The 72089-nt window shown below is 34.5% G+C and overlaps 1 protein-coding gene and 1 pseudogene across 1 annotated transcript; one reads left to right on the top strand and one right to left on the bottom strand.

The window, feature by feature from the left end:
• Positions 1–26309: 26309 nt before the first annotated feature.
• LOC149193729 (uncharacterized) lies at positions 26310–28705 on the bottom strand. Its single transcript, XM_089407418.1, has 3 exons — positions 28426–28705; positions 27265–28323; positions 26310–26917 (listed from the first exon to the last, which is right to left on the bottom strand). Exons 1-3 carry the CDS (start codon positions 28703–28705, stop codon positions 26310–26312), a joined length of 1947 nt encoding a protein of 648 aa, XP_089263544.1.
• Positions 28706–40421: 11716 nt separating this feature from the next.
• LOC149193728 (uncharacterized) lies at positions 40422–52365 on the top strand (annotated as a pseudogene).
• Positions 52366–72089: the final 19724 nt, after the last annotated feature.

Here is a 72089-nt window from a genome sequence, read left to right as displayed (position 1 = left end):
AAATATGCTAGGGAAGTGAGGCATAAACAACCTTGTTTGGAATCACAAGAGGTTGTTGATTCCATTTCGGCAATAGATCTGTACTTGTGGGTAACTAGTGGATCAATTCATGGTTGGGAGGAAGATGTTTCTCCCAAGTGCATTTTCAACTATAAATCTGGTTAGAAGTTTTGTAGAGTTATTAATTGTTGGTTTGAGGAAAAATTATGATTATATAGGTTATTTTCGAAACATTTAATAGGAATTGTAATATGTGTAACTGTTTTAAATGACTTATATTATGTATTGTATGGATTGAATATGGAAGATGGGAGTGGTTGTATAAATGTGAAGAAATTCACAGATAGATATAAAAGAAATTATTACAGTGAAAACTCATGATTTATAAATTGTTGATGGGTGCATGCGTGGAAATATTTTTCTCTAAAGAAATTCTAGGAGGCATAGTATAAGAAGACCATAACTTTTATTGTTACACTTGAATTATTATTTTTGGTATTGTTCTTAATTTTGGATGTGATTATGGGTACTATGAGCACCTAGGCCAAAACGAAGTTAGTCGGTTTTAAATTTATTCGTTGCATAGAATATGATATATTGCACATAAAAGAAAGCCAAGTAATTGTATCAATAATGGGTAATTGATCATAATGATAAATGGGTAGTCAACTGTAAATATGGAAAATTGATATAAAAATGCGAATTTTATTTAGGGGATTTTCCATTGTGTTCCCTCATATGCGACCAATATTGTTTAGGCTCTAGATTTTTCCTTAGATTACAAAAAAATGAGAAGATGTGCTTGAGGTGAATTAGAATTCACATGGGGTGGTAAGATGACAAATTTAGGGCAGGGTTGAAATATCAGAATGTTAGAAGCCAATGATACTAGATAATCAGTCTTGGTGTGACTAAACTTAACCAAATTAATATTATATAGTGTGGTTAAATATGTCACTTAACCTAGACAACATCTAACCGGAATTAGGAATTTGATGAGTCGGTTATATTTAACCAACTTGGAAAGGGAGCACTTTTCCACAAGATTCTAATTGAGAATGCGAAGATGGGAAAATTTTGTTATACCAATTAGTCTGGTGAAAGTACAAAATTCTTCTTCCATAGGAAGAAAGAACTAAAGTGAATTTCTAAGTCAAGTGGATGAGTTATTTTGAACTGTGTTAACATAAAACCCATACGAGACTGTAGAGGGGAATAATATAAAAATTATACCATAAAAAGAACCTCTACATAAATGTTGAAGATGGAACTTATGAAAATAAATCGAGCCGCCTCGTTGGAGAGCTCATAGTAGAAAAGTGTAAGTAGAGTCCATAATAGATATTTGCATATATTAGTATAAATATTTTGATCAATTATGGAAACAAAGACAAATATTTGGGAACCACATTGAATAGTTCCTTATTCACCATAGTTGAATGAAACTATGGTACTTATTATTCATTACATGCATGCATGAGAAAGACAAGAGAAATAATAGCAGCATTAGGCATTACTTTCATATTTTATTAAAAAATTATAGAAAATTTCACCATAACCCAACAATGGTAATGGTTTCTAGATAGAAGCTGAAACAGAAAAGAATATTGAAAGTACCAGATAAGATTGCACAAGAACGAATATGTCACAATACATGAAATTAAGAGTTTATACTCATATATTAATCATTAGTACAGAAAACTGAGAATACATCTCTCAAACCAATATCGCCCAATACTTTCTAGTTCAGCACTAGTCAGAGGTGTAGTATCCCTCTTAAATAATTACATACATGAAATAGATAAAATGATTAACCCCATAACAAATAAGTGTTTCAACTCTTAAGCTCACGCTCAGACAATAAAACACATAATGAACCCATGAACGATACTAACATGGAAGGAACTACATCAGAGAAATCCCATTGTCCCCCTTATGCATGAAATACTTCATTCAGAAGCACCTAGGCCAATCCCAGTGGTTTTCATGAAATAAGAGAGGAAACTTAATTGTGATTCTGTATGGACAAAGACAATGTAAAAGAAAAAAACATGTGAGCTGGTAGGGAGAAACCCCAAATTTGGGCATTTGAATGGGGTTAAACATAGCTATGTAGAACAACTTACTTGTTCGAGAGAGTAGATGAAGCACAAAAGCTCTGAGGAGTGCCACAACATTTTGATAGGAACCCCGCAGTGTGTAATTTTGTCCCCATCATGGCGGTGTTAAAGGAGCTGATGCCACAGAGCAAGGTAAGAAAACTCTCGAAATACATCAAATAAAAAGCCTAACATTAAGTCAAGAAGACGAGAGAATGTCTCAAACATTGGATTCACGACCCTCAAATCTAATGGTAAGTGGGTATAGGGTACAACAGACCATGTGAAGTGCACATGGGCTTGGCCCATGTGCCATCCAACCATTCGGCGTGGTAACACAAACCCTTATCTACGAATGCTCTAATAACTAATTTTGGTAGGTTAAATAAATCCATATCACTGATATAAGAAATCATCAAATGTTAAATGAGTTTAGAGTTGGTTAAATCCACGTCATATGCCTATGTCACATAGTGATAAACGCAATGACACTTGGCGAGAATATATTCCAAGCACTCACACTAACACAATTAAAGGTTACGCGCCAACCAAACATAAGAACAGGTGTAAATATATGCATACCTCTAATGTATATCAAATATCGTAGGTGTTAACAATTAGCAAAGGATACCTTTGTATAATGACCAGGTGAATGTAGTCATACTCCATGTGCCCATTAAATCAACGGAGAATTATTAATGCCACTTATATACATATATGGCAAAAATAGGCCATAACATATTCTCATAAGTTTATTATAGGAAGAAGAACATTATAAAAGAGTTGATGACATGATTAATGTATAAGTGGTATATAAAAAAAAATGATGAAGCGGGAGTTGTTACAGATGTGAAAAAGCTATGTCGTGGAATTGCTTTGTAATGAATCCCCATTAGGTACAACAAATAAATGGTTACACGAATTTATTTTATTTTTATACCTTTTAAGGAATGATTTTCCCCACTCACTTTTATGTCATCCTGTTAACTCTTATGTTATTAGTCTCTTTTCATGGTTGTGTCTTTGTGTAAGAGAAAAAGAAGCATAATTTGGGTAACTTGGATTCTTTTGAACTCATCAAATAACTCAAAACAATTAATCTTGTTAGAATTTCCATCAGCCTCCTAAATCCATTTCGTGAATTAATATGGGGAAAATAATAAAAACAATTAATCTTGTTAGAATTTCCATCAGCCTCCTAAATCCATTTCGTGAATTAATATGGGGAAAATAATAAAAATAGTACACCTATTTACGTAATCCCCATTTAGAATTTATAAGAGTTGTATCATGTTGTCAAACTATTAAATGAAGAAGAATTATATTACTTTTTGTATCTATTGAGAGTATATTTTACTCTTAAATTATGAATATGTATTGGGGTGTTCAATAAAGTGACCTTGGTTATATTTTCCAATATCTAGTTGAATTATGGGTATTTGTTAATATCTCATGAATACATGTGCAATGTTACATATTCACAAAGTAAACCACTATGTACTAAATATATGCATCTTTTTATAAGTCCCATGTACTTGAAATAGGTACATATAGTGGACCCCTATAAATTAGATATATGTATATTTCCATTAGGTTTCTTCTTGTTGGATAATAATATTAGCTTGGTTTAACCTAGAAAATGATATGAATTGAATAAGTAGTTGAACCATAGTGAATGAACCATTTAAAAGGTTCATGCTTAGTACATCTCTTCCCCTATGAAGAGATAAATGTTCAACCTCTCCCTTTATGATGCATAAACACACATGGAGCATTTTGTGAAGTAATGTCATAAACTTCCACCCCAACCCCATTGATGAATTTCATGTGGGGATGTAGCCTCTAACACAACATTTTCTGATAAATTCTTATTCTAGGGAACATACATTATTTTACTAAACATATGAATTGATGATATGTATTTCAAAAGGAGCTTTCTCAAATATGTTAACTATAAATGGTTGTCCTATTAAATGTCACTCGTGGTGAAACCCTTGCACTCCCACCAAATTATATGGGTGTGATAAGTTAAGGAATGAACTATTAATTGGATGTGTGTGAGAAAGAAAGTGAGGGATTATACAATTTGTCAATAGGGATAATAAATATTAATTTCTACATAATTGAAGAATAATGTTATCGAGCCTAGACAAAACCATAGGCTACTTAGACGGTGATTAAGGTAGAGTGAAATTACTATAAAATAATAAGTCACTTTATGTTAAGATACAAGTTATAATAGTAATTTGGTAAGGTGAATGATCGATAAATAGAGAAAATATCCTTGGATAGGTAGGAAAGGTCTCCATAGATTAACCCCTATGGTTACATGAGCTTCAAAACAAAGGGATTTTTCACCAAGACAAATTGTGAACTACAAGAGGTCTACAAATTAACAAAAAAAATGGCTCATCTAAAAGGAGACTGGTTTGAGAGAAAAACTTGTATAAGTATGGAAGTAATATATAGGTGTTTTGGTCCCACGGGGTTAGCTCAATTGATGATCAAATTAATGTGAAATCTCTGAAAGCTAAGAGATACAATGTTCAACCCACCCACCTCCCTGACCTTTTTCACTAAGAGGACGAAAAGTCATTGACCTATAGAGGTTTACTAGTATTTGCGTGTTAGGTAGGTTGTTGGGTTCCCCATGATATAAAAAAAATAAATAAATAAATATATATATATATATATATATATATATATACATGTGCTTTGAAATATAATAATGCCAAAATATGGGAATATTATGACTTGTTGTTATGATCTTCCGATCCTTCTATGATATATGTGACCAAATTAGGATATAGATCCCTCATTGACAAACAAAGGCTTCAACAAGAAACTAGTTTCATGGAGAAGTGAAGGTTACTCCAAAAATATTTGTTTCATTCAATTAGTCTTAAAAAACAAGGTTTCCAACTAGGAATGTAATGCTCTTATTTTTATCCCTAGATTAATAGTGTTTGTTTTTCCATGGGAATTTTATGGGGAGAGTTTAAATATTATACCACCTTGCCAAATCCAAACTACATTCTCCAATTCGCCCTATTTTTTGGTAATGGAAAGTATCAAGATATATTTCACCCTATTTTTATGGGAATACCAATTGTTTGGATTTTTTCTTCCTTGTGGAATTTATTTTCACTCTATTGTATTTTTCTATTAACCTAAAATTGTTGGAAATTATCTTTTTTTCCAACAAAATTCAAACTACATTCTCCCATTCGCCTTATTTTTATGGTAATGGAAAGTATCAAGATATATTTCACCCTATTTTTATGGGAATACCAATTATTTGGATTTGTTTCTCCTCGTGGAATTTATTTTCACTCTATTATATTTTTCTATTAACGCAAAATTGTTGGAATTTTTTTCCAGTAAAATGTATCCCACACTTCATGGAATGTGGAATCATGGGTTTATAGGAATTGAGGGTTTATATGAAAGCCATTCCATCACTATTTAAACAACCATTGCAATGGAGAGATTAGTTTGTTAATTATTCCCTATTGATTTGACATCTAGTGAACACAATTATTCGACTATCTACATTTTAATTTGGTAAGCATTCACCCACATCCATGTTCTTTAAATGTTCAAATGAAGAAACTATCTGACATAAAAATATGAATATGATTATTAAAATTTTACTTTTTATTTTATTTTTTACCTAGATAAACTATTATAAATTTTTCTTATTGTAATAGTAGAGACTATCAATAAAGCTCTATATAAATAGTAGATGATGTACCATCTTTTTATATTTTTACCTATATAGATTGAAAAGTTGTTTCATCTACTAAATCATTTAACACTCTAGATAAAAGAAAGATTAAATTTTATAAACCTAAAATACTTGTAAGATAGAGTTAATTGTAGATGTCACTACATTCACCATCAAAGCCGTCAAAATTGTTCAGGAATCGATAAAATAATATGAAGATTATTGTGAGAGTTCACAAATTACTTTAACATGGACACTCCAGGACATTCAATGGGCTTGATCCACCATGTATCATGAAAAGGTGGCTTTTCTCATAACTATAACAAACTCTTATTTCTAATTTAATTAGCTATAAATGATTGAGGGTGGTGGAGCTATATTCCAATGTAGATATAAAAACTACTAACTTATGATGTCCCCATTTTACTTACCATATCATTTTTAAAAAGGTTACAAAATAGCTAGCTTCTACATGTTGAGATTCACATTAACTCATTTTCATGTAGCTTTAAAGGTTTTAAATCACCTTTAGAAATAAAAATCTATAAATTCCTTTGATTTTACATCCATATCCGTGTTTTGTTTCAGTGTAAAAGTTTTATATGTTCTGTTAAAAGCTTATTCATGTTTAAGTATCTACTATAAATATTAGATCTTAAAAAGTTATGCACAATAGATTGCGGATATTAGTTTTCCTCACCCCTTAGAAATATTCTATTGCTTACATGTTGTAGTTTTTTGATAAAAGTTTGTGTATAGAATTAAAAAATATAATCAACAAACATATATAGATGAAAAGAATAATAATTAAACTTTTTTATAAAACGTTATGAGAGATACTAAATTTGTACATGGAATAAAAATATATATTTACTCATATAGATGAAAGAGATAGTTTGTGCATGGAATAAAAAAATAGAATTACTTATATAGAAGAAAGAGATACTAGTTTTGTGCATGGAATAAGAAAATATAATTATTTATATAGATGATTTAGTGGTGGAGACAAATTGGGGGTGATTCCTTCCCTTCCTTCTATTTGTAAAGGTAGATTGATTATGCTTTCTGGTACAATCTTGTTAATCCATTTAGAATTCAACACCAGATTTTCTCACCTGCAATTATATAAATATGTCAAATTCATATATATATATATATATATATATATATATATATATATATATATATATAGATATATATATATATATATATATATATATATATATATATATATAGTAATAATATTAGTGGTTTATTTTATTTATTTTTGTATTATTATTATTACTTATATAGATGAAAGAGATATTAAGTTTTGCATGGAATAAAAAAATATAATTATTTATATAGATGATTTACTGGTGGAGACAAATTGGGGGTTATTCCTTCCCTTCTATATGTAAAGGTAGGTTGACTATGTTTTCTCATATAATTTCAATAAATTCATTTAGAATTCAACACGAGATTTTTTCACCTACAATTATATAAATATGTCAAATTCATATTTATTTATTTATTTCTCATCTTAATAATATTAGTGATTTATTTTTGTATTATTATTATTATTATTTACACTACTTTGAGCAAAGAAGTAAGTGTTTCACTAATTTTATCATTTAAAATTAATAATTTATAAATTTGAAAATACCTAGAAGGGAAGTTTCCTTTTTTAAGATATCAATTAAACAATCTCAATTTTTTTAAATGATTTTCTACTTTTTTTTTTCAATATATATATTCGAATATGTTTCAATATCATCTTCTAAATTGACTTGTCTAATTTTCTTTGTATTATATCATTATTTAAAAAATGTATTCGCACATACTTATTGAATTATTTTTAAAATAAAAAAGACAAGTGATATAAAAATAAATTTAAAAAATACTAATAATATAATTTATATTTTTATTAGGTTACAATTTTTTTTAATTCATTGTAACATCTTAACACGTAAAAATAAATAAATAAATAAATTATACACTTTTTAACTTACTGTTTTGGCAAATATTACGAATATAAACTTTGGTTATCCACATGTAATCCCACCTTGGAGTAATTTCCATTGGCATGCTTCCTCGTTAAATGTAATGCTTTAAAGGCAGAGGTGTGAATTGGTGTTTGGGCTGACACTTGCAGCGCTCTCATTTATTAACTGATTTGACTCGACAGAAGGGTCTGGATTATTGTGATACCTGGAAAACTTCACGTCGTAGGATCAGGGTGATGATCCAACGGCTCTCGTGCTCCAGGGTTATCACTGTGAATGATTTTTGGCTTTGTTGTAAGTCATTTCATTTGGTAATGTGAAATAGAAACTTATGGCTTGGCTCCACAACTTAACTGAGGATTTGATGCAAAATGGCAATGTTGGTTCAATCTCCTCGTCCCAACAGGGTATAGAAAGCATCTAGGTACTGCAACTTTGAGTTTCAGTTTACTAAATCCCTCCTGACATTTTTTTTCAGAATGAAACAATCCATCTCTGCTCATCCGATTCTTGATATGCAGGTGACTCAAATACTTGCTGGTCTACAAGCCCCAAGGAGGATGGGGTTTGGAAATCTGTGGTGTTTTGGAGGTAATGACCAGGGCTGGTTGGAAGGTTGCTTTCAATTCTATTCAGTCTATTTTGAACCACTAATGACTATCACAGGGTTTGCAAATGCCCATTGCTTCCTTTCATATGGAATTTCTCCATCTCAGGTAATACTGAAACCCTTGAATGTTTCTCTTATGGCAATTATTTAATCAAATTTTGCTATAGGATTTAACTCCAGCACTTTTTCCAGTGCAAGTAAGGCTCTGGAAGATGTATTTATGAAAGGGTTCAGGGTATGAAGGTCTCCCTTACACCAGTTGTCGTTCTCTTATTACAGGTTGGTCTTTCATCAAGCCCTTTGGCAAATTTACCACCTAGTAGATACTCTTATACTTCAATTAGTTGTGAAGATGTTTCACCTTGTCACATTTAAAGTTTTGGTTTCCCGGGTTAGATGAAAAACCTCATGCCAAGGATCAAGCCAATGTTATATTTGTAGATGCTATGAAAAAAAGGAAAATGGTTTAATTTTGTATATCCAGAAGTGGAACAGTTCTATGAACCGATATGACACAAACTCATTTAAGGGTTTAATTCCCACTTTTGTTATTTTCCATTCTACATCCGTATATGTATATTTATAATAGTTCTATAATCTGGATTCCTTTTGTTTTGGTTGGTCAAAGTCCATCACTGTATCTTGTTTTTCTAAGTCAAACATTCACAGCTTTAATGATTTGGTTATTATGAGTCAAAAGGTTCTCGTATTTAATGATTTTAAACCTACGGCGTAAGCTTGGGTGGTTGGATCACAGTTGTTCCTTCGGAAATCGACCGAGAGCCATGAAGAACCTTTGCAGATTGCATCTATTATTTTGTGCAATTAAAATTAAAGCTCAGGACTATCTAAAAATGAGATAATTTGCGTTGATAGTTCCATGCATGAAGTTTCACTTTCTTGTTGCATTTAACAATTAGAGATATTTCTATTCAGAGATATTGCTATCCAGAGATATTTCTATTTGTGACTATCGAAAAGTTTATGATTCCAGAATGAATGTTGTTGGGCTTATTTGAATGCATGCTTAACTCTCGAAGATGCATATCATGGTTTATAATATAAATGTAGTATTCACTCTAAATTCCATAGACTATTTTTAAATTCTCTAAATCGTTGATATATTATTATCCCGAAATGGGTTTGGGTTATTTTCCTAGAAAAGTTAAAGCTATAGACATTACTTCATTATTATTCATCGATGTATATAAAATGATAGAATGTAACTAGCAATCAGTTCTGATGCTAAGGATCCATTATTGAATAATAATAACCCTTTTCAGTTAATGATTACTAAGCATAAAATTTACTACTTATCTGTTTTTGCTTTGTTGATAATTGTGTAAGTACTTCCCTTTCTTGGAAGGTCTCTTCACCCAGCCACGGATCTGGTGATTACGTCCAAATTTCCCCCTCCAAGCTCTTCCTGCTCCTAACAGTCAATAAGTTCGTTGCAATCTAGTATCTTGGGCATCAAGACCATGGTCCAGCCTTAAGTCGCATACCATTCTAACTGTAATCCATAGTTTTCCCACTAGTTACTTTCGTCCAGCTCAAGGAAAATCTAGGCAGCATAATCCATGCTCCCTTCTCTGTATTTTTTCCAACCCCTTAGGATTCTCCCTCTTTTCCCTTTTGAGGGAACAGATGAGAAATTGTTTGTAATTGTCTCAAGAGTTATTAATTGTTTCTTTCAGTTCTTTGAAAAACTATTTAAACTCTTAATTATTAAGTAACAAGATATGTTCTGGCTTCTCAGCCTTAATTCTTTAACAGTCTATGTTAAACAAAGTAAAATATTGAAGTAATAAGTAAAACTTGGTAACAAAGTAAATGTTCATGCAGCATAGGGTGTTACAGCTTCCCCCCTTGTGAGGAACACCATCCCTGGTGTTCTTTTAAGAAAATAATGTCGGATAAGCTTTCTGCATAGTTTCCTCTTCTTCCCAGGTAGCCTCTTCTAGGCCAAAGTGCTTCCACTACACTTTAACTTGGGTGATGGCTCGTTTCCACAAGATGGTTTCTCTCCGATCGAGAATACAAAGAGGCTCTGCCAGAAACTCTCCTTCTAGTTCGACCTGCACAAATTACAATCTGCTGTCAAAAATTTTCAAAACAACAATTCATATGTTACCTATTCTATTCATTTATTACCTGTATATTTTCCCAGTTAATTATATGTTGAGGATTGGACTCGGATATGGCCTGGGAGTGCTAGCTTGTATGCTATTGGTCCAATCAGTTCCAATATTTGAAATGGTCCACAGTACCGAGGTCCTAACTTAGCACAACCCTTGCACTCTAAAGTAATTTTTCGAGGTTTGAATTTCAGGTACACATGATCCCCCAACTGGAATTCCTTATGTGATATTTTCTTATCTGCATAAACCTTTTTCCTATCCTGGGTAACTTTTAAATTCTGATGGACCATTTTAACTGTATCCTCCATTTCAGCTAACATATCAGGACCCAATGTTAATATGTTAACAGGACTATTCCAATCTGTGGGTACCTTGCACTTTCTCCCATACAATACCTCAAAAGGGCTCATGCCCAGTGATTCATGATATCTGTTATTGTAGGCGAACTCCACCAGGTGGAGGTAGTCCTCCCATTTATGCAGTTGTTGCATCACAAACATCCTCAACATGTCCTCTAGGATTTTATTTACTCGCTCCGTTTGGCCATCCGTCTATGGATGGTAGGCGGTACTAAATTGAATCTGGGTACCTAACCCAGAGAAGAGGGTTTTCCAAAATGTGGATGTAAATTTTACATCTCTATCAGAAATTACCACCCTGGGTATCCCGTGCAACCGGAAGATTTCCCTCATAAATATGTCTATGATTTCCACAGTTTTGTAGGTGGATTTTATGGGTATGAAATGAGCATTTTTCTTAGCTTTTCCACCACCACCATAATTGAGTCATGTTGTTTCTTAGTGCAAGGTAAATTGGTGATGAAATCTAGAGTGATCATCTCCCATTTCCACTCAGGAATGGGTAATGGTTGCAATAGACCAGCGGGATGCTGATGCTCCGCCTTCACCAGTTGGCACTCCAAACATTTGGATAGGTACTCAGCAACATCCTTCCTTAAACCCAGCCAGAAATAACTTTTTCTGATGGCAGAAAACAATTTATGGTATCTTGGGTGAGCGGCGTAAGGCTTCCTATGAAATTCATCCAATAACAATTGTTTGACAGAATTTTGATTAGGAACATATATTTTGTTTCTGAATGTTAACATTTTGTCTGGATTTATACCATAATCAAACTGTTCCCCCTTCTCCTGAGCTTCCAATGCTTGTTGCCAAAGGAAGGCATATTCTAGGTCCTTGAGAGATGCTTCTCTGATGATGTCAGGAAGGTTAGATTGTACCTGAATAAATTGTACTTCATAGATGCAATGTAATTTCTTGCTTAATGCATCGGCCACTCGATTTTCCTTCCCCTTAATGTGGTTCATTTCAAATTTGAATTCAATCAAAAATGCGGTCCATCTGGTCTGTCGAGCATTTAAACTGGATTGGTTAAAGAAATTTGTAAGGCTACTATGATCTATTAATAATAGAAATTTCTTTCCTAGTAGGTAGTGTCGCCACATTTTGAGTGCATGTACCACCATTCTCAGTTCAAGATTGAATGCAAAATATTGTTGTTCATACTCTTTCAATTTCCGTGATTCATAGGTTATAACCTTCCCTTCTTGCGTTAATACCCCGCCAACTCCCTCCTTACTTGCATCTGTGCAAACCACAAATCAATTTTTTGGGTCTGCTACTTTTAGCACAGCTGTAGTAGTAAGTAACTGTTTTAACTGCTCAAAACTTTGCTAACATTCATCTGTCCAACAGAAGGTGCACCCCTTCTTATATAATGAGGTCATAGGAAAAGCTATTTTCGAAAAACCTTTAGTGAATCGACAGCAGTAACCAACTAATCCCAAAAAGGATCTAATATCAACAACATTATTCAGGGTTGTCCATTCCATAATGGTTTTAATCTTTTCTGGATCCACCATTATTCCCTCTATTGATATAAGATGACCCAGATATTGAATTTGACTTTTGAAAAAATCACACTTGCTATACTTAGCATATAGTTGATTATCCCGCAAAATTTGCAATACTATTCTCAAGTGATTTTCATGCTCTTCCTGATTCTTAGAATAAATTAGTATGTCATTAATAAAAAGCAGTACAAACTTATCTAAAAATGGCTGAAAAATACCGTGCATCATACTCATAAAAGTAGCTGGAGAATTTGTTAGGCCAAAATGCAATACCATGAACTCGTAATAGCCATAACGAGTTTGCAATGCAGTTTTGAAAATATATTCTTCCCCTATCCTTATCTCGTGGTAGGCGAACCTTAGATCATTTTTTGAGAACACAATAGCTACCTTCACTTGATCAAATAAATCATCAATACGTGGTAAAGGGTATTTGTTTTTTATGGTTAGTTTATTTAGCTGATGATAATCAATGCATAGCCTCAAGGTTTCATCCTTCTTTCACTCAAAATAGCACGGGGAATCCCCAAGGGGATACATGGGGGGTGAATATAACCTTTATCCAAAAGTTCCTGAAGCTGCATTTCGAGTTCTATTAGCTCAGGGATGCTCATGTGGTATGGAGATCTCAAATCAGGAGCTGCTCCAAGTATCAATTCAATTGTGAAATCAATATCACGCTTAGGTGGCAATCCAAGAATGGATTTAGGAAACACATCAATGAAATCCTGAATCACAGGAATATTTTCCAAAGAAGCCATTTTACTCTTGGAATTGGTGTATCCTACTTAGATAGCATAAATTTGACAACCCTTCTTAGTACATCTTCCCAACTGGATAACAGTAATAGGACGTAACTTAATATTTTTCTTGATTCCTTGTATTTCCTTTCTCTGTCCTGACTCCGTGAGATAACTTACAGATTTCTCCTTACAGTTGACTAGGGACCAACGCCCTTCCAACCAATCCATCCCTATTAGTACATTGTATGAACCTAAAGGGAGTACATTAAGGTCGACATGTATTGATTGTCCTGAAATTGTTATAGGACAATGTTATGTTTTCGCAAATACCCCTTCTTTTTGTCCCCGTGGCTAGTTGAACTAACCAAGGCTTCTTTAACTTACTGCTTTGTAGCTGACATTTCTCTACCACTTTAGGACCAATATAGCTTAGGCTATCACCTGGATCAAACAAAATAGAAACAAGTTGATCAATAATCATAGCTTCACACTCGATCATGGTGGGCTGGCATTCTGCTTGATGATCATCCAAGCAACATTGATTCTAGGCATACTCCTTGCTACATCTCCAACTGTGGAGGATTCTTGCATATTTGAAAGTTGTTATGTTCTGGCCCTGTACGAGCAATTTTTGTAGTAATGGGATTCTCCACATCCCCAACATTGCAGAGGTTGTTTTGGTTGTTGTTCATTAGCAGGTTTATTAACTCCCTCTGCTTTTCTATTCTTAGTGTAGACTGGAACCTTTGATTGGTTCCTTGGAAATTTACCGAAGGGTCTTTGTTGTATGTTCCTTCCATTAGTGATCTTTGTCTATCTGCTTGGGGGTAAATTTCTCCCTCTCCTGCCCATTGCTCCTTTGGACCCCTCACTCTTCTGTTTCATTTGTTGATAACAGATACAGGATTTTCGCACCGCATCATCCATGGTTCTAAGATAATCAAATTCTATATTTTCCTTCATAAAGTTGTGCAAATAGCTAATAAATCATTGAATCTTGGCCTTTTCTTCCTACATATACGGGACATATCGTAATAGGGAAGTAAATCGTTTCACATATTCATCCATGGTCAAGGTTCCCAACCTTAAATCATGGAACTCCTTTTCTTTTTCATCATAGTAACACTCAGTTAAATATTTATCCTTGAAATGCTTCTGAAACTCTTGCCATGTAACTTGTTCTTTGTCAATTTTTCTCACAGTTTTGATTTCTTCCCACCAGAGGGTGGCCTTACCCCTTAGTTGATAAATTGTTAGTCGTGCTTTAATTTTATCAGTGTAGACATAAATATTAAAGTACTTGCTCATGTAAATTAACCATGCTTCAGCTGCTTCTTCAGATTCTCCTTAAAAGAGTGATGATTTTATATTTTTAAACTCACCTTGATATTCCACCTTCTGTCTCTTTGTCTTACGTTGGTCAGAAACATTATCTGAACGTCCCTCTTCATCTTCCCCATGCCCTTCAGCTGACTCTGCATTATTTTCTCCATGATGGACTTTTGGATTTTTATACCCGTCCTCTACACTGGTATCAGGTCCCCGTTGATTTTGTCGGTTAGATAGACTTTTAAGGATTCTTTCTTGTTCCCGCCACAGTCATCCATTATCTGTTCTCAGGTTTTTCATCTCTGCACGTAATTGTTGAATTGTTTCGAGTAGAGAGCATTGGCTTGACGAGATTCTTCTCCCAGCTGTATCCATATGTCCGGGTTGGCCTCTACATAAGTTGCTTTGGTTGGTTCAATGGTCTAGGACTCCTATACATTTCTTCTCTTTGGGTGTTGATCTATATCTCTGTGTTCACATTCACACTTACTCAATTTCTTATTACATATATATATATATATGTGTGTGTGTGTGTGTGTGTATCTCCCGGAAGTCTCCGTGTGCGAACCTAAGCTCTGATACAATTTGTAACATCTCAACAAAAAAAAAAAAAATTATACACTTTTTAACTTCACTATTTGGAAAATATTACGAATATAAACTTTGGTCATGCAATGGGTTTAAGGTTCGTTTAAGACACTGTCCTCCATATCCACATGTAATCCCACCTTGAAGTAATTTATGTTGGCATGCTTCCTCGTTAAATGTAATTCTTTAAAGGTAGAGGTGTGAATCAAGATTTGGATTGACACTTGTAGTTTTGTCATTTATTAATTGATTTGACTTGATAGAAGAGTCTAGAGTACTATGATACCTAGAAAACTTCACACTGTAGGATCGGGGTGATGATCCAACGATTCTTGTGCTCTAGGGTTATCACTGTGAATGATTTTGGGTTTTTATGTAAGCCATTTTCATTTAGTAATGCAAAAAGGAAACTTCTAGCTCAACTCTACAACTTAACTGAGGATTCGATGAAAAATGGTGGTGTAGGTTCAATCTCCTTGTATGGACGGGGTCTAGCAGGCATCCAGGTACCACAGCTTTGAGTTTCAATTTACTAAATTCCTCCTGACATTTTTTTTTCAGAATGAAACAATCCATCTCTACTCATCCAGTTCTTGGCATGCAAGTGACTCAAATACTTGCTTGTTTGCATGCCCCAAGTAGGATGGGGTTGCGAAATATATGGTGTTTTGGAGGTAATGACTAGGGTCGGTTGTAGGGTTGCTTTCAATTCTATTCTATCTATTGAGAGCCATAAATGATTGTCGCAGGGTTTCCAGATGCTCATCACTTCCTTCCATTCAGAAGTTCTCCATCTCAAGTAATAATGAAACCCCTGAATGTTTCTCTTATGCGAGTTGTTTAATCAAATTTTGCTACAGGATTTAACTCCGGCACTTTTGCAAGTGTAGGTAAGGCTCTGACAGATGTATTTCTGAAAGGGTTCGGGGTATGAAGGTCTCCCTTACACTAGTTGTCATCCTCTTATTACATGTTGGTCTTTCATCAAGCCTTCTGGCGAATTTACCACCTATTAGATACTCTCAGACTTCAATTGGTTGTGAAGATGTTTCGCCTTATTGCATTTAAAGTTTTGGTTTCTTGGGTTAGAGGAAAAACTTCATGCCAAGGCTCAGCGTAGTGTTAGATCTATATATACTATGCAAAAAAAAGGACAATGGTTTAATTTTGTGTATCCAGAAGTGGAACAATTCTATGAATCGATATGACACTGACTCGTTAAAGGGTTTAATTCCCACTTTTGTAATTTTTGATTCTACATCTGCATATGTATATTTATAACAGTTCTATAATTTGGATTCCTTTTGTTTTGGTTGGTCGACTTCCATCACTCTATCTGGTTTTTCTGAGTCAAATGTTCATAGCTTTAATGATTTGGCTACTCTGAGTCAAAAGGTTCTCATCTTAAATGATTTGAAACCTAGGGTGTAAGCTTGGGTGGTTTGCTCATGGTTGTTCCTTTAGAAATTGATCGAGAGCCACGAAGAACCCTTGCAGATTGCATCTATTATTTTGTACAATTAAAACTAAAACTTGGGCCTATTCTGAAAATGAAATAATTTTCATTGACAGTTCCATGAATGAAGTTTCTCTTTCTTGTTGCATTTAACAATTAGATATTTCTTTTCATAGATATTGTTATCCGGAGATACTGTGATTCATGACTGTCGAAAATTTTATGATTCCAGAATGAATGTTGCGAGCTTATTTTAATGCATGCTTAACTCTCTAAGATGCATATCATGGTTTATAATATAAATGTAGTATTCGCTTTAAAGGCCATAGACTGTTTTTAACTTCTCTAAATCGCTGATATATTATTATCTCGAAATGGGTTTGGGTTATTTTAGTAGAAAAGTTAAATATATAGACATTACTTCATTATTATTTATCGATGTATATAAAATTACAGAATGTAACTAGCAATCAATTCTGATGTTAGCTATCCATTATTGAATAATAATAACCATTTTCAGTTAATGATTACTAAGCACATAATTTACTACTTATATGTTTCTGCTTTGTTTATAATTGTGTAAGTGCTTCCCTTTCATGGAAGGTCTCTCCACCCAGCCACGGATTTGGTGATTACGTTGAGATTCCCCCTACGAGCTCTTCCTGCTCTTGACAGACAATAATTATGTTGCAGTCTGGTATTTTGGGCATCATGACCACGGTCTAACCTCAAGTCGCATACCATTCCAACTGTAATCCAAAGTTTTCCCACTGGTTACTTTCGTCCAACCCAAGGAAAATATGAGCAGCATAATGTGTGCTCCCTTCTCTATATTTTTTCCAACCCCTTAGGATTCTTCATCTTTTCTCTATTGAGGGAACAAATGAGCAACTATTTGTAACTGTCCCAAGAGTTATTAACTATTTCGTTCAATCCTCTGACAAACTATTTAAACTCTTAATTATTAAGTAGCAATATATGTTCCGGCTTCTCACCCTTAATTCTTTAACAATCTATGTTAAACAAAGTAAAAGATTGAAGTAATAAGTAAAACTTGGTAGCAAAGTAAATGTTCGTGTAGCATAGGGTGTTATATATATATAACATTGTAGTCCAATGTTAGAATGTTTTTAAGTGGATTTTGATGCAAAATTATAGTAATGCTCCATTTCATTTTATTGCATTGTGTTTGAAGGAAAAAAAAAACTATTTATTGCTCATAGTAATAATATTGATGATTTATTTTATTAATTTTTGTATTATTATTATTATTATTACTACTTTGATCAAAGAAGTGAGTGTTTCACTAATTTTCTCATTTAAAATCAGTATTTTTATAAATTTGAAAACACCTAAGAGGGTAAGTTTTCTTTTTATAAGATATCAATTAAATAATCTCAATTTTTTTAGTCATTTTCCATATATTTTTTAATATATTCAAATATGTTTGAATATCATCTTCTAAACTGACTTGTCTAGTTTTCTTTGTATTTATCATTATTTAAAAAATGTATTTGCACATACTTATTTAATTATTTTTATAATTAAAAAGACAAGTGATATAAGAATAAATTTTAAAAAATACTAATAATATAATTTATATTTGTATTAGATTACAATTTTTTTATAATTCATATATATGACTTTTTGATAAGTTAGAATTTTTTTTTATATTTTGATAAGTTAGATTTTTTTTTTTTTAATTATAGATATGCTTAAACTTATATTTATATGACTATCACCAATTAATATATATCTATATATATATCTATATATATATATATATATATATATATATATATATATATATATATTATTTTTTAGTCAAAGTGGAAAAGATATAAGAAATGTCAATGTTATATATACACACATTACAAAAGTTAAGACATTATTAGTTTTACAAAAATCTTTATATATATGTATATTTTCCTCTAACCAAAATTTTCATAACACTTGTGACTCAAATTCATACAAACATATAATGCTTAAAGTATAATGGATGTAGAGATACATTGAAATTATTTCAATATGATAGAAATTTTTATTTATTTTTGGTAGGTAAGCACCCACGGGGGATTTGAACCAGTGACCTATCGCAAGGAGTGCCTTAATAGTGCACCCATTCACCATCAATCCAAATCCCCATGGGCATAGAAAGAAATATTAATGTAAGATATAATACATATTTACTATTTTTAAATTTTTACCTAAATACACTAAGTATTATTATAACGTTATTTTTATTTCACTCAAAATATTATTTTGAAATTTTATATATATATATATATATGTATAGAACATAAATAAAAAACATATAAAATATAGGTAATACCTTATATAAATAATAAAAAACAATTATTATATAGTTATAATAATTATTATTAAAATTTAATTAAAAGTATTTCTATAGGAAAGATTCTTTATTTTAATTTATGTTTTAAAGTAAATATTATATACATCATAGGATTCTATCTATTGGTGTAAATATTAAAAAATAATAAATGTTTCTTATTATTTATTTATTAGTTTTTTATTTGGCAAGTTGTTTGTGCTCCTCCAGGCTTGACCTGTGGCTTGAGAAATCATGACCCACATTCATCTAAGCCATTAAAGTGACTCGAGGATCAAACACAACCTTGGCCGCACCAACCCTTAGTTGACTTGATTTTTTAGCATGTCTCCTCCACAAACAGAGGACACAACCACCCCCCGTGAGGTTTGATGCTGGGTTGCTTCGCTAATGAGGTCCATCCTCAACAGGTTGTGTTAGTGCTACTTAACTATTATTTATTTACTATTATTTAAATAATAATAGATATTTTTAATATTATTTATTAATTACTATCTTTATAGATGTATTTTTTAGAATAGGGTTTTTAAAATTTTAATTTAATTATCAGTAGTTATTTGGTGGAACAATTTGACCTACACTCATTTTTAGTATTAGTTACGATAAGGGTTTGAGATTCATCTCAAAAAATAACTCCTAACCAACCTAATTTTCCCCTATATTCCACCAAGCCAATCCTATTACAACTCACCAAGTGGAGAAAATGTTCTTAAAAATGAGCAAGCCCAAAACTTGAAACACGTGCGTATGAAAATAATGTCACATAGATTAATGGTCCTTTGAACTTTTCTAAGATGTTGCATTGATCTCACCCAGTGTGAAAATATAACTTGTGAAGGTGTTGAATACTTTGAACGTAGCATCACTAACTTAGCCATCAAAACACTATGTTGAGAAGTAACACTATTTGCATTGACTTTACAATGTTTTATAATTTAGTGAAAAAATACCAATATTTAACAAATATATATAATTCAATAAAATATTTGCCAAAAAATAATATATAAATATTATATGATTAAAAAAATAGCTCGTAAATTTTTATATGTACCATGGGGACTTTCTCATTTATTATACATATAATTTTAGGGGGTTCTTAAAATTTTCCGTGAATATATTAATATTAGGGTTTATAGTATTAGTCTTAGGGTTTATAATATTGGGTTTTATAATTTTAGGTTTTATAATATTTATTTTAATATAAGAGTTTAATATTGTGATGTTGAATGGTACAAAAATATATCACAATTTAGGGTTTATCATTTTAGGGTTTACAATATTAGGTTTATAATATTACGGTTTATAATATTGGGTTTTATAATGCTAGAATTTATAATATTTATTTTAATATTAAGTTTTAATATTATGATGTTAGGATGGTACAAAAATCTATCCCACATCGCATTGTAACAAACATTGTCATAACGCAACAATTGATGTGACAATCATTGTCACAAAGATGCATTACGCTGCAATTTATTCAGCGTTTTAATATTAGGGTTTGTAATATTGGGTTTATAACATTAGTCATAGGGTATATTATTAATATTAAGGTTTAATATATTGAACTTAGGGTTTATAATCTTATGGCTTATTATTAATATTAGTATTTATAATATTAATCCTAGAGTTTATAATGTTAATATTATGGTTTATAATATTAATATTATTGTTTATAATGCTAGGATTTGATATATTAATCTTAGGGTTTAATATATTAATCTTATGGTTTATAATATTTGGTTTAGTATAAGGGTTTAATATTGTGACGTTGAAATGATGCAAAAATGTATCAAAGATCGCACTGTGACAAACATTGTTTGAATGCTACAATCAATTTGACAAACATTGTCACAATATTACATTACATTGCAATTTATTTGACACCACATTGCATTATTAGAAAATTAAGGTTTAATATTAAGATTTATAATATTAAGGTTTAACATTAATATTAATCCAAAGTTTTAATATTAATCTTTAGATTTAATATATGACTTAAGATTAATTATTATTAATATTAAGATTTATAATTAATATTTTTTATTAATGTTAGAATTTATTATAATATTATTATTATAGTTTAATATATTAAATTTAAGATCTATAATCTTTAAATTTAATATTAAAATATTAGATTGTTTACTATTATGATATTATAATAACTATATATTAATTAATATAAATACTAAAATATTTTAATATAATAATATGAATATATTATAATTATAATTATAATTATAATTATAATCAAAATTTTAATTATTATTATATACTAACATTATAATTATATAATAATTAATAAATTTTAATTAATATAAATATTACAATATTAATATATTATAATTATAAGATAATAATATCAGTTATTATAATTATAATATAACATTATTAAATTCTGAAATTTATTTATTATATTATTATTATTATTATTATTATTATGGTATGTTTTTAATTATTTTTTTTTCTGAATAAGGCTACTTCTATATTAATACAAAAATATTTTACACCGAGGCCTTGACCTCGTGGAGCTAGCCCAAAATTGTGGCATGATTACAAGTAAAGCATAGTTGTATGCCAAAATCCAGTAGAGTATTGCCTTCAAGAACTGTAGAGAGTTTGTTCATGAGTAAGGTAAAAATACAGAAAACTCCATAGTTGTACTTGGAATTGAGAATTAAATCAGAGCTATACGACAATCAAAACAGTAAAACTAGACTTGGTAGCTGTGACCAGCTACACGACAACCCATAACTGAAAACAGAGGTAACTATGACTGCGACCGAAACTGGAAATTGAAGGCTGGCAGAATGCCCCTTTCGTATGATAAACTGGTAGTATGAGCTAATGCAATTGTCAACATATCTAGGACAATGATGAGTGAACCTTCTCGAGCTGGCAAAAATCCAAGAAAACCAGAAAGAACCAACCTGATTAAGCATTAGAAGAGGGATCAGGCGGCTCCTCGATGATGCGGCATCCATACCTGTAATCATCATCATCATCAGAAGAGCCCGCCTGATTCTTCATGCTTTGAGAAGCTTTGCCTTTACCAGAGCCTGAAGCTTTGCTCTGATCGAGGTTTTTCTGGATGGGGCTTGGTTTGTCTTCCGTCGGCCTGTCCGAAGTCACTCTGAGGGAACCAGCCCCTTGACCTGAATTGAGCTCGCTAAGCTCAATGGTGACCATGGCCATAAAGGAAGAAGTGCCATGACTGCAGGGGAAACGTAACCGAGTGGCATTAGTCATGGATTGGAAGGAGCTCGGTGCTATTATCTGTAATCCTCTGCCCCTATCTCGTCCACTTCCCCCACCACGTCCACTCCGCGTAGCAGGGTACCTGTCTGAGCGAAGGTCCGAGCAGGAGGTTGAAGAGTCTATCATGGAGGAGGCTGCCTGACGCCCAATTTGCCCACGAGAGCTACCCCTTCTGCAACTCATCCGCTGTCGCAGTTTCGGCATAGCTGGAGGGGCGGGATGATCCTGGCTTCTTGGAAGACGAAGGAAGCAGTGAAGGGAAAAATCTAACTTGGCTTCAATTCTCAGGGCTGCAAGCTGGTGGCAAGCAAAAGAGCAGGGGAAACAGAGGATGGCTTGAGGGCAAAGCCTGAAGCTCCTCCAGCAAACCAGAGCCTGGTTTACTCCTGATAGAGGCCGAGAACAAGCCGCCGCAACTGCAATGGGCGAGGAGCCAGAGCAGAGGGGATAAACGCGTTTATGGCAAGTTGATAGCGCCATGATCAAGAAATTAACCAGCGTAAATGGATGTACTGGCGTCATTAAAGTCTCATTAAGCTGGAGCAAAGGAGGAGTTATGACCAGAGCTGTGAGAGGATGTGTGGTGGTGAAAATCAACCACGCGCCCATCCAAACCGCTAGCCACGTACCTATGTTGCCGTCAGACACCCGGATCCGGGAGGGATAGATCTTGTTGCACCAGAAGAGTGCAGTCGCTTTTGAGTTGTGGATCATTGGAACAATTCAACGGACCAGAGAAGAAGGGGAGCTGTTGATCGGCCCCTTGATTAGCCAGTCTATCTGCAACCTTGTTAGCTGTTCGCTAGATGTGCTTGAAGGAAATCCTACGAGGCGTTTTGAGCCATTCTTCGATTTGTTCCAGTCTACTGAGAAACCTCCAACTCGAAGCTATCTCTACAGCTGAGGATCCTGATTGTATCCGGATGGCAGCTTCTATGAGAATTTGAGAATCCCCTTCAACCTCTAAAGGGAGCAAGTTCTCCGTTTCTGCTGTATGTAACCCTTGCCATAAACCTTCAATCTCGACTGCGTTGTTGGTGTCTCGACCCATCGAACCGTGATACATATGCAAAACAGAACCCTCAGTGTTCCTGATGATGCCACCATATCCAGCCGGCCCAGGATTGCCCTTAGCCGCTCCGTCAAAGTTCATCTTGTAGGGATGGATAGTCGATGGAGACCAAGAGTGTGCAGACTCAGAGTGTATAGAGTTATTGGCTTTGCTGAGATCTATAGTGGTGAGATCTAAATTCCAGTTGGCAAGAATGAGGCATTCCTGAGGGGAGACTGGCATGTCTGAGTCTTGCCATTAACTGAGAGCTAGAGTTTCTTGAAGATTCTGCTTGAGAAGAAGCCAAAGAGAATCTAGAGGTGAACTGTGATTTTTGAAGATCATGTTGTTTCTTTCCTTCTAGATTATCCAATAAACGAAACCCGGCAGGAGGTTCCAGAGAGCATTGAGAAAAGGACTTTGGAAAGGCTTCCGTGGCCAGGTTCTGATAGTGTTTACTATATCTCCCTCTCTTCTGCCTGTTCTTCTGTTACACTGTGCTGTTCTCTCCCACATTTGAGCTGCTAGAGGGCAAGTGTCCAAGAGATGATTAGTGTCCTCTGAGTGAAGATTGCAGTTGGAGCATCTAGAAGGCCCGATAAATCCTCGCTTTTGTAAGTTATCCCATGTGAGGATCCTTTTTTTGCTGAGAAGCCAAAGGAATGTGGAGACCTTAGGCCATATTTTTGGTTGCCAGACTTGATCCCATAGTTGATCTTTTATTATCTGAATGGGGTGATGAAGGATTTGATATGCTTCCTTGGTAGTGAACATACCCTTGGTAGTATATCCCCATCTCAAGCGGTCTTTTTGATCAGAGAGTTTGATTTTCCTGAGATTGAGCTCTTGATCAATCTCATCATAGGTTTCCTCCTGCCAATTGGCCTGCCAAGTATTTGCCAGTTTCCATAGATGAAAGCTTTGGGGAGATTGTTGTTGCCAGAATTGATGAACATGGATTTGTTCATTTTGCTGCATGGTTGCTTGCCACTTGGGTTTGTTAAAGAGAGAGGCAAGTTTGGGAAGTTGTTGCCAGGAATCTTCCCAAAATCTCGCAGTGGTGCCTGAGTGAATTTCCCAGAAGCTATGTGCTTGAACAAAAGCACTATGTATCTTGGCAGCATTCCAAATTAGCGAGCCAGGAGTGGTTGGACTGAAACAGATTAACTCCTCTTTTGAACTTCCTGGAGCATATTTGGCCTGCCAGAGACGACCCCAGGGAGTGTGTGGTTTAGAGATCCAATTCCACCATATGCGCACACCCATGATGTTGTTGCTGTGTAGGGGATCCCTCAGGCCTAGTCCCCCTACTGATTTCGGAAGACAAACTTCCGTCCATTTGACCAGGGCCCATTTTTTGTTGTGGCCTGAGGAGCCCCAAAGGAAATTTCTTTGCAGATTGCGAATATTCCTGAGAACCCATTTCGGGGCAGCTAAAATTGAGAACAGATACAGAGGCATGGCTTGAAGAAAAGATTTGATGAGGATGATCCTGCTAGCAATGTTGAGGGAGCGGAAAGTCCAGGAAGAGAGCCTGGTTTCTAAGTTGTCAAGGAGGGTCCTCCAAGAGGCATGTTTGATAGCAGAGTCAAACAGGGGAGCTCCCAGATATTTCGACGGAAGCTTGGCTATAGAAAAACCCAGAATCCTGGCTATGTTCCTCTGAGTGAGAACGGGAGTGTGGAAGAAAAAGAGCTGGGATTTGGAGGCATTGATGGTAGTGCCAGAGGCTTCTGAAAAAAGATTGAGCAGGAGTTTAAAGGCAGAGGCTTCTTGTACTGATGGGTAGCCAAAAAGCATATTATCGTCAACAAACTGTTGGTGAGTGATAGGGGACTGGCCATGCAATGAAATGCCCTTTAAGGAATGTGAAGAAGAGGCAGAATGAAGAAGGCGACTTAGCCCTTCAGCCATGAGAACAAAAATGAATGGGGAAAGAGGATCTCCTTGACGAATACCCTGAGAAGGTTGAAAAGGAGGGGAGGGGGATCCATTGAGAAGGATGGAGAAGTAGGGGGAGGAAATGAGATTCATGATCCATCATGCCCAGGTAGCATTGAAGTCGAATGCTAGTAAGATGTGTTTGATATAGGTCCAGCTGAGTTTATCGAAAGCTTTGGAGAGATCTAGTTTGAGAACCATACCTGGATTTTTCAATGTCTTGAGTGAGTGGATCACTTCGTGGGAGAGAATGATGCCATCTAGAATCTAGCGCCCTTCTACATATCATGTCTGCTCTAGCAAGATGAGGAGAGGGAGAAGAGGTTTGAGTCTGTTCGCCACTACTTTAGATATAAGCTTATAGATGACATTGCATAATGCAATTGGTCTATATTTGTCAGGAGTCTTGGATTCTTCCACTTTAGGAACGAGTGCTATGAAGGTCATATTTAGGGAAGGAAGAACCCAATGCATTGACCGAGATTCATCCACTAGCTCCCAGACCTCTGTTTTGATAAGCTCCCAGAAAGCATGAAAGAAGTTGGCTGTGAATCCGTCAGGACCGGGCGCCTTACCATCCTTGAGTTGGGCCATTGCATCCTCCACTTCCTGCAAAGAGATAGGCTGGAGAAGCCTATTGTTGTGATCCTCATTAATGATTTTAGGAATGTGCTGCACTATATTTTGAATAGCTTGATTTCTGCTACCCGGCGGTTCTCTCAGAATGTCCTGAAAGTATCTTGGAATTTCCCGTACTATGTCTTCATGCTTCTCCAAGCGCTCCCCTTGATGATTGTTGATGAAGGCGATGTTGTTGTGCATTCTCCTTTGAATGGTTGACATGTGAAAGAACTTAGTATTTTTCTCCCCATCCTTGAGCCATCTGATCCTGGATTTTTGTCGCCAGAGAGTCTCTTCTTGTTGCCTGCGTGTTTCAATCTGATTTAGGAGAATCTATTCTTGTAGTGCATATTCCTCCTTTCGACCCTCTGATATGATACACTATTGCAGCGTATTCATTTGCTGCTCCAACGCTTTCCTTTGATCGAATATGTTGCCAAACTGAGTGTGATTCCAAGTTTTCAACACTTGCTTAAGGTATTTTAACTTTTGTTGAAATTGAAACATCTTGGCTCCTACGGGGGGAGTGAAGGATTTCTAGGCAGCTATTACCACATCTTTGAAGTTAGGATGGGAGAACCAGAAGGATTCGAAGTGGAAAGGTCTGTTGCTCTTTGACTCTGGACGTGACCACTGAAGCATTATAGGCCAGTGATCTGAGCCTGCTTGAGGCAGAATGGAAGCGTGGAAATCTCCGCCTAGATGAATGGCATTATCCGATAGGAGGAAACGATCAAGTCTGGAGGCTATGTGCTGAGATCCTCTTCGTTTGTTGGTCCAAGTAAACATACCATTTGAGGTCTGAAGATCCATGAGCTGATTCCTAGATATGAAGTCTTTAAAGCCAATGCTGTCTCCTTCCAGTCTTGCTCGGCCTCCAGATTTTTCCTCCAGCGCCGTAATAATGTTGTAGTCACCACCACTTATCCATAGGGGATGGCTTCTGCCAGAGCTGAGAGCTGTGAGAGAGTTCAGCAAATCCAGCTTTTTTTGAAGATCTTGAGGAAAATACACATTAGTGAGAAGACCATGGATGTTGGTACCTATGAGGTGGAAGGTAGTTGAAATGAAGAAGTGAGAGGCATGGAAATCTTGAAGGGAGAGGATTTGAGGGTTCCATAAGATTGCCAGCCCTCCAGAAGCGCCTGATGCATCCACAGAGACTGAGCGACAACCTGTCCAAACTTTGTTTAGAATTTTCTCCAGTGCAGTGCTATTGCCTTTGGTTTCTTGTAGAAAGACTAGTGAGGGCCTTTCTTGCTGAATCATGTTTTTTAGCATTCTATGTTTTGCAGGGCTGTTAAGCCCTCACACATTCCATGAGATTAGCTTCATGAGGAACCATGGGGAAGAGCTTTATAGAACTTGGTCAGCTTGGGGAATTCTCCAGAATCCACCAGCATTTCTCCAATAATGATAGTCCTTTGCAAATCTGTTTTGCGCCCTCATTTTTTCGTGTCTTTCAAAAATTTTTTACCATCCCAAGGACTACCTGCTTGAATGCCGAGATATTTATTTTGTTGTGCTTTGATCAGAACTCCTTCAAGTCTTTCGATCTCCCTTGGGGGAATTTCACTGAAGTCTTTCTGTAGACACGCTGCTTCCAATTTGAGTAGGTCCAGACCTACTAGATCTTCACCTTCTGGTCCTTCTTCCATGAGTGATAGTTTGTCCTGTTCCTCCTCATCTAACCTTTGATTGCTATTGTGGGCTAGAGAAGCATCAACCTCCATGGCAGAGGATTGTATGGCTGTTTTTGAGGTGAAATTTTTGTCCGTAGAGGTTGAAGCTGGAGTGCGGATATGAGTGGACTTAGAAGGCGTGGCTGAGGGATGTGGGGGAGGCACAGGGGTGGAGGGGGAGGGATCTGAAGATGGGATGAGAGTATGATCCTCCGTGAAGGTTGGAGAAGACAAGATTCCAAAGCTATTCCGAGTTTCAGGCTTCTTGGGATCTTCTGGAGCTACTGGAGGTTTCTTGGTATGCTTTCTACGGCTAGGAACTCTCGTGAATCCTTCAGCGTCTTTACTTGTCTCTGATGCGGATGCTTTCGACTGAAGATTCAGAGGGCAATCTCTGAAAAGATGGCCATGCTCATGGCACCTTCTGCAACGAAAAGGAATGTGCTCGTAGTCTATAGTTTGTACCCATTCATAATCATCATGAAATAAACTTACCGAATCCGTGAGTTCTTTGGCCAGATGCATGTGTACGCAGATCCTGGCATAGGAGGTGTATCTACGGTATTTGGTTTCCTCGGCTACTTTGATGAAGGCTCCTAGGCTGTTGCCAATGTCCTTTAATGTCTCTTCATTCCAATATTCCACTGGAAGAGAATACAGGCGTATCCATACCGGAGCCCAGGAGAAGTCCTCTTTGTCTGGATCGAACCTTGCTTTCCATTCTCGAAGATATAGGCCTGCAGAGTTGAAGAAATACGGCCCTCCTTCGAATATGCGAGTTTTGTCTTCCAGGCAGTTGAAGATAGCAGTGAAAAAACCTTTGGGTCCTAGCTGCAGAGAGACTTGACCCTTAGGTTTCCATTTGGAGGCTATCCAGCCATGCAAGGCCTTTTCAGTTGGCCAGAATCCAAGGAACTTGCCTATGAGTGCATGATCACTCATGTATTGGATTTGGGCGTTGATTCGATCACTGGGAAGATCTATTTTTATTCTCTCTGCAGATTTAGGAATGCATGTTGCAGAGAATGCTTTTGGCCATGACGTCGAGTTGTTCTGGTCTGTTCCTTTGTCTTTGGCTGTCGTCTGACCTGCAGCAGCTTTTCCATTGTTGTTTTTATCAGGATCTGAATGAGGGCCATCAGTTGGGTCAGGGCCTTGACCGACTGGAGCTTCTGCATTTACTGACTTGTCAGGAGAGGGATCTGATGAGGGAGGGGGGGCAGAGCCCACCCCTCCAGACGGCAGGACCATGGTGAGGAGATCAGCGGCGTCGCAGGCTAGAGAAGCCGAGGATGCAAAGGGGAGGGGCGGCGGGATTTTTCAGAAACCCTAGCAGGGGCAGCATCGATCACTGGTCCGATGAGCGCAATTGCCTCCACTTACCAGAGGGCTAGTCTATTTTTAATTATTAATATAGTTGATGTATGTTTATAGATTTATATTAAATACATTTACTAATATATTTGTGTATGTATAATTATGAGTATATATCAATTACATTTAAATTTATGAGATTTTGATAGAATTTTGTTACAAATTGTAATTAAAAATCTCCCTAGTAAAGCAATATGACTAGATGGGAGTTGTTTTTAGTGTGACTTTTTGGAATTTTTCTGGTAGGTTTTTCCAGTGAAATTTCTCTAAATCCCATAGCACAATTTATTGAAATCACACGCTTGATGGGTAATCCCTGCACAATCAAAGCCTCTTAGAATTTTTCAGGTGCTGAATCCAAATATGTAGTTAAAAAACCAGTTTAAATAACACAAATCAATATTTAACCTCAGATTTTTCCATCGGATTCCTGTACTGAAAAATCCAAAAATTCATTAAAAACAACTCATATCAAATCAATTGGTCTTCTTCTGTCTCCCACCCTCTGAAAATGCACACATCAAATCTCTCACCCTGTGAAAATGCACACATCATATCTTTATCCCTACATTGTGAAAAGTAATTTCAATGTGGAATTACAAAAATCTTGGAGTCGGCGAATTCAATGACTGGACTATCTCAAGATTTGACAGAAGAACGATGAGATAGATTGGACAGAAGAACGATGAGATAGATTGGACAGAAGCGCGATCGGTCTGTCGAAAAATTTTGAACACTCACAAAACATTGGAATCAGGATTGAAATTTGAAATTTATTTTGCCTTTTCGGTAAAAATTATTTTCATGCTTTCCATTTATTTATTTTTTTTTGTAAATTTATAAATGTTTAAAAATATTTTTTTATAACAATAGGGAAGTAACTTGAAATTAATTATTTTCATGCTTTCCATTTATTTATTTTTTTTTTGGTAAATTTATAAATGTTTAAAAATAATTTTTTATAACAATAGGGAAGTAACTTGAAATTAATTATTCAAAAAAAATAGAATAATATAAAGCCTAGCTTTACCATACTGAAAACTTATTTATGAAATATATATCAAACGTATTTAACTAGAAAATACCAATACTTCAACCTTTCTCTGTATTCCTTTTACTAGCAAAAGTTTCATTTCTCATTTCCAGCCCTTTAAGGAATGGTGACCAGAAATAAATAAAAATTTAAACAAATTTTCTAACTTACACTTACTAAAATATATGACATAAATACATAAACAACAATTTTAAGGGGTCAATTAATTATTTTTTTCCTTGACGTTGCAAAATTTTCCTTCAACGCCAAATACATTTAAGAAGGCAAAAAAAATTGACCCGGTTGAAGTCGAAATTATTTTTGATACCTAGCTTGAATTTGAACAGACTAAAATCAAGAAGTGCGAATTTCTGATGATGTTTTTTTACTGCATGTGCTGTCGATTGTTCCTTAAGCCCAGGAAATTATAGGGAAAACCCAATTGACTTGGGATTTGAGATTTGGGATTTCGACGGATCATTTCCATCAGAGTCGTGCAGCAGAGATAAGTCTATGGGACAGGGGAATATTTTAAATGCAGAGAGTTAATCTTTCTCCGTATCGTGTGAAAAGCGCTTTCTAGCATTTGTTGGTGACCGTTGACCGCTGAGATACCTATAAACAGGTCTTCAAAGTTACAAGGGATGTCCAGATACTGTTGATAGCGGTCAGAAAAGTAACATGTTCGGTCATTCCTGAATGATCAGTAACTGTTAATACAGTCCGAAAAGTAACATGTTCAGTCATTCCCGAATGATCCAATCATCAATAGCTCAACGATTGTACTGGATACAAAGTTTCAGCATAAGCCGTAGTCTAATTATTATGTTTTTTTTACATTGTAAGTTACGGTCTGGCCATATTTTTAAAAAAATCTTGTAAAGATTTTTGTAAGTCCAAATAAAATCTGACAAAATTCATAATTTTAGGTTGTCTAGAAAATTTTTGATGGTGCTGAATTTATTTCTATCATAAAAACATGATTTAACCATTGTCTCTGCAAGATCTTTTGATATTTTTTTGCCCGGCCACTTTTGGCCTTTTAGGGAATTCCTCCCCCTCTCCTCCCAGATTGCGTAGTCTAACCTGACTATTTTTTTGGCCCTGAAAATCATGGAAATTCGGGTCAAATTTTAATGAAATCTTAAGGAGAATTTTCTAAATCCAAATTACATTCATCAAAATTTAATATTTTGTGTATCTTAAAAGTTTTTGATAACGCGGAATCGATTTCTACCATCAAAAACATGATTCAAACACTGCTACTTCAAGATTTTTTGAATTTTTTTTACGGGATTCCCACCACTTTTGACCTTAAATCAATTCCTCTACCTTCAACCCAGATGAGAGCTACTGAAACAATACTGCAATTGCTTCTGGTGACGGTACCGCAGTGCTGTAAAGTGCATGGAATGGGTCCGGGAAGTGATGGTACTGCAAAGTGCAGGGAGGGTCCGCCGGGCGTGCAGGGATGGAATTTGACATTTGCCAGATTTGTTGGTGAAATACAGCTAAAAAATTGTAAAATTTTCAGGATCTTTTTTAAGTTATAAATTATCTGAGGAGGTGTGAAAATTGTTAACGTAAAAGACAGATTTGTTTTGAAATTCTAATCTAGTTAGGGATATAAAATTTGATAGTAAGTTTTATTTACTATTCCCACTATCAGATTAATGTACTCTTTAAATCTAAAAGTAAATATATAGTGTCCCCACACATTTATGTCTTGATAGCATTATAAATAAAACTTGCCAAATTTAATGAACAAATTATTATTAACAAAATAATTTATAACACTGCAAAAAAATTCTTTTCTGGGTTAATCAGCATTACGTGCTCAAATGATCCAGCAAACATGAACGTTGCAAAAGCTATCCAATTAAATTCAATGGGTACATCGGATTTGAAATTCCTGCCAATTTTGACAGTTGTCATATTTCCCTTGAGCTGATAATTTCCACTGCTGTCGTGCAACAGACATAAGCCCTTGCTAATCGCTATTCAGCCAAGGATAAACAGCCATGTGAAATTGGAATATTTTCATGCCACTTTTATCCAGGGTTAAATGTTATCCAGGGTTAGATATGTATGGACTTTTATTAAGTCTGTCTCGACTATGAACCACACTCTGATGGTTCAAAACACATGAATAAATTATTTCTAGCTTGATTTTTTTTTTTTTAAATTCCAAACACATAAAATCTTTATATGATTTTAGAAAAACTTAACCTAAAAATTACCAAAAAATCAAAACATAACAAAGTTAAACTAAAATTTTATTTTATTTTTTTACTATTTATTAAACTCTGACACCAAAAAATTATATAATAGAAGAAATTAGTACTTCAAAGTCATAGCTTTCCCATATAAATGAATATCTTCCTATGCCTAGAATTTCAAATCTCATCTATATTACTTAAAACAGTAATGAGTTTTTTCTTTTATTATTCAAATTTATAACTATTAATTTTGTTTTTAAAATTAATAAAAATTTTCAGCATTTTAATTTACATTTTATGTAAATTTATAAATATTAATTTTTGTAATAGAGTTATATATAAATTTCATCTTGGTAATATTCTTTTATTTTTATATTTTTCTTATTCAAATTTTAATAAAGAAAGTGTCTTTGTTTTTATCCTTCATTAGTGTGTTAGTATCAATGCTAAAGATAAAAAATAAATAAATAAATGATTGTGATTGTATTAAAGAATCTTTATTATTTTCAAATCACCATTGTCAATGTTAAAATAATAGAAAAATTGAGTATGATATATTAAATAATTGGTCAATTTTTTTTATAGTGATAGTGTTTAATTAAAAATCTCATCATCATATTTTCCTTTAGCTTCTAACTTCGAGTATTTCCCTAATTCTCAAAAATTACCATCAAAATTCAATAAAAAATTATGTATACTAATTACTATAAAATAATCAAATAATATTTAATAATATTTTAAATAATAATTACTAGAATTATTTATACTAATTACTATTCTTACAAAATTTTATGATATTAATCAAATAATTTAATCATTTTTATACTTATCATTTAAAATGTAAAATTTATAATCAACTACATAATACATTTTTAAAATATAAAAAAAATATTCTCATCAAATTTTAAATTTCCATCGCTTATTAATTATAAATACATTTTTATCGAATAAAAACTCTTTTATATTTAATAATTTATACACTTTCTTAAACATGGTATATTTTGATATACCCCTAACTCTTCCACATCCATGCTACGTGCACTATGCACTTTTCACTATGCACTTTCCAATTAATTTAGAACTCATTAAAATAAAAGATTTCACCAAAAGTTGTATTAAAAGACAATAATTTAACTAAGATGTGAAAAAGTTATGGGGTGGAATTACGTTCTAATGAATCCCCATTGGGTACAACAAATAAATGGTTACAATATTTTTTTTAATTACTTTTAAAAATTATTTTCCCCACTTACTAAAGATTTATGTAGTCATTTGACACATGATGTATTCAAGGACAGCTCTTGTTCATGGTCTTTTTCCCAATTACTAAAGATTTATGTAATCATTTGACACATGATGTATTCAAGGTTAGCTCTTATGTTCTTAGTGTCTTTACATGGTTGCACCTTTGTGTAAGAGAAAAGGAAGTATAATTGGGGTAATTTGGATTTTTTTTTACCTCTTCAAATAAATTAGAACAATTAATTTCATTAGAATTTCCATTAACCTCTTAAATCTATTTGTTGAATTAATATGGAAAAATAACAATAACATTAGGTTTATTTAAGTAATTTTTATATAAAATTTATAAGAGTTGTATCATGTTGTCAACTTATTAGATGAAGAAAAATAGTATATTTTGGTATCTATTGAAAATATATTTTACTCTTAAATTATGAATATACATTTGGGTATTTAACAAAGTTAATTTGGTTATATTTTTTAATATATAGTTGAACTATGGGTATTTATTAATATCTTATGAACACATGTGTAATGTTACATCTTCATAACGTAAACCACTATGTATTAAATATATGTATCTTTTTATAAGTCTCATGTAATATGTCATAGGTTCATATAGTAAACCCCCATAAATTAGGTATTCGTTAACCATATTAGCTTAGTTCAAACTAGAAAATGATATGAATTGAATAAGTAGTTGAACCATAGTGAATGAAATATTTAAAGGGTTCATGCTTAGCACATATCTTTCCTTATGAAGAAATAAATGCTCAACCTCTCCCTTTCTCATGCATAAGCACACATAGAGGATTTTGTGAAGTATTGTCGTAAACTCCCACCCCAGCCCCATTGATGAAGTTTATGTGGGGATGTAGCCTCTAACACAACATTTTCTGATCAGTTGATATGATAATCGACTTCTAGGGAACATACATTATTTTACTAAACATATGAATTGATGATATTTATTTTAAAAGGGACATTATAAAATATGTTAACTATAAATGGTTTTTTCTGTATTCAAGCTTCTGTGATCCATAATGAATTAAACAAAATCTTTCGATAGAAATCACATGAGAGAATTTTTGGCCAACACGTTTCGAACCAACGAGTGTGGTTCATCATCACGACCAGATGAAGAGGCAAACCATGGCAAAGGCTTAAATAGAGAGCAATGTAGAGACATAATTTCAAAGTCTTTCGGTAGAAATCACATGAGAGAATTTTTTGGCTGACGCATTTCGAACCAACGAGTGTGATTCGTCATCAGGACTAGATGAAGAGGCAGACCATGGCAAAGGATTAAATAGAGAGCAATGTAGAGACATAATTTCAAGTAAATTATGTCTCTACATTGCTCTCTATTTAAGCCTTTGCCATTGTCTGCCTCTTCATCTAGTCCTGATGACAAACCACACTCGTTGGTTCAAAACACATCGGCCAAAAAATTATCTCATGTCATTTCTACCAAAAGACTTTGTTTATAAATGGTTTTCTTATTAAATGTCACTGGTGGTGAAACCCTTGCACTCCCACCAAATTATATGGGTGTGGTAAGTTAAGGAAGGAACTATTAATTGGATGTGTGTGAGAAAGAAAATGAGGGCTTATAAGATGTGGCAATAGGGATAGTAAATCTTAATTTCCAAATAAGTGAAGAACAATGTTACCGAGCTTGGACAAAACCATAGGATACTTAGATGGGGATTAAGCTAGAGTAAAATTACTTTAAAATAATAGGTTTCTTTATGTTTAAGATGTAGGTTATTATAGTAATTTGGTAAGGTGAATCATCGATAAATAGAGAAAATATCCTTCGATAGGTAGCGAAGGTCTCCATAGATTAACCCCTATGGTGAGATGAACTTCAAAACAAAGGGATTTTTCACCAAGACAAATTGTGAACTAGGAGAGGTCTACAAATTAGCAACAAAAATGGCTCACCTAAAAGGAGGTTGGTTTGGGAGAAAAACTTGTAGAAGTATGGAAGTAACATATAGATGATTTGATCCCAGGGAGTAGTCGAATTAGTGATTGAAGTAATGTGAAATCTATGAAAATTGAGAGATCTAAGGTATAACACCCCCTAGTTGTGACCATGTTTACTGGGAGGAGGACAGACCATAGAGCCCCAAAGGTTTACTAGTAGTTATGTGCCATGGAGGTTGTTGGGTTCCTATAGGATACAATAAAAAAAATATTGATCCTTGGAAATATAATAATGCCAAAATATGGGAAGAATATGACTTTTTGTAATGATCTTCTAATCCTTCCATGATATATGTGACCAAATTGGGATATAGATCCCTCATTGACAAAGCCTTCGACAAACAACTAGTTTCATGGAGAAGTGAAGGTTCCTCCAATTTTATTTTATTTTTCATTCAGTTAATATTTAAAAACAAGGCTCCCATCTAGGAATGTAATGCCCCTCTTTTGATCCCTAGATTAATAGTGTATGTGTGTACATGGTTAAAGGCTAGATGGCTTATAAATTTAATAATAATAATAATAAGTCACAAATTATAGTTGGAAATTGATAAGATTCATACAGGCCTATGATTCCATGAGGGATTTGTGTAGCTAGAGAGGATAGAGCGAAATTGTAACATTTTATTAAATCATTTTTGAATTAGTTACCAAAAGGATTTACATGAGGTTCTTTGTGAAGCCACATGGCACATTGTGAAAAATCATATTTTAGCCATGTTTTTTATGGTCGGTGGGGCGGTTCAAGGTAGGAGGGCATTCGTCATCCTTCTTTCCCATTATTTCTGATTTTTTCTTCTTGGAGAGAAGAGAAGAGTCCTATTGTAAAATAGTCAGTACTAGTTCATTGTATGAGAATATTGGTTATGTTCTAGTAAGGTTAAGATGGGTAGGTGTATGGATGGATTGACATTTTGAGGAAAACTATCCATAGCTAAGGATATATGGAGCTTCTATCATTGTGATTTCCTAACTAGATTATATGTCATCCCTAGAAAGAAATGGAATAGCTTGGGGACTATATTGTAAGAAAAAAAGTCCTTTCTTTGGGTTGTGCAAGCCAAAGGGGGAAGAGAGATGGAAAGTTGACATTATTTTTTGAGTAATTTTGATTGAACAAAATATGATAGCATCAGATCTTAGCTACATGTAAGTTATTAGAGTTATCTTAGACGCCTATCGTTGTGAATCCATAGTATTAGCTTGGGGTGACTTGGTAATAAGAGATTTGAAGTAGTAGTGTTTTTGGTTGGGAAGAATATATAATGTCTACAACTAGTGGGTATGGTTATTTAATAAAGATAAGTATTATGTATGCATTTTATTCATGATAAGTTTATTCTATTATTTCTCATTATTTAATGGCATGTATATATTTTTATTGATATACACTTTGTGAGAGACATGCTTACATGTTCATGTATATAATTTATTGATAGCTTTGCATGAGTTGTTCTTAACTACATGCCTCTTTATTGATGTAAAATGTATCATATTTCCAAAACTAGTTCAAGAACTCAAATTCTTAGGATACCATACCATTTAGGTGCATTACAGTTTTTTATTAGAAAGGAAATTTGTGGTAATGTTTCTTGATGTGGGGCTAGCCATGTTAGAATGTGGTATTAGGGTGAAGCTTCAACTACTAGGCCTATATGAATAGATATCAATGTGAATTTGGTAAGATTCATTGCTCTAGAGTTTCAATTTTTGTTGAAGTTATATGAAAATGGTGGTAACGGAGTGAAATCTGTAATTCTAAATATAATTATATGTATAATGGTTTTGGAGTGTCGAATAGGTGAGTATTATGTCATAATCAACCATGTAGAGGTTATTATACGGATTTCATGGTGTACTATACAATTTTTTTTGAAAAATTATGTGCACCCATTAATGTCCTAGAGTATTTTGATTTTGAAAAAGATACTTTAGAATTTACCATAGAATTGGTTAAAATTTTCTAAATTAAAATGAATTATCGAAATAGTTTTCCAAAAATCACTAATGAAGAAAAATGAAGACCACCGAAAATCTTAAGTTTTTTATTGACGAGAAATCAGTTCATTTGTAAATCATCAAAAGAAGTTAGTGCAGGTCACATATCCAATAATTCATAAGGTAACAAGTTATTTGACATGAAATAGAAAGAGAAAAACCTCGGCATAAATATATATATCTTTTATTCTAACCATCTTCTCAATCTCACTCTTCAACATTGCCTTTACCAACTCTATTTCCTTTTTTTCTATAAGAGTATCATTTTCATTCTTTATCTAATTTATAACACTATTATCCTTGTTATGATATATGATTAAATTCATTCGAATTGTATCCTTTTGGATATCTTACACATACATATCCTCCTATTTAAAGTATTTATTTAGCACCTTCCTTGATCACAACCTCCTCTCTCTATATATATTCACCCTATGTTTCATAGCCATGACATATATATACACATACATATATATACATATACACACATACACATACATACATACGTACATACGTACATACGTACATGCGTACATACGTACATACATACATACATACATACATACATACATACATACATACATACATATATATATATATATTCATAGTGTCTCTTTGAGATCATTTGATCTAGCTATTATTCACTATGGTCCCATCCATTGATGGTCTTACCATCCATGTGGAGGTTGATTTTGTTGGCAAATTCAACGCTCTAGCTTCCTCCCCAGATTGAATGGTGTGGATCGAATGGTAAGGAGGTTAGGGAAATGACCCTACTCATCCCTGGTGGCACCGCCTCATTTGCAATTGTTTAAAAACGAGCCTGGAGCTCTACTCCCATGTTTGAAACCCTATTGTAACCTTTGTTACAATCATCAACGAATATTTTCCTTCAGAAACTAAATCTTGAAATAGTTTGGAGGAGTTTAAAGCCATAGCATGTGAATATTATATTGATTACTTACAATCAAAGGTAATTTTGAACTAAGGTTCTTTGAAATTATGGATTTTGAAAGAGCTAAAGGTTGATATTTTAATGAGTGAAATCTCCTATATTTCTTGTCAAGCATGTAACTAATTATGTTTTCCAATTGCGCAAAGAGATCAATTAAAAATAAAAGTAGACCATCGGATCACTAGATAATTAATTAGAAGGGAATAACTAATCCTAGTGGTTGTGTCATGAAGGCTACAAGTTCAATGATCTCTATGGTTGGCATTCTTCATATGGCATCACCATGCTCAAAGAAAAATTTGTGACTTGCTTTATATCTTTAAGGTTTGAAATGGTATATTTTTGGCTCAAGTTATCTATGTTATGCAGTATGCATCAAGGATTGAATTGAATCTGCTGAGGCTCATTTTAGCTATGACAACGTAAGCATGGTGTGTGACAGCTTACCTATTGAATATGAAGTTGTGATTTGTATGGAATGCATTAATTTTTGTTTTAGTTATCAAAGGAATGAAATCAAAATGCATAATCTTATCATGTTGAATTCCCACGTTGACTCTTTCCTTCGGGATGTAATGTATGCATAGTAAATGTGGAAGGGTTGATTTGGAATGTAGTAAATAAATATATTAATTTGGACCTAAAAGTCCACATCGTTTGATCTAGTGTAGCCACTATATATATGGATTTAAATACATATCTTAATGACCATTGCAAGGTTTGATGGAGTGAGTTTTAGAACCAGCAAAGGATTACTATGTGCATGGATCACTAAAAATAGTGAGGGTCAAAGTGTCATGAAAATTGTGTGCGTAAGCTTAAAGGCCGATTGATATATTGTCTTTTAAAGATTGAGATAAATGATATATGTTATAACTATATGTAATGGTCGATACTGTAATGGTATTAAATGAAAACATAACAAGGAGTTGTGCCCAACGGATTATGTCACCACGGTTACCTAGCCTTAAAACAAAAAAAAAAAACATCGTGCTCCTCCCTGTAGCCTCGATACCACAAACTAATTTAAGTAACCAAATTAAGAGTTTTATCAAGTAAATAGTGATTTACAATCTCAATGGCTCATGTATACCAATGGTATGTTTTCTTGTGTAATTTACAAGCACATAGTAAATGGAGTGATCGCACATCGTGATTTGTTGCAAGAAGATTTATGGATATAAATACCATACTTGCATATACTGTGGAAACAAGGTGATGGCTCATAACATTTCATAGATGTCTGCCTTATATTGGTAAGCATGTCTAGCTGAATCAAAATTTGGAAATCGTGAAATAGGGTTATAGAAGTTTGCAACCAAACAATAACCTGTCAATTAAATTTGGAAATCGTGAAATAGGGTTATAGAAGTTTGCAACCAAACAATAACCTGTCAATTATATGTTAACCACATACTGTGGATAAATTTTATGGTTTCTAATAGTCATAATTCTTCGAAATGGTAGGAGGCTATGACATTCCACAAAGACAGAATGGTATTACCAACAGATTGTTTTTTCCGCCGTTTGCTTGAAATGAGTTAATGTTTCCGGAGTTTTCTCAAAACCCTGTGCCATTGAACTATGTGGTTATGGAATACTTTGAAAGCATGTGATTTAAAGTACAACAACACCTTTTCAATTGAATGGATAGAGAAAATCCTAGTAAGGATTATTGGTTTCATTTTTCGATCCGCCATGTCTATCTTTTCATATGCCTTATCCACTGAGCGAGTGGTGTTCAGGTGCAATGGCTTATCAAGTTGCATATATGTACATACGCATTCTGGAAACAACTAAATTTATGTGGAATCATTTACCCCAAAAAACAACTCAGTGGATAACGATCATCCTGGTTATCATGCCATAAAAGAATTCAGTTGGATAATGTTTATCCAAATTTCTCCCATCTGAAAACGTAAATCATTTAGGATTTCCCTGATTGCAAGTAAAACTCTATTTTTCCTCCATCTTAAAATCTATCTCTGTTAAATATCATAGTTTCGGTGGGCTACTCGACATAGAAAAGGCTGATGAGTGAAGGAAATCCCCACCTCTGTCATAAATGATCTGTGTTGCACTTTTCTTGTATCTAGGGGGATTACGACTATGGACGTTGAAATCAGGTGATGAAGATATGTTCCTTAAGTAGCTATGGTGCCAATGTTTTCATTTATGAGTCGGAAGATTCCTTCAATATTTAACGGGAACCATGGGTCCTGCACTTCAGTAAATTGCATGGGAAAATGAAGCTGAGGCTGAAGTTTGGCGAGACAATCTCGAGTCACTGCCTTTTCCCTGTTATGTCCATCATTAATGATTCCCTAGCCATTATTGATGGCCTCACTACCATGGTCGCCTTTATACAATTTTTATGGATTCAATCACAAAACCCTCATGTGGGATGGACTCGTCAGAAGCTCTTTGCGAGTGATTACAGTACCATGCATTTTTTTTAATTTTCACTTCCAAAATATTATTTCAGGATCTACAAGGTTCATTTGATGGAGGGTCGTCATTTCATTATTGGCACTTCTAACTTAGGTTACTTTATTTACTTTACTGTGACACCTATTGCTTACTGCAAAGAGTGGATATGTTGGTCACATGCATGTGGATTTATCATCATCTCATTTCCACAAATTCTTTTTCTTTCAGCATTTCTCCTACTCTTATCATTCTAGGTTGACCTTTGTTATCAAGAAAATAAGAAGGATGATGAGGAGGACGACGAAGATGATACAAATTTCATTTGATTGCCTAAACAAACAAGAAGTAAACCTATTTATGTTTTAACCCCTGGTGAACAATATACAAGATGTTGTCTATTTTGGCATCATTTACATATCTGAAGTCGACAAAAATTTGTTATTCTAGTGGAGGACTGGCTTGCTATGGAATATGTTTCCCTGCGGCAATTTTTGAGGTATACTTTTTACCTTTACTTGGCTAAAATTTACGGAGTGCGCTTTAATTTTTTTTGTTGTCTCATAATCGCAAATTTGAGGGCAACTGGGATTGGAGGCCGACTTTGTGGTGAAGAACCTCCTTGAAAGCCTTCACTTAATTCTTGGAGGGAATTGGTCTAGATGACATCACTGCCTAGAGAGATTGACGTAGTGCTTTTAGCATTACAATAATAATTTTCCTCCCTGATATTGTGGGCCAAATTTCAAGAGATACTATTGTGCATTGCTTGTTTTTTTAATAGAAGGCCACCTATGCCAACATTATAAGAAGTTTATTCTTTATACGCACTTCATAGTAATCTTTGCACTTATTATTGAATTTCTCAAGTCTAAGTATTATATTTCATACACCATGATGGATAACTATAGTAGCATTGCGTGGAGGAGAAACCGTGTAAGGTTATATGGGAACAAATAATTTTGCAATGTGTTATATAACATAAAACCTTGAAGCGTTGTAGTGGAGTAGAGAGTAATGCAAAGAAAGGACAAGAATTAACATATTGATTATTTCAATAAGTAGAAATGGTCAACCATAAATTTACTATTTTATTGTGCTATTTATTGAGTGTTAGGAATTACATGCAATTAAGTGGGATGTTATACCCACAGTGATAATAAGATATCCAATTAGATAACATGTAGTATATATGTAAGAAGAATATATATCATTGAAATTGAGGTAAGAGAAGGCTCAAATACTAAATGCCTCGACATAAGAGGAGTAAAGTGTATAAACAACTTTAGGAAGAATAATTGATATATTATGTAATGAAAGTTATGAATAAATAATGGTGGTGAATAAGTGATTTTTAAAGTATGGTTATTGTATTGAAAGTTTAGATGATGGATTTTAGTGGTGTGGTCATCATGACTTGTAAATATGAATGCAAGGGTTGAAAGAAGTAATGGTGGATAAAGAAAGTTTGAATCCTATGTTTAACTGCGGCCAATAGGTCTCTTCTTCCATACTGTCATCATATTATTTGGCCATATTAAAATTAAATTATGAGTTGTATGATTGTGATGCAAGGAAATAGCTGAATAAAATACAAACTAATGCCCGTAAAGAGAGTCCCTCCAAGGAAATAGATTAATGGAATGAAGTTTATACTTATAGAGATCTCAGGGAGGGATGGAAAATAAAGGGAAGAACTTTTGAACTCTTATGAGGTAATTGGTAAACAAAAATAGATAAAATGACAAGTGCTCTTTCTATAGATAATGGCCAACACGAGGAAAAATAAAAAATAAAAAGTATATAGATGGAATCTATATAGGTCATACGAAATAAGTTCATGACATTCTATCAATATTAGTAGAAATTGATGGTTAATTCATTGGTTTCCATCCTAGAATAGATTCTTAAGGTTTTCCTTAAATTGTATCTATTCACGAAGTTTCCCATGAAACATCGTTAAGTTCCTAAAACACAGGTCTTTGTACTCCAAATATACACCATTGAAGGGAACTGAACTTTACCAAGTCATTATTCTGATTTTCTGTAGTAAAATGCATATGTAATTAGACATGCATAGTTTGGAGCCTACAATTTTTTGTTTGAATAAAGAAATATTCTAATAATTGTAACTAAGATATACAAGCAGCATAATTTATATTTCCAATATAGACTAAACTAGCGTCAGAATTGTGATACACATGTAATACAATTTACTGTATACATGTGGAAGAAGACATCATACATTAATACTTTTATGACTGTTAGGTCCCTATAATACTTGTGTAACTCCTTATTGTTATTAGTAAAACCCCCTTATTATATTGTTGTGCCCATGTAGTCCCCATATTGTTATTATTGTGCCCCATAGAAGCGCACTATTTTTATTATTATGTCCTTACATTATTATTGTTATGTTGGCTATGATTATATTATGACCCCTTAGACTCCTATATATAGAAAGGAGGTATTGTCAATTGTATCATCCATGAATTGTTCATTTGTGTATTGTAAAGGAGGTTTTCCCCTCAAAGAGGCTGAATCCTAAGGTGTTTATCTTTCTTTTCTATCTTTTTTTGAGTTGGTTTTATAACATTTGGTATCAGAGCTTTGGATTCTAAGGTTTTTCTGCTCCAAACAATTCATCGTGGAATTTTCACTATAATGTTTTTGCTACAAAGTTTCAGAAGCTAAAGAAAAAACCCATTTGAGCCTAAATATTTCTGCACCTCCAGTCAAAATTTCAGATCTTCTCTCGCTATATTTTTAGAGATATTATCTAAGGAAGTTAGGGTTTTTGAAAACTCCAAAATTCCATCTCAAACAGGTCATCGTGGAATTTTCACTATAATTATTTTTCTACGACGGTTTAGACTCGAAAATTAAAACCCATTTGAGCTGCAATTTTGGTGAATCTCAGGCCCGAATTTTAGATCTTGTTTCATTATGTTTTCAGAGATATAGTCCAAGACATTTAGGGTTTCTATAGGCTCCCGAATTACATCCCAAATAGGTGACCTAAATAATTTTATATCAAAATACTCAAGTCATTTAGGGTTTTTGGAGGCTCCCGAATTACATCCCAAGTAGAGGATTGATGTCTCCATAGGGACTTTAAAGGATAACATTCAACATGAGGTTCATCTTTGGGAACCTGACTCATTAGAGAAGGCATTTAGGTTGGTAAGAAAAGTGGGAAGCAAAATTATATCAACAAGGAAGTCTACCCCTCACAACTATAAAGATGGAAGTGTTGTTTTTCCTAGTCTTCCACAACCTACAAGGTTGACACCACAACAATTGGAAGAAAAAAGAGCAAAGGACTTTCTTAAAATTGTGATAACAAACACATTAAAGGTCATAAGTGTGCTAAGAAGAAATTATTTTACATTGACTGTGAAGAGGAGGAAGAAAAGGATCAAGAAACATCAAAAGAAGAGGATATACACTAGGAACCAACCCCAAAGAATGAAGAAATGAACCCGACCATATCTTGTAAAACATTGGCAAGAATTACCACTCCTCAAACTCTCAAGGTAGAAGGACATATCAAGAAGAAAAAGGTTCAAGAAGTGAAAGATCACATCGAGAAAGAAGAAATGAATTTGACCATATCTTGTAATGCATTGGCCGGAATTACCACTTCTCAAACTATCAATATAGGACATATCAAGAAGAAAAATGTTCAAGAATTGAAATATCACATCAAGCATCAAGAAATGAATTCGACCATATCTTGTAATGCATTGGAAGAAATTACCACTCCTCAAACTCTCAAGATAGAAGAATATATCAAGAAGAAAAAGATTCAAGCAGTGAAAGATCACATCAAGCATCAACAACAAGTTCTCCAACTTTTAAAGGATAACACCACTTTGGTGCAGAATCGAATGAAACAACAGGCAGATCAACATCACAGTGAAAGAATTTTTGATGTAGGTGATAGGGTATTTTTATGGCGACATCTCAAGCAAGCTATTTATGAGAAGGAAATGTTGGCAATACTACATGCACTTAAGAAATGGAAACCTTACCTAGTGGGAAGACACTTCAAGGTAAAAATGGATCATGATAGTCTTAAATAATTTTTAGAACAAACATTACCTCTAGAAGAATAGAAAAAATGGGTCACAAATATGTTGGGTTAAGACTTTGAAATCATCTACAAAAAAGGGAAGAAAAATGTTGTTGCAGATGCACTCTCAAGAAAGGATGAGGATGTGGAAGCATTTTTTTGTGCTATTTCTATTATCCAACCAGATTGGATAAACGAAGCAAGAGATGAATTGAAGAAGGACAAAGAAGTGTGGCCACTCATTCAAAAATTGTAGAAGATCCCAGTTCAAGCAATATTTCTAGAACTTGACAAGGAAGGAAAAATCATATTGGAACCTGGAGCAATCACAGAAACAAGAACCCAACATCTATGAAATAGATCAATTTCATAGTATCTCATCAAGTGGAAGAACTTACCCGTTGAAGATTCCACATGGGAGGACAAGAATTTTATATAGAAGCATCAAGAATTACTCAAGTGTTGAGGACAACACTTTTTGAAGGAGAGGGGCATGTTAGGTCCCTATACTACTATTGTAACCCCTTATTGTTATTAGTGCAACCCCCTTATTATATTGTTGTGCCCATGTAGTCCCCATATTTTTATTATTGTGCCCCATAGAAGCCCACTATTGTTATTATTGTGACCTTACATTATTATTGTTATGTCAGATTTGATTATATTATGACCCCTTAGACTCCTACATATAGAACGGAGGTCTTGTCATTTGTATCATCCAAGAATTGTTCATTTGTGTAATGTAAAGGAGGTTTCTCCCTCGAAGAGACTGATTTCTAAGGCGTTGATCTCTCATTTCTATCTTTTTGTGATCTGGTTTCATAACAATGACCTTCATAAGTAGGTCAATGGGACTGACACCCAAATGTAAATTTAGAGTAAATACATGATGGGAGTTTGAAAGCAACTCCGAGTGCTTCTTAATTAATAGCAGTAAGATAGTATTAATACAATCTCAAGGGAACATTCTCAAATTCACTCCAATTATAATGTCTCAATTATTATAATTCGCGGTATGTAACCTCAAACTCCACAACCTTGATGTGCATAGATGGGTTCCATTAATAATATCTCACAAATAGGAACCTTTCATATCTATAATAAGGAAAAGATGTGTCAAGTAGAATGATGGTAGATCTTAAGAATGTACTTTCTGGGGAAACATATAAGATTGAAATAATCTGTATGCTTCTACTATATATAAACAAAGTATACATGCTTTAAGAAAAAAATGACAAAGAGATTAGATATGGTAGAGCAATTCAGAGTAGCCTAATGAATAACAAAAATTATACACTAGATTCGGAACATGGTTGTTCAAAGTAATAAACAAATTCTTGGTAAACCTAAAAGGTTTTGTATTATCACAACTTATGATGATCTAAGGATATTATGCTAGTAGTAAAATAATGCATGCCCAAGTAAGGTGTGACATATAAAAGGTTCTAGAAGAGAGATAATAATGAACCATGCAATAGCTCATTGTTAAATCAATAGGATGATTTAACCATGTTGGATGGCTAAGTGGTACTGGTAAGCGAGATTTTTGTGTACAAAGATAATTGGTTTTGATAAAATGATATCTAGCAATCTATTCAAATCAATTGACAATTGTACAATCTGATATGCATATTTTATACCACTATTTCCTATCTAGCAATCTTGGGAAGTCTATCTATCAAATTGCATGGATAGTGTTGTCTAGTTTTGAATATGAAAACATATCAATTATTGCATAAACAATTTATTTTAAGGAATTTAACAATTGATGAATGATATTCTACTAGGTCATGATCTAGTGTAAAGTGGGGTATCAACATGCTAATGACCTAGGTTCACACCCTAGTACACATAGTGCCTAAAAACTTAATGGGTGTGGAATTGAAAACATGGTAACATTCACTTATGATTCATGTATAGGAGGTGTATGTAATTACATACTGATTGTTCGATTGATTTTGAAGATACACTGAATTATTCATGGCCAACAAGGTGTTGGGAGTAGTGGTAAAAAAAAGAAAACAGGAAATCAGAAGGCATAACTAGATTATGTGTGGAGTACTTTTGAGTACCAAACAATTATTTTCTTGGCTAAATACAAGGTTAAGATTGTTATTAAAATTCAAATATAACATTGAATTCCATACTAGACTAACTATCATAGTAAATAACCTATGGTATGATTGTGTGTAGGTCATATCCTATTGTTATTAAAACCTTGTCTAAGTGATAGATTCAATCCAAAAACTCAAAGTTATTGGTATTGTAAAGTGGTACTATGCATGATTACCTCTATGTTATCATTTTGCTAAAATTTTCCTACAACCACAAGATACATGAAAAGGATTAGCTAAATAAAAGCACTTGAATACTTTGACATAAAATTATTCAGTTATGCTCTGGTTGTACAAGTTGAACATGTCCATGAATTCCTTATTCTCCAATCCACAAACTGAGCATGGTTTGAATGGACTTGCCTAAAGGTAGTGGGAATAAATAAAGGAAATTATGGTGTGGACTTGATGTTATGCTAATTATACTAAAATTGTTTGAAAATAGGTCGATAAGGTACATGTTGTGCATGTAATGCTATGGACATTTGGTATTGTGCACATTTGGTACATAAGGTATTGATGTGGATGCAGGTATTGCATGAGGTTCGATGACGTGTATAGGTGTATGTGTGTGAGGCACACTATGTGTATGTGCACATGGTTGAGGAGAAGGCACCGAGTGGTTTTCTAATGTAGAAACCAATCCATGGTGTGTGCAGAATAAAGACATAAGTGGAAGTTAATGGTTGATTAAAGGATATGTATCTATATTTTATTTCAGTTTTAATATGCATGAAATTTATGATTTTGGTCTATGATGATTACATGTGATATTTTTATACATGTTGGTTGGTCAAATGTGCTTGTTTGACATGTTGTGATTGATGCAAGGAGACTGCAGGAAGCGATTGTTTAGTAAGAACACAAATGCATTGTAAGAGCATGCATTTCTTCCTATTATAATTCAATGAAAATGAGGAAACATAGTTAAATGGCAGGAAATATTAACCATATTTACTCAAATAGTAGTATTGTTATATCAAGTTATGATATTAACTATGGTAAACAAAATTGAGTTTTGTTTTTATGGCATCTAAAGTCTCTCACAGAATTGATTGAACAAATGTTACAGGTAGCAATTGAAGGATAATTGCAGTAGAACTCCTTTGTAACCTATATATCAAAAGATTTGTTTCAGGTGGCAAGGCCATGGGAACCTGAAAATTTAGAAACAGCTACCTGTGAATGAGAAAATAAATTGTAAGATGTAGTCATACACCAAGGACGGTGTAAATCTAATGGGGGGGGGGGTATGTAACACCCCTCTGTTATACGTAACACTTTGTTGACATAAGCTAAGAAAATCTAGGTCTGAGGTATACCAATGAAATTAAATACTTTATTATTAAACAAATTATAAATATAATGTAATGATTTGGAAAACGAGACACCAAGAGATGAGATTCCTGCCAAATTAAATCTCACTAGCGAATGGGAATTGATAACTCTTTCATCATAAGATTTCTAGATCCAAGTCTAGATAAGCTTAATGGATTGGGAGATAAATATCCATTAATTTACTTAGCTAGAGAAATATGTTAAGTTTAAGAAAAATATAAAAGCCTTATGGGAGAGAAAGGCAAGCTTTTATGAGGAAAAGTCTCGGGGGAGAGAAAGGCGATATTTTCTGGGAAAAGCCTAGGAAAATGGATAAAAAGATCCATAAAAGTGGAATGCCACTAAAGGAAACCATATCATAAAAGAGGGAATTAAATATCCATTAATGAGATCAATAAGAGGCAGTTGATCCATGGCAAGAACTCACGTGAGGGGGTGAACTAGATGAAGTCAGTTCTAGGTTAAGTGGTGGTGCTTAGTTTTCCAAGTGGCATTCTCTCTGCTAATCTGAGTTGATTTAAGTGCATTGGATGTTATGTATGTTGAATATTTACTCTTTATGTTATGTTGTCAAATATTTAAGCATATGAGTATAATTTCAAGTGATATCTTGGTGTGTAAAATGATTGAATACTCATGCATGTGAAAATTATTGTATATATAAAAGAAATCAAAGTTATATGTAGTGATTGGAGCATTTGTAAGCAGTTGTTGATAATGGGTAAAGGAGGTATGTGACAGGTACGCCCATTTCTTATATTTATTTTCTTGATTTTTTTAGACATAAAAGTTACACGGCTTATCATGGCCACAAGCCTCAATACAACAAACAAGAATTATACGGGGTTAGGGTTTTGTAATGTCCGAACAACACTTAATATTAATTTTTTGATATATTTATGGTTAAGTTCCCTCATATGGACATTTTTTATTATTCTCTTTTAGCAAAATTTTGTAAGCTTGATATATAGTTAAGATTATAATTCTGAGGCTCTCTATGGTCTCATTTTTGTGAAAGATTGTCTACACTTATTATTATTATTATTATTATTATATTATATTATATATATATATATATATATATATATATATATATATATATATATTGGTCATTACTTATGGTAAGCAACTTGGAGAGGTTATTATGGGTTAACTGCATTATGTTAAAGGCATGGTCAAATTCTGAAATACTTTCTTACAAATGGTCTTACCCTTAATACATGTTAAGTACTATTTTCTTTCTTTTGTTTACTTGCATGCATAGTTATAATGTTGACAATACTTTTGCATAATGTTTTAGACATAAAAGTTACACGGCTTATCATGGCCACAAGCCTCAATACAACAAACAAGAATTATACGGGGTTAGGGTTTTGTAATGTCCGAACAACACTTAATATTAATTTTTTGATATATTTATGGTTAAGTTCCCTCATATGGACATTTTTTATTGTTCTCTTTTAGCAAAATTTTGTAAGCTTGATATATAGTTAAGATTATAATTCTGAGGCTCTCTATGGTCTCATTTTTGTAAAAGATTGTCTACACTTATTATTATTATTATTATTATTATTATTATAAATATATATATATATATATATATATATATATATATATATATATATATATATATATAGATATATATATATATATATATATATATATATATATATTGGTCATTACTTATGGTAAGAAACTTGGAGAGGTTATTATGGGTTAACTGCATTATGTTAAAGGCATGGTCAGATTCTGAAATACTTTCTTACAAATGCTCTTACCCTTAATACATGTTAAGTACTATTTTCTTTCCTTTGTTTACTTGCATGCATAGTTATAATGTTGACAATACTTTTGCATACTGTTTTTCAGGTGGAAAGGCCATGGGAACCTGTAAATTCATAAACAACTACCTGTGAAGAAGGAAATAAATTGTAAGATGCAATACTACACCAAGGATGGTGTAAATTTAAGGGGGGGTATGAAACACCCCTCCGTTATATGTAACACTCTGTTGTTATCATGTCAGACCCAAGATAAGACTAAGTTGTAACATAAAAGCTAGGTCTGAGGGGTAACAATATAAGTAAATAATTTAGTATTAAATAAATAAAGGTAAATTAATCACTTGGAAAATGAGACACCAAGAAATGAGACTCTTGCCAAAATACCATTGGTGAATGGAAATGGTTAATTCTTTCATGATAAGACTTCTAGATCAAATTCTAGATAAGCTTAATGGATGGGAGATAAATATCCATTAAGTTACTTAGCTAGAGAAAGATTTTAATTTTAAGAAAAACATAAAATCTTTGCGGGAGAGAAAGGCAAGATTTTATGGGAAAAGCCTCGCGAGAGAGAAAGGTGAGCTTTTTTGGAAAAAACCTAAGAAAATAGATAAAAATATCCACCTAAAAGCGGGACGCTGCTAAAGGAAACCATATCATGAAAGAGAGAATTAAATGCCCATTGAAGAGATCAACAAGAGGGAGTCGATCCATGGCAAGAACTCTCAGCTTGGGGGTGAACTGGAGAAAGTCAATTCTAGGTTGGGTGGCAGTGCTCGATTTTTCAAGTGACATTCTTTCAGTTACTTTGGTCTGATTCAGTTGCATGGGATGTATTGTATGTTTTCTCCTCACTCTTTATGTTATCAAATATCTCACCATATGTTATAGTTGCATGTTTTAACTTGTTTATGAGAGTGATTGAAGGCTTATGCATGTGACCACTATTGAATATAAATTAAATCAAAGTGTAAACTTTAGTGATGGGAACATAATATGTGTTTATTAATATTGGGTCAAGGAGCTATGTGGCTAATGTTAATATTGGATCAAAGAGGTATGTGACAATAATATTAGGTTTAATATTAGGGTTTATAATATTGAGTTTTATAATGCTAGAGTTTATAATATTTGTTTTAATAATAAGGTTTAATATTATGACATTAGAATGGTACAAAAATCTATCCAACATCGCATTGTAGCAAACGTTTTCATATTGCAACAATTGATTTGAGAATCATTGTCACAATGATACATTATGCTGCAATTTATTTTGCGTTGCATTACGACCTTACAAAATTGAGTTTTAATATTACGGTTTGTAATATTTGGTTTATAATCTTAATCCTATGGTATATTATTAATATTATTGTTTAATATATTGAACTTAGGGTTTATAATCTAATGGTTTATTATTAATATTAGCATTTATAATACTAATTGTAGAGTGTATAACGTTAATATTATGGTTTATAATATTAATATTAATGGTTATAATGCTAGGATTTGATATATTAATCTTAGGGTTTAATATATTAATCTTATGGTTTATAATATTAACGTTATGATTTATAATATTTGGTTTAGTATTAGGGTTTAATATTGTGACGTTGGAATGGTGCAAAGATGTATCAAATATCGCACTATGACAAACATTGTCTGAATGCTACAATCAATTTGACAATAATTGTCACAATATTATATTACAATGCAATTTATTTGAAAGCACATTGCATCGTTAGAAAATTGGGGTTTAATATTAAGATTTAACATTAATATTAATCCAAGGTAGTAAGCATCTCTTTCAGATTAATCACATTAATATTACTTGGTCAACGTTTCGAACCAATTCTTGTGGTTCATCCTCACGACAAAGGTGAAAAAATCCATAAATCCTAATGAATAAACTACAAGGATGCGTCGAAGTCCAGAATTAGCTATTAAAAACTAGCCGTTAGGAATTAGTGATGTAATTAATAAAATAATATGTATTAATTTTTAAATTCTAATTAAAGGCTAACTGTTATAAATTAGTCGTTAATTGTTTATATAAATATGAAATTATTTATTAATAATATTAAGTTATTATATATTATTTATTATAATAACCAAATATTAAATTATTTATTAAGAATATTAAATATATATATATATATATATACATAATATCTCTGCGGCTCTCTGCGGATCTCGCTCAGGGACCTGTTTTCGTTAGCAAGGGATCTGTTTCCATTGACATTTTAGCAGTTGCGGCTCTCCACACATCCAGCGGCTCTCTGCGGCTCTCCATTGAGGGTTCTCTGCGGCTCTCCATTGAGGGTTCTCTACACATCCAGCGGCTCTCTGCGGCTCTCCATTGAGGGTTCTCGCATATATATCCAGCACTCGCATTCTGAACTCGCATATATTTAAACGCATGTATTTAAACGCATGTAAACGCATATATTCTATATTATGTGAGATAATAGAATGGAGAATATAGTATTCTCGCAGGTCTAGTATTCTCGCAGATCTCTTATGGTTCAGATCTCGCAGGTCTTTACTCGATAAGACAGAACTTCAGGGCTTTGCGTCGATCTCGCAGGTCTAGTATTCTCGCAAATCTCGCAGATCTCTTCTGGTTCAGATCTCGCAGATCCTCTTTAGATCTGCGGTTTAGCTTTCGATCTGGTGCAGATCTGCGTAAAATATGGCTCCTAGCTTCGCAAAAATAACTGGTGGCTCATCCGCCTCTGGAGGGCAATCTCCTGCCCATATCGTGAGTGAAGCCCCAGCTCCCACTATCCAAGTGGTCCAGGACTCACTCGATGAAGCTTTGAAGTTCTCTGAAAGTGCCCTAATTTGCCGGTTCAATGGTTTTTGGCCGCGGCTGATAGCACTCCACAATTGGATCTCGGAGGTATGGAAGCCTATCATTTCTGATGAAATAAATATCTACCCCTGTGCTAGAGGTTTCTTTATAGTAGATTTTGAAAATCCTGAAAGAAGACAATGTATTCTAGATTCCAGCCCTTGGTTTTGGGAAAAATCAGGCCTATTCATGAAGCCATGGAACCCATCATTCGATCCCTCTACAGTAGTGATAACCTCAGCACCAGTTTGGGTGAGATTGCCAAGCCTACCCTTGCATCTCTGGAATCTCTCCTCGCTAAAAGCCATCGGAAATGCAATTGGGAAATTTTACTGCAGGTGCCCAGAAACAGAGGAATATGCCAGAACCACCTATGCACGCATCTGTGTGGAAATGGATTTCAGCGCCGGATTCCCAGATGAAATAAACCTAACAAGTAAAGACTATGTGTGGAACCAGAAGCTTGATTATGAAAGTGTCCTCTTCAGATGTCGATCGTGCTTTGAGACGGGGCATCTAGCCAAAAATTGCCCAAAAGCCTCTGAGAAAAATTTTGCTAGAAAAAACCACCATAGATCTACATGGTGGGAAGGAGCACAAAAATAACACTACACTGTCATCAAAGAAGAATATTCTAGAGAAAACTCTGAGTCACAAGAAATCAAGGAAGAAGGAAACAACTCTCAAAGCAAGCAAGGAGAAAGCCCGCCCCAACAAATCAACAGTTATGAGGATTTGAATACCGCAGAAAATAAATCTTCATTTAACAGCGAAGCAGATCTCCTAAACCAAACTTCTCTGACTATAGATCGCGAAGCTAAGACACCAATGTCCCAAGAACCAGAAGAGATGAAGGAGATGCAAGACAAAGGAAGTTGGAAGACCGTAGAGAAAAGAAAGAAAGCTACAACACCAATCTCGCCAAGAAAGACGAGGAGCCAGACAAGTAAAAATTAAGAAAATTGTAGGTCCGATAGACCAATTTGGTCTCAGTGGACGTTAACCATCATCATCACTATTTATTATAATAACTAATAAAAAGACTAGACTCGAATAAAACAAAAACATATTAGTATTAAAAAATACAAATTAACCCTCTTTCTATTTCATAAATAAATAAAATTAATATAAATATAATATAATATTTACTAATTTTTTATACATATATGAAATTATTCAATGATAATAATACTATTATTTATATATTATTTATTATTTTATATAAAAGAAATTATAATCACATAATTATAAATAAAATTATTATTATTGAATAATTTAATATATATGTATAACACTTGTGACTCAAATTCATACAAACATATAAATCTTAAAGAATAATGGATGTAGAGATACATTCAAATTATTTCAATAGGATAGAAAAAACAAATAATGTAAGATATAATGCTTATATTTACTACTCTTAATTTTTACCTAAATACACTAAGTATTATTATAATGGTATTTTTATTTAACTTAAAATATTATTTTGAAATTTTAACCATATTTTTTACATAACGGAATATAAAATAGAGTATAAATAAAACATATAAAATTTAAGTAATACTTTATATAATTAATAATAATAAAATTTATTATATAGTTATAACAATAAAATTTATTATGTAGTTATAACAATTATTATTAAAGCTTAGTTAAAAATATTTATATAGGAAAGATTATTTATTTTAATTTATGTTTTTAAGTAAATATTATATACATCATAGCATTCTATCTATTGTTGTAAATATTAAGAAAATAATAAATGTTTCTTATTATTTATTTACAAATTTTTTGTTTGTTTGTCAAGTTTTTTGTGCTCCTCCAGGCTTGACCTGTGGCTTGAGGAGTCATGACTCATGGGCACTAAGCCATGAGAGTCACCTGAGGATCACACCCAACCTTGGCCACACTAGCCCTTAACTGACTTAATTTTTTAGCATGTCTCCTCCCCCTAGCACAGGACACAACCAACCTCTGTGAGGTTTGATCCTAGATCACCTCCCCATCCTCAACAAGTTGTCTGAGTGAGATTTAAGTATTATTTATTTATTATTATTTAAATAATAAAAAATATTTTTAATATTAATTATTAGTTATTATCTTTATAGATGTTTTTTTAAGCATAGGGTTTTTAAAATTTTAATCTAATTTCAGTAGTTATTTGGTGGAACAATTTGACCTACACTAATTTTTAGTATTAGTCGCGATAAGGGTTAGATATTTATCTCAAAAAATAACTCCTAACCAACCTAATTTCCCCCCAAATGCCACCAAACCAACCCTATTACAACTCACAAGTGGAGAAAATGCTCCTAAAAATGAGCAAGCCCAAAACTTGAAACGCGTTCATATGGAAATAATGTCACATAGATTAATGGTCCTTTGAACTTTTCCAAGATGTTGCATTGATTCACCTAGTGTGAAAATATAACATGCAAAGGTGTTGAATACTTTGAACATAGCATCACTAAGTTAGCCACCAAAACACTATGTTGAGAAGTAACAATATTTGCATTGTCTTTACAATGTTTTATAATTTAGTGAAAAAAATGCCAATATTTAACAAGAAAAATACAATTCAATAAAAGATTCACCAAAAAATAATATATATAAATATTATATGATTGAAAAAATAGCCTGTAAATTTTTATATGTACCATGAGGATTTTCCCATTTATTATTGATCTGAAATGGGGACCTAAAGGCTTCTTGTAAACCTACAAGAACCTCTCCCACTCCAAAGCTTAAACAATTTCCAATATCTATGCTTATGATTGATAATTTGCGGAATTAAAAGAACTAGAAATAGGTGTATGCTTTGTTTGCCTTTAACTATTAAGTGCTTTAAGTTGATTTTCTTAAACTGATATAAAAACGTATAACAGTAAATAATGCAAATAATAACCAACACACATAACAGCAATATAATTAGGAGTTCACCCAACTCTCGTGGGCTACATCTCCATGAGCTCTTGTCAACTTGACTAGGTTCTTTGGGATTATGGCTTGAATTCTTTTACAAGCCTTTGACTCAACTCCATAGGTTTACAACTGAACCAATGGGCTTAGAATGCCATCTTACCCCTGGCTATCCTTTACCTGCAGACAAATCTAGGGTTTTCTAGACTAATTCTTTCTGTCAGTGCTCTGACTCCCTCAGAATTCTGCATTATCTCTGGAATTCCTTCTTCTGTCTTCTACAAAACAAACACCAGCAACAACTTTATCATTCGGTCTCTTTGTTGTCTAATACTTCATTGAAACATTTAGATGTTGCCTCCAACCTCTGGTGGCTTTGATCTGTTAAGCACTCTGGCTCTGCCTCCCAACCTCTGGTGGCTAACCTCCCTTAAGAGCATCTCTGGGTTCATTTTGTTTTATAACATGTTCTGTTACCACAAACGCTTAAAGCGTGAGCCGACTGTTCATTAAAAGAATCAGTTTACAAATGAAAGGAATGGAAGGTATGGCAGGTATGGGTAACCCAACCATTCGGCCTTCCTCCGGCATAAATCCTAAAACAGAACCCAATAATGGAAAATGCAGGAAACTTCATGGAAACCCAACCGTGAGCCTAAAGCCGGAACTCAAATGAAATTCAACCACATCTATAATCCTTTCATGTCTACACATATTGCAAGTTGCATGTCCTGTTACGCTACTCCTCTGATCGTTGATCTCTTATCTATCACTTATCACATATCAGCCCATCGCTTTAATCGGCAAGTCGCAAGTGCATTAGCCCTTTTTATTTGTTGTGATCCGATCGCCGATCGCATCAGCATTTCGCAGTCGCATTGCGCAATAGCCCACGGTCTTAACAACATCCCATAGCTAGCTCTGATGTGATATACATCACCGATTACCAATCGTCTATCCCGCTTTATCGCAATTGCAAATCGGCTCACCCGGGTTCTGATATCGCATGAAGGCCTTCCTCCGATGTGATATGTCAGAGATCGCAAATCGAGGATCCTTCAGCCTTTGGTTTAAGTCCTCCATTTGGAACCTTTCCAATGCAATATTTCCTTAAGGAACACATATTTTCCCTTAAGTCCCATTTAATAAGAAATGCCTCATTTTCTAAGGACATTGGGCAATTTTCTTTTTACAATATCTCCTTCATCCGGAGTCCGTTTTGGTCCATTCAAATTGCATTAGATTCAGAATGAAGAAATCTATGCAATGAGACTATTTCCAAGAGTATCATTTGACTTTCATTTTTGAGCATTAAAAAGTCATCAAGGATCATATCATGATGACACCTCCCAATTGGAAATCTTTTGAACCCCAAAAGACGGATATACTAATCTAAAGAGTAGATGAGAGTAACAACACCCTCTTCTTTCAGCCTCCATACACTTGCCTTGCATAGCTAGTGCCTCTGAGCAAAAACTCGAAGATAGTCAACACTTTCCTTCCTGGATGTGCTTGTCCTTCAGTTAAGAACTGTCTTCCTCCTTAACTTCATGCAAAACTCCTGCTGAGAAGGTTACATAAGGTATTTTGAACCTCTCCTCCTTGATCATTGATCCAAGGTGGCTCAAACAAATGTGAAGTTACATATTCTTCACAAAATTTTACATATGTACCTGTTTGACATGTTGTCAACAACAACAGAATTAAAGACAACAACTGGATGGCCTAAACTCTTGCTTCAACAAAAGAAATAGATTTTCACATCTTGTGAATTACCTCCATGTCTTTGCATCTGGTTACAAATGATTGACTAGTTAACAAGCCAACAAAACAGGACTTTACAAGAAATTGACCCTTCAAGTCATGCATGCACAAAAGATCTTAAGGATTATTTCAAAAGATGAAACACTTCATCAATCTCTCCTTTTTACAATCTTAGAAACCAAATCGAATTTTCCCAAGTCAATTTTACATTACATGCATGTTTAAAAATAAAGCAATCAACTCTTCAATTTAATTACACATACATGTTCAAAATACCAGGAAATCATCAACATCCCTGTGTGTATGCATATCATGCTTATGCATGTATTTCATCCTTCAACTTTCTCTTAAGTACACTGTACTTTCAAAGCTGAAATGAATATAATGTTTGCAACAATAAAGTGAGTCTACATACTCAACCTTTCCGGTCACCTTATCGATAAAACCCTTCAACTTGCATCTTGTTAGCAAAGAAATGCAAATAGATGTGATACATTTATGTTCGCATCAAAATATATGCAACTTTAATTGCATAAGAACTCTAAACATTTCTTACCAATCCATTTCAAAGGTCCTTCCTTTGTCTGCTCATCAACAGCAACATGTGAATCATCTTGAAACACATCATTTATGGAAAATTTCTTTCCATTCCTCCCATTCTCTCTTTCCACCTTCTTCAAGTTTCGTGGAAGCATTGTTGGATTCAAAGTCCAACAATTTTCAGCAATGTGTCCTTTCTTATGGCAATAAGTGCAACGCATGTTCATCTTCTTGACATCATATTTTTCCCTGTCCAATGGACCTTTGGCTTCTTTCCTCTTTTCCTTCAAAGGTTTCTTGTATGTGGCCATTCTCTTCCAACATCTAGAAACATTATGGCTATCCAAACCACAAAAGGAACATGCAATTCTTTTCCCATGCTTATATGGAAATTTACCATGCTTTACACAATCAAAAGGAATATGATTAGAACCAGATTTATACCTTTCTCTTTCACCTTTATTACGTTCATGAGGAGGTGAGTCAAATGAAGAAGTGGCTCCCTTTGGATCACCATCAATCTCTTCAATAGTTTCTGAGTTTCCACAACTCTCTGGTTCAAGTGCATGCTTATGAACATCTTCGTCTTGCAATGTATGTTTCAAACTATTGCATTCCCCAAGAATACAATCTTTACACTCCTAAGGTAGAAAACCTGACATGAAACTCCTTCTAGGAGCTGTTTTAGTTGACTTCATGGCTACTTTGGAACTTTCTACATAAGATTGTCCATAGCCAAGACCAAAATACTTAGGCTTGTCCTCAATCATTATTGGCTCAAAAATACCCTGTGAATGTTTGCCCAATCCTTTTCCTTCATAGCCCATTTGTGACATCAACTTGGACCATATGCTTCTTGTATGCTTTTCAAAAGAACCAACATAAACATTCTTAGAAGAATTTGAAGACAAAGAGGAATTGTTTACCTCTTCTTCAAGCTGATACTTGACCAAGGCTTCTTTGGAAACAAGGTGCTGTGTCTCCAACTCATGCATCATTTTCAGGTTCATATTTGCAATATGAAGTTGCCTCTCCATTTCCTGCAATTTGTCCGAAAGCAGCTGCTTTTCTTGCTTCATGGAATTCAACTACTCTTTAAGTATGATGCTCTTCCTTCCATCCTCATACATTTCTCTCACCATATCCATCATGGTGAATAAGTCTTACTTCATGTCTTAATTAAAGAATATTATGATGGAGGATTTTGAACTCACTGGTAGAAGTTGTCATTATAAAAATGAACAAAAGAATCTTCAACAAAATTTGGAATATATGAGAAATTTCTGAATTAAATGACTTCAGAGTCAAACTCTTATTCAAGCAGCCTTTTGCAACAAACCTCTTGTGCTTCAAGGATTTCTTTGACGTCCTTTGGGATAAGAAGAATGCCTTCAGCCCTACTTCCTTCTTGTCCTCTCCCAGACTTAACTATCAATAGTTTTCCCTTCGCCTCTACAAACTCACACAACAGTCAATTTGCAAACAATCAAACAACTAAATTCTTTCTACTGTTTGAACACCTTTCAAGTCAAACAAGCATATAGATTTCTCTATCAATCAAGCATTCTGATCTGATACCACTTGCATCATGATACAACCTACTTCATGATACAACCTTCTCTGGTATAACTTACTCTGATATAACCAACTCTGATACCACCTTCTTTGAAGGTGGGGTTAATCAACTTGATGCTCTGATACCACCCAATCTGAAATGGGGACCTAAAGGCCTCTTGTAAACCTACAAGAATCTCTCCCACTCCAAAGCTTAAACAATTTCCAAGATCTATGCTTATGATTGATCATTTGCGGAATTAAAAGAACTGGAAATAGGTGTATGCTTTTTTTTCCTTTAACTGTTAAGTGCTTTAAGTTGATTTTCTTAAACTGATATAAAAATTTATAACAAAAAATAATGCAAATAACAACCAACACACATAACAGCAATATAATTAGGAGTTCACCCAACTCTCATGGGCTACATCTCCATGAGCTCTTGTCAACTCGACTAGGCTCTTTGGGATTATGGCTTGAATTCTTTTACAAGTCTTTGACTCAACTCAATAGGTTTACAACTAAACCAATGGGCTTAGAATGCCATCTTTCCCCTGGCTGTCCTTTAGCTACAAATAGATCTAGGGTTCTCTGGACTAATTCTTTTAGTCAGTGCTCTGAGCTTCTCGAGCTTTTGGCTTCTCTGACTTCGTTAGAATTATCCACTGTCTCTGGAATTCCTTCTTCTATCTTCTGCACAACAGACACCAACAACAACTTGATCCTTTAGTCTCTTTGTTGTTTAATACTTCACTGAAGCATTTAGGCGCTGCCTCCAACCTCTGGTGGCTTCACTCTATTAAACGCTCTGGCTCTGCCTCCAAACCTCTGGTGGCTATCCTCCCTTAAGAGCATCTTTGGGTTCATTGTGTTTTATAACACGTTCTGTAACCACAAACGCTTAAAGCGTGGACCGACTGTTCATTAAGAGAATCATTTTACAAATGAAAGGAATGGCGGGTGCAGGTAACCTAACCGTTCGGCCTTCCTCCAGGTTAAATCCCGAAATAGAACTCAATAATGGAATACACAGGAAAACTTCACGGAAACCCAACCATGAGCCTAAAGCCGAAACTCAAATGAAATTCAGCCGCATCTATAATCCTTTTGGGTCTGCACATATCGCAAGTCGCATGTCCTGCTGTGTTACTCCTCTGATCGCCAATCTCCAATCTATCGCTTATCTCATACTGGCCCATCGCTTTAATCGTCAAGTTGCATGTGCATTGGCCCTTTTTATTTGTTGCAATCCGATCGCCTATCGCCGATCGCATCGGCATTTCACAATCGCATTGCCCAACGGCCAAGGGTCTAAACAACATCCCATAGCTAGCTCCAATGTGATATACATCGTCAATCACCAATCGTCGGTCCCGCTTTATCACAATCGCAAATTGGCTCGCCTGGGTTCCAATATCACATGAAGGCCTTCCTTCAATGCGATATGTTAGAGATCGCAAATCAGAGCGTCTTCAGCCTTTAGTTTAAGTCCTCCCTTTGGAACCTTTCTGATGTGATATTTCCTTAAGGAACACATATTTTCCCTTAATTCCCATTTAATAATAAATGCCTCCTTTTCTAAGGACATTAAGAATTATTTTTTTTACAATAACTCCTTCATCCGGAGTCCATTTTGGTCCATTCAAATTACATTAGATTTAGAATGAAGAGATATATGCAATGAGACTATTTCCAAGAGTATCCTTTGACTTTCATTTTTGAGCATTAAAAAGTCATCAAGGATCATTTTCTGATCAATTATAAATATAATTTTAGGGGGTTCTTAAATTTTTCCCTGAATATATTAATATTAAGGTTTATAGTATTGGGTTTTACAATTTTAGATTTTATAATATTTATTTTAAAATATAAGAGTTTAATATTGTGACATTGAATGGTACAAAAATATATTGCATTTTAGGGTTTACAATATTGGGTTTATAATATTGGGTTTTATAATGCTAGAGTTTATAATATTTATTTTAATATTAAGGTTTAATATTATGATGTTAGAATGGTACAAAAATCTATCCAATGTCGCATTGTAACAAACATTGTCATTAGACACAGACCTGCTTCTCCTCAGCGGCCTCTAGCTACTAAGTATTGACTTCTTCTGGACTAGAGAGATCGCGTACCTCCCTACAACAAGCAATTCGCTGCTGCCCTCAGCGGCCTCCTACTGCTGAGGCTCAAGAAAATGGATCCATCAAAGAACGAAGATCATCATTTAGTCCACCATCATGAATCAGAATAAACAGCCAAAGCATTTGCCTCCCTCATTTCGGCAATGGTACCAGCTAAGAATAGACCAGCAGTCTCAAAGTTTGTTAAAAGAATGGAAGAAATACCAGAGATATCTCTTCCTCCGGCCCTCCCACAAAAAGCAGCTCTTTCCCTGGCAGAACGAGGATTAGTAGGGTAGTTCAAGGGGCTATGGACATCACCGAGGACTATCCAAAAATGGGTAGAAAGAAACTGGTTGACTTCAATAAATGGGAAGATCTTGATTAGGTTTTGTGGCAGAGGATATTATACCTTTCACTTCGATACCAAGGAGAATCGAGACTTGATTTCCAGGAATGGTCCGTATTTCATGGATACGAGGGGGCTGTATCTGAATAGATGGACCCTAGACTTTGATCCAAAAATGGATGTCCCAAGCACTGTACTTGTATAGGTTAGATTGCTGCACCTCCCTCTCCACTGCTGGGGAGACGACTCAGTTAAAGCCATAGGAAATGCAATGGGGAAGTACATCGATCGATGTGAGCCAAAGGAAAATATGCATACATGCGCCTGAATATGTGTCGAAGTGGATCTAGGGAGAGGACTCCCAGAAGCTATCAAAATCAAAGTGGACCAGTGGACGCACATACAGTAGCTGGACTACAAGTAGATTCCCTTCAAATGCAAGGTATGTCATGAATACAGTCCTTTTGCAAATAGATGTACAAAAGAAAATAAAATGAAAGTGAAAAAATGGAGGATCTGGAAAATCTGTAATTTTTTGCAGATCGGCCTTGCCCGGTGGTGGCACTTTGAAATTTCAGATCTGTTCGGTGGCAGCAGATCAAATTTTCCCGGTGGTGGCGCATTGGAGTTCCTGATCTACTCGGTGGCAGCAGATCAGATTTGCCCAGTGGTGGCGCATTGGAGTTCCTGATCTACTCGGTGGCAGCAGATCGGATTTGCCCGGTGGTGGCGCATTGAAGTTCCTGATCTACTCGGTGGCAGTAGATCGGACTTGCCTGGTGGTGGCGCATTAGAGTTCCGGATCTATTTGGTGGCAGTAGATCGGACTTACCCAGTGGTGGCTCATTGAATATACAATTTTTTTCAGCAAAATAGAGGTTTGGATCTGGTATGTGGTGATTTTTTTTGTGTGTCCTGAAAGTGTACAGTTGGATAGACTTATTCATCAGAGAATCAGAAATTTTTTATCAATACAATATGAATAACAATATAGAATCGTATCTCCACGAGTCTGGTAAACTCGATGGATCGAATTTCTCCAACTGGAAATTCAAGATGTAGACTTTACTTGAAAGTGCAAATGCGTGGTCGATCGTTACAGGAAATGAGCTGAGATCAGGATCAGCCACACAAAAATAAGATTGGGATAAAAGGGAGACAAAAGAAAAGGTCATATTGAAGATGTCCGTCAAGGACAATGTTATCCCACATATTAGAGACTGTAAATCGGCCACAGACATTTGGACGACGATAAAAAACCTATACTAGACGCAGAATACAAACCGTGTCTTATCACTCAAAGGCAAGCTGTTTGCATTCAAGATGGAGGAGAATGAGTCTGCTGCTGGATTCATTACTAGAGTCAAAGACCTGAAGGACAGATTGGGAGATATCGGAGAAAAAGTTTCCGATTCAGATCTGGTCACGATCACATTGAACGGAATGACTGATGAATACCAGACGTTTATCACAGGGCTATCAGCAAGGGAGAAAGCCCCTTCATTTGAAGAGCTAACAGGGATTCTAATACAGGAAGAAGAGCGACGACAAAATTTGAAATCACAGAGCAATGACCTTGCTCTGATAGCAAAAAGGAGACAGTATAGAGGGAAGCAGCATTAGCAACCACAGCAGCAGCAGAAAAAATGAGCCAACACATTTCAGAAGAGATCGTTTAAAGGTATGCCTGCAAATAATTTTCCCACCAAAAAATGTTTTTACTATGGAAAACCTGGACATCAGATTAAAGATTGTTATAAGAGGCAGGCAGACGAAGGAAGAAACAAACAATGAAACATAAGGGTTACTTTGTTAAGGAAGAAGAGGATCATAGCCACGAACTTCGACTATTTATAGTCAATTGTGCCCTTTTAGCTTCAAAGGGAGATGAGGACGACATATGGTATGTTGACTCGGGCGCATCCTCACATATGACTGGTAAGAAGGATTGGTTTGAATTTCTTGAAGAAACTTCATGTGGGTCGAAAATCTATTTAGGAGATGATAGTGGACATGAGATCAAAGGATATGGTGACATTCTTGTAAAATTACCTAGCGGTGACATTAGACACCTTAAAAATGTATTGTATGTTCCAGGAATTAAGAAAAATTTGGTCTATGTCTCAATGATTACTGATCAGGATATGCAAGTTCAATTCTTTAAGACTAACTGTGTCATTAAGGATAGCCAGATGGAAACAGTTGCAATAGGAGTGCGCGTGGGGAGCCTGTACAGACTAGATGTGAAGAGTATGCCACAGAAAGCAATGGTGGCAGCTGGATCGACAGTTGAAAATCTCTGGCATTAGAGATTCGGCCATCTTAATCTGCAAGACCTCATCCTACTTAAGAGAAAAGGTATGGTCGATGGACTCCCTATTTTCCATAATGTTAAGCTAGATTGTGATGGATGTGCATTAAGGAAAATGCATAGAGAAGAGTTCCCTTTGCATGTTAATAGAAAGGAAAGAGACATTTTAGAACTAGTGCATACAGACATCTGTGGACCTATGCAAACCAGGTCATTAGGAGGAGCATATTACTTTCTCTTATTTACAGATGATTGCACTATATTTTCATGGATATACTTTCTGCGTAAAAAGAGTCAAGCCTTTCAGTATTTTAAAGAGTTTAAATCCATGGTAGAAAGCCAGACGGGAAAAAGGATAAAAATTCTCCGCTCAGATCAAGGGGGAGAATACAGGTTGGGAGAGTTCATGGATTTCTGCAAGCATCATGGGATTGTGCAACAGTTTACAGTGCCCCACACTCCACAGCAGAATGGAGTGGCAGAACGGAAGAAAAAAACTCTTGTGGAGTGCGCAAGGAGCATGCTTCAAGGTAAGGGTCTATCAAATGGTCTTTGGGCAGAAGCTATTAACACTGTTGTGTATTTAAAGAATAGGAGTCCTACTAGATGTCTAGGCTTCAAAACCCCTTTTAAAGCATTGTTTGGATTCAAACCAGCAGTAAGTCACTTAAGAATATTTGGGTCAAAAACTTATGCTCATATACCGAAGGCGGATAGGAAGAAGTTAGATCCTAAAGCCTTGAAATGTATATTTGTTGGATATGGCACTGAGTTCAAGGGATATAAGTTATTTAATCCTGTGACTCACAAGGTTTTTGCAAGCAGAGATGTCATATTTCATGAACAGGTTGAAGAAGGAAAGAATGACTCTAATAGTGATTGGCACATTCCATTGCTAATGGAAGAAAACAGTGAGGAAGATGAAGAGCAGGAGGAGAAACAAGAAGAAGTAACAGACAATGTAATCAATGAAGATGAAAGCCCAGAAAAGGCTGAAATAGACAGAATTGAGGTAAGTCCCCTACCAAGGAGATCAGGTAGGAAGACTCAATTATCATCTAAATTGAAAGACTATGCATTAATGTCAAAGATTATAAACATTGTAGAACCTACAAATTATAAGGAAGCAAGTAAATCTGATGCATGGAGGGCTGCAATGTATGAGGAAATAGAATCAATAAACAGAAACCATACTTGGGATTTGGTTGAATTTCATGAAGGTAAAACCCCCATAGGATGCAAATGGCTGTATAAACCAAAAATAAATGCAGATGGGAGTATAGAGAAACTTAAAGCTAGACTGGTAGCAAAGGGTTACTCAGAGAAAGAGGGAATAGATTTCGATGACACCTTTTCTCCTGTAGCCAAATTAAACACCATTAGAATGCTAATTTCCTTAGCAACAAAACACAAATGGTAGCTACACTAGCTAGATGTCAAGTCTGCATTTCTGAATGGTGACTTGAAGGAAGAAATTTATTTAGTACAGCCTGAAGGTTTTGTGAAAAAGGGGTAGGAACATCTTGTGTGTAAATTGAAAAATGCACTTTATGGTTTAAAACAGGCACCCAGGTCGTGGTATGAGAAAATTGACTCATTTTTTGTTCAGCATGGCTTTCATAGGAGCTTGAATGATCCAAATCTGTATACCAAGTTTAATAAACAGAGGCAAATTATTTTGATTTCTTTGTATGTAGATGATATGATCATAACAGGGAATGCTAACAATCTGATCAAAGAAATCAAACAGCAGATGTCACAAGTGTTTGAGATGAAAGATCTCGGAAACCTTCATTATTGCTTGGGATTGGAGGTATGGAAAGACTCTGGACAAACTTTTCTCACTCAAGGGAAGTATGCCAGAAGCTTGCTAGAAAGGTTCAGAATGGAGCAGTGCAGATCAGCAGCAACACCATTATAGCAAAACTTAAAGTTGAGCAGTGATGACGATACTAAAGAGGTGGATGCTACCATGTACATACAGTTAGTTGGCAGTTTGATATATCTGACTACAACTAGACCAGATTTGGCATATTCTGTTAGTGTGTTGAGCCAGTTCATGTCAAAACCACTCGAAAGTCACTGGGTCGCAGCAAAAAGTGTGTTGAGGTATCTTAGTGGTACTAGTAATTATGTCATTTTGTACACTGACACTTCTGATGTTATTCTAGCAGGTTTTTCAGATTCCGATTGGGCAGGTAACTTGGATGATCGAAGATCTATCATAGGTTATGCATTCAACATTGGATCCAGGGTCATAGCATGGAGCAGCAAAAAGCAACACACTGTAGCTCTATCTTCATGTGAAGCTGAGTACCAAGCATTGTGTGCAGCCACATGTGAAGCTATCTGGTTGAGAAGACTTCTCAACGATGCAGGAGAAGAGCAGAAAGAATCAACTATTATCAAAACTGACAACCAGAGTACCATCAAGCTTGCATACAATCCAGTCTTTCATAAAAATACCAAGAATATCAATACTCAGGTTCATTTTGTTCGAGAGAAACAACAGTCAAAAGAGATATGTGTTGAATATTGTAAAACTTGTGATAACATGGCTGATATTTTTACTAAGCCTCTTGGGTGTGTAAAGTTTTAATTGTTTAGAGGGATGCTAGGAGTTGAGGGTAATCCTTTCTCCATTAAGGGGGGGAGTTGAAAATAATTAATATTATTTTGTATTAATGGAGAAATGGTTACACAAGTTGTAACTTATCTCCTTAGTTTAGGATTTGTTCCTAGAGTTTAGGAGTTTGGTTGCAACTTCCTGAGTTCTAGTAATGTACTTAATGATGTAATTGCTCATTTGACGAATGTAGAGTGTACGGAGAGAGTTCTCTTTGTTTGAGGTGCAGTACTCACCTATGAGCTGCAACTCCTTTTTCAATTCAAGTCTCATTTTTATCTTGCTAGTTTACTGTTTCAATGTTATGAGTAGTTTTTGTTAGCGACCGAAATTGCGTCTTTGAGTTATGTACGTTATACTCTGATCAATATTTCAATTGGTATCAGAGCATTGTGTGCTTTGCCCATCCTTTCAAGCACAATCGGTCGCGAAAAATTTTGAACCCTAATAAAACCTTGGAATGAGGCTTGAAATGGTTGTGTGTAAATTTATGAATGTTAAACATAATATTTTATAACAATTGGGAAGTAGCTTGAAGTTAATTATTAAAAGAATACTTAGAATAGCATTAGTCTAGCTTTACAACAATGAAAAAATATTTATGAAATATATATCAACCGTATTTAACAAAAAAAATATACCAATACTTCAACCTTTCTCTGTACCCCTTTTAGTTGCAAAAATTTCATTTCCCTCCCTTTAAGGAACGGTGACAAGAAATAGATATATAAATAAGCAAATTTTCTAGCTTGACACTGATTAAAATGCATGACAGATAAATACATAAACAACAAATTTAAGGTTTCAATTATTTTTTTTCTCCTCCTATTTTTGAGGTTGCAAATTTTTCGTTCAACGCCAAATACATTTAAGAAAGGAAAAAAAGTTTGACCCAGTACAAATTATTTTTGATACCTACCTGCCTTAACTGGTGTTGTATTCAATTTGAATAGACTAAAATCAAGAAGTTGGAAGTTGTATTGTGAAAACGTGTCTAATTGATTGATTCCTTAACCAGAATGGTAATGTTTTTTTACTGCATGTGCCGTCGATTGATCCTTTAGCCCAGGAAATCATAACGAAAACCCAATTGATTTGGGATTTCGATGTATCATTTCCATCAGAGTCGTGCAGCAGAGACAAGTCTATAGGACTGGGGAATGTTTTAAGCCGTAGTGTAACCATTATGTTTTTTTGGGTTTTAAAAGTATTGAAGTTCTAGTTATGTTTTGAAAAATTGGGTAGGGATTTTTGTAAATCTAAATAAAAATTGTTAAATTTTATAATTTTAGCTGTTTTAGAGGTTTTTGATGGTGATGAATCTATTTGGATCATAAAAACATCATTCAAACACTGCATCTACAAAAAATTATAAATTTCTTTTAACAAGATTCCAACATTTTTAACTATCTAGATAATTCCTATGACTCCCTATTTTATTAACATGACTCCATATTTCAATGGAGGGCACATAAAGTGCTGGAAATGCAGAGAGTTAATCGTCCTCCGTATCGTGTGAAAAGTGATTTAGCATTTGTTGGTGACCGTTGACCGCTGAGATACCAATAACCAGGTCTTCAAAGTTACAACGGATGTCCGGATATGTCAGAACCTGAGTAACTGTTGATAGAGGTCAGAAAAGTAGCATGTTCAGTCATTCTCGAATGATCCAATCATCAATAGCTCAACGATTGTACTCATGTTTCAGGATAATACTAAACTCAGATGAGAGCTACAGAAGCAGTACTGCAAATTGCAAGCGGTGCAGTAGTTGCCTCTCGTGACGGTACGTCTTTTTCTCTTCTTTGTAGATTCAGTCTTAAGGATCAGTTTTGTTCTAGAGTGGATCTCAACAACATAAAATAATACGGTAGAATATCCGAACCCAGAATCTCAACAATTAAATTAAATTAAATGAATACTTGGGATTTGAAATTCCTGCCCTGCCCGGTCGTCTGCCAGTCTCAACGTTTCCGTTCTGGAAGCTTAACATCATATTTCCCTTGAGCCGGTAATTTCCACTGCTGTCGTACAGCATACCTAAGCCTTTGCGAATCGCTATTGAGCGAAGATAAACAACACTGTGAAATTGCAATATTTTAATGCCGCCCTTATAAACTGCTGGATATGCACGGGTCAGTTGGTCGTCTGTATAGTGTGAAAAGTGGTTTCAAAACGTGGAATTGCAAAAATCCTGTTCTCTTGATACAGTGCCATCCAATCCACGATCATTTCTGGGCACTAGCGATGTCATGATTAGACAGAAGCATCTGTGTGTTGAACGATGGAAAGCATTGAACGTTAAGAAAACGTGTGAATTATATTTTGGTATTGAGGTCTCGTGAATTCATGACGTTTCGCCTAACCCGCCTTGCATCGCATTTGGACGGACTGGTACCGACAATTGGAAATTTGAGAAACTTTTCGATGCCCCAGTGTGGATCGCGGATTAGTTCAATCAGTATTAATTTTTTTTGACAAATGGAAATTTTGTGACAGTTTTGGCTGTCCCATGTGTATCAGGGATGTTTTTATGTTGTTTTGTTTTTTTGGGATTGTATTTAGTGTTGTGTATCCAGGATTAGTTTTTTGAAGTTTATTTTTTTTTTCAATTAGGGTTGTGTATGCAGGATTAGTTTTTTAAGTATTGTATCTCTCTTTTAGTGTGCAGTTTTAATTATTTTGAATATTGTATTAACAATTTTGTTTAAATTTAAATTTCATATATAAATTTCCTAGAGATTGTGAATTTTAATTGTTTAAAATATATATATATATATATATATATATATATATATATATATAATTAATATGTAAACTACATAATTTTAATATATAATTTTAATAAATTTTTACATGATTTTAGAAAAAATAACTTAAAAATCCTCGGATGCGGGTGCCAACACGCCAGCTAGGAATGGGCCACATGTCGAGCATGTGCAGCCCCGTGTTAACTCAGGACACTCATTAAACACTGACGCCGAGGAATGAAAATGGAGTTTACGAGCTCTGCGCATTCAATGTGGCACAGGGGGAATAGCTGTAGTTGCGGTGAGCAGTTATGGAGGGTTACTTCCGAGGGAATGTTGAAAGAATTAAGAAGGGCTCCAGATCATGGCAGGCTCATTCGAAATGTGAGGCTTGTGAGGCGCAGGCTCTGGAGGAATTCTGTCTGGTGGGCGTTCGTCCCCTTCAAGCTTCAGCTCCTGCTGCTACAAACCGCCATTACGAAGTTGTGGAACTCTTCAAGTGGAAACTCCCGGTTGAGTGTTATTCATTTGCCACTGAATTCTGTCCCGGATTCGCCAGGAGAGGTCTCAATTGCGCAGGGGGGCGATTCACACTGGAGAATTCCTCCTCTGACGCTCTGCTCCTCACCTCAAGCATTAAGGCAAAAATGGCCCGTCCAAGACAAAGAATGCTTAGTAGGCGAGGCTCTGCCCGCGGAGGCTCTTCACGCAACCCTGTCGCTGAATCTCATCACCATTGTTGTTGTCGTTATTGCCATAGGAGATCAGGTGCCATGCCCTTACAGGTCAGCCAATTTATGGATGCGGGCAGTCCCAGTGCTGGACCACCCCCGCTGCCAGCATTTGGTACCGCCGTTTTCACTCTGGGCTGCTCTAGAAACAATGCTCGTATCAATGCACATATATCTGTCCTATTCATTGAAGACTCTCAGGAAGGGGAGGGAGGCTCAGGCAGAGAGGAGGCGCCCTCAGAGGACCAACCGGAAACAATTGAAGAAGAACCAGCGGGAGTTCCGGAGCAGAATCCCACCCAACCTCTGGGGAATGAGGCGTCGACCTCCAAACAGGCTGCAGTGGACGAGGAGAATCCTTGAGGAGAAGCCTGAGGAGTAGCTACCCTCGGCGAGCTCTTTCATCCTCTTCTTTTGCTCAGGTCCGGTATAAGCTCTCTGTTCTCATCTGCGTCGGGTATAGGCCAAGAACCTCTGTCGGGGTCTTTTTAGTTTTTACTTATGGTAATGGTTGTCATAGTCCTGTTAGTTTTTATCTATGTTAGTGGTTGTCATAGTTACTGTTCCGTGGTTACCCCTGCATGGGTTTATCTCTGTTTTGGTTTGGAAGCCCCTGCGTGGGTTGGTGATGCAAGTTGTCAGTATAGTTTTGAATTTTGTCATGGGCTGGAAGAAACTAAATCTGGCCACGAAGCCCCTGCGAGGGCCTATTCTGAGTCGTGAGCTGCCACAGTTAGCCCTGGGCTACATGTCATCCTGAATGTAATGTTTTATTGTACATATTTTAATAGAATAGTATAGCTTTAACGAGAAAAAAAAAAAAAAACTTAAAAATGTACCAAAAAATTAAAATATAACAAAGTTAAACTAAACTTCTTTTTTTCTCTTTTTTCTTTTTTCTTTTTCTTTTTTTGGCTATCTATTGAATTCTTATACCAAGAAATTATATAATAGAAGAAATTAAGTTGGTATTTCAAGACCATAACTTTTATAATTTAATATCTTCTTAGGCATAGAATTTCAAATCTCATACAAAAAAATAACTATTTTTTTTCTTATTTTACTTTTGTGTAAATTATAAATGTTGATTTCATAAAAAAAAATAACTATTTTTTTCTTATTTTACTTTTTGTGTAAATTATAAATGTTAATTTTGTTTTATAAAATTAATAAGGATTTTTAGCATTTTTTTTATATAAATTTATAAATATAGATTTTTGTAATATAGTTATATGTAAATTTTATTATGGTAATATTTTTATTTTTCTTATTCAATTTTTGATAAACAAAGTGAGTGTTTTTCAGGAAACTTTGTCTTCATGATTGTGTTGCTCTCGATGCTAAAGATAAAGAATAAATAAAAGGAATGATTATATTATGTTAAATAATTTTTATTATTTCAATTTCACCTTTGTCAATGCTAATATATAATTAAAATAATTAGATAATTATGATATTAATTAGATAATAGGTTGATAATTAGATAATTATTATATTAATTAGATAATTTGATCATTTTTATGCCTATTACATTTCAAATGTAAAATTTATAATCAATTACAA

Source organism: Pinus tabuliformis, chromosome 2_2 (genome assembly GCF_031772625.1).
Source record: "Pinus tabuliformis cultivar Carrire ecotype Pingquan chromosome 2_2, CPIR1, whole genome shotgun sequence".
Taxonomy (NCBI): Eukaryota; Viridiplantae; Streptophyta; class Pinopsida; order Pinales; family Pinaceae; genus Pinus; species Pinus tabuliformis.
This window is presented reverse-complemented; position numbering and strand designations above follow the sequence as displayed.

Coding starts and splice junctions, on each gene's coding strand:
- LOC149193729 (XM_089407418.1), bottom strand. CDS start 28,705: ATGGTCCTGCCGTCTGGAGGGGTGGGCTCTGCCCCCCCTCCCTCATCA. Junction 28,324..28,425: donor AATAAAAATAGATCTTCCCA/GTGATCGAATCA, acceptor ATGGCTGGATAG/CCTCCAAATGGAAACCTAAG. Junction 26,918..27,264: donor ATATCTCGGCATTCAAGCAG/GTAGTCCTTGGG, acceptor TGGATGCATCAG/GCGCTTCTGGAGGGCTGGCA.